Raw genomic sequence first — 71,510 nt, 5'->3', positions numbered from 1 at the left:
TAATAACTAATTATTTTTTGTCTCTAAAATTAGTTTATATTTAATGATTTTTTTTTGTAGTGATCAATACAAGAAAATCATTAAATAACAACTAAATTTAGAGATAAAAAATAATTAGTCACTATATTGACTAAATTATATACTATTTTATATAGTAAAAGTTTATTGATATCTAAACACTACAAAAAAATGTGTAAAAAATGGTGGTTTTAATATGGCGGTTATTAATAACCGCCACAAATTTCAGCATAATACGTCATTTCATTAATATAAACTTTTTAACTGTTATAATTTTCTTTCAGATAAAACTTTTTATTCCTTTATTCCTATATTTACATTTTTAACTTGATTTAAAAATCCTTCAGATTTTCACTTGAAAATTGATTTTCTTTTTGAAAACTTAAGAAAATAAATTTTTTTTGAATTTCAGTTTGGAAAAACCCTAACTCCTAACACTCATCACTCTCGTCCCTCTCTTTGCCTCACATGAACCCTAACCCTAACGCTCTCACGAACCCGCGCTCTCTGCCTCCACACGAACCTAGCGCTCTTCGCCTCAACACGAACCTAGCGCTCTTCGCCTCAACACGAACCTAAGTGGTTTCTATTATTAATAAAAAAATTATAAAGTGTTTTCTAAATTGATGTCTAAATTAGTTACCAAGTTTTTAGTTACTAATATTTCAGATTAAATTAGTCTCTTAAAAACTAACAGAGACTAATTTAGAATATAAAATAGTTAGTAGCTAAAACCTTGGTAGTCAATGATTAGATACCAATTTAAAAACTATTTTATAAATTTTTATTAATAATAAAAACTATTTTCAATAACAATAAATTTTTTAATTTATAAAATATCTATAATTTAGTCAATATAACAAATAATTATTTTGGTCTTTAAAATTAATTTTTATTTAATAATTTTTTATTATATATTTATATCAACAACCAAAAAAATTATATGAAATTTTACATTGAAGTAAAAATTATTATAAAATCCAACAAGTGATGTGATACACATATATTCTACAATAAATAGCTTCTTATATTGTGTAATAAATAAATAAAACTAAGTTATGAATATAAAAGTGGTTGGCAAAGGTTTTTCTGGTCTTAAGAATGCTATCCAAAAATTGATTGGCTAAAAAAATATAGCTAATGACGTTGTCTTAATAGTTCATAAAACTTTTAATAAAGGAATCATTCTTTTGGTGCAACTAAAATATAAAGAAGAAAAATCATACAAATTATAAATTATGATATTTGAATAATTAGAATAAATAAATAATTGGCACGGAAATAAGGTAGATTACGCTAATGTTTTGCATGGTTTGAGTCTGACAAGAATAATTATTGTAACCTTCTTTTTAGGTCTAATTAGGTTTATTTAAATGTTTGGCCTAACTTTGTATAAAAGTCTTTCTAAAGGCCTTGTCAGTATGCCTATCAACAAATACATACTAGAAAATGTTTCAATGTAAAGATTACAAAACAAACTAATCCACTTGGTTACTAATTCTATCAACATAAATATTATTCATTTTTTAAAATAATAATAATAATAATATTGTTCCCATTTGTCAATATAGTCCTACATCGTTCGGAGTAAAGTTTAAGGCAGTTTATATATTTCATTTTCCCTCAACCCACCGATGCGTCTTTTAAGGACAAAACCGTGATGAAACACCGATCTTTAAAACGGACAATACTTTGAATGCGGTAATTGACCCTAATGATGTTATTCAAGGAGACTTGAACAAATATTCTATCAACACTATAATTAAGATATATCTGATTGATTTTTTTAAAAAAAACTTTTTAGGTAACTAAAGTTCTAACTTTTTTGTTCCTTTTCTAAATAAATAGATCTTATATTACGAAGCAACCGACCATTCTATTTTTATCTTTTAGGATAATATATATTTTATCATACTCTTATTTAATTATTAAGTATGCAAACTAAGCCCAAATTATCACCAACGAAAGTATTTTTCTCACTATAATTGCCATCATAATTCCAATTAAATTAAGCTTCCAATTAAATTAAGCTACATGTGCCAATAAAAGATTCATTAAATTTAAGAGAGAGAAATAAAATGCATTTTAGCAGCAGCTTAAGGTTCTACAGGGCTAAGGACTTCATATTCTTAGAATAGCAAATTAATATATAAGCATCAAACTCATTAACACATTCTTAACCCCTTTTCAAATTAATTTACGAAATAAAAGTGATAAAATTTATATATTATGTTTTATGATTTTCAATATGTTTCCACCACTAGGAAAAATGTGTTCAAAAAAATGGTTACATATTTTAGTTGAGTAGAAGTAGTGGGAAACATGAAGCAAGAAGCAAGAAGAGATTTGAAAAATAAATTAAAGAAATGTTAAGTCAAACATATATTTGAGTGTGAAATAAGTATGTTTTGTTGAAGCTTAATCACAATATATTAAGAAACATTGTAGGATTAGGACATATTCCTCATTAAGGAAAGGGAAATAAATATATAGAACCCACCAAATGCAAATGCAAAAAATTTAGGAATCAAAAAAGGTAAAAAGTCTATCTTCCTCCTAGCAAGCTAGTTTACCTAATTAGATGTAGGAATTGCTGAATTATCAAAATATGATGTTACCACCTTCTACTATTTTAACTCTTATATTTACTTTAGTTTTTCTGTAAACATTTATGTCTTATTCATCTAAATGAGATGAATTAGGATTGTGGGACCATGTAAAAAATAGAGTTTGTTTTGTTTTTTCTAAATTTGAATGTGTACTTCAAGACTAAAATCACATGGAATATTACCAAAACTAACAAGGTCAAAACAAATGTAAAACTAAAAAAACAAAGAGAAAATGAGAAGAATAGTGATAAAAAAAAGATGTTGATTAATGTGTCATAAGATTCAAATTTTCAGTCTTGGTAGTATGTAAAGTTTGTCTCCTTAACAAAGATTAGTAAATAATTTGTAATTATTACATCATCATAAAAAAAATAAAATCATTTTATTTGTAGCTTTTAAAATAAAAATAACATATTATAAATTAGGTGAAGGATATTAGAGAGAGTGATAGAGACTAACCCACACTACACTAGTGGAATTAATCCTCCAACTCCACTTTAACTCTTTAACACAACACTTCACACCTCACTCACTCACTCACATAACCTTTTCAACCACTCATCTCATCATAACATATACAACTTAACCTAATTGGTTGGAGCTAAAACACTACATATATACATAACATTATCATCTTATTTATTTTATTTTTTATATATGCACAACTTAACATTGTTTTTTCTCATGTTGTGTTAAAGATAAACTTTTGGGTCACTATTAATTAATATAAGTATCGATATATTTGTTGTTCTTTAGATTATATATACATATACATAATTTGTGTTCTGTAATCAAATTAAAATATTCCTAAAATGTCACATATTTACTTGTTATTTTTTTATCGATAAATAAAATCATAACATTATCATCAGAATCTACACTCTTTTTTCTTTGGTCAGCACTGAACATGAAAACGAAAGTTTTCATATTACTTCACCATGCTCTCCAAGATAGTGACATGTCCCAACAATACTACTTTATTTTTCTAGTTCCCAAATTCTCACTTCACTTCATTTTCTGCTTTTAGAAAATACTTGTTCTTTTTAGGAGACAAGTATAATCTTTATAGATCATAAACTATTTTTCTTCAGAATATTTATAGTTTCAGTTTTAGACGACTAATTAAACTAAAATAATCTCATCATTTCGATTGACATTAATTCCATTTTTATATTAAATTATTTTTTACACAAATTATGTAATTGTTATTTTATGATATTATTTGTTAAGTTTTGCATACGGGGTTGACAAATAATATAAAAGAAAAGACGATTAAAGAAATTGTATTGGTGAGTACTGGATGAGCTAATAATTTGGTTTCGATGACAAACCGACCACTTTAATACGTATTAAAGGTGCTCAATAAATGATAACAATGACGAATATGGAAATTCTCAATAAATCATGATCATTTCGACTCAAATTCGGATAACACTCCTAAAAAATCAATCAACACTAAGTTAGTAGAAGATATTGATTTATTACAAATATTCTCCAAATACACCAACATACCTCCCTATAAATCAGGGATCATGCTAGGAATTTAGCTACTGATTCGGTCCATTACAACAAAGGTCTATGACTAAAAACTATAAATAAACCTTTTAAAGAGGTGTAAGGTACGCTTCAATCAGTTTCACTATACACTATTAACACATAGTATTTACTTGATCATCAGGGTACATTTTTTATGTCAATCCCGATCGAACACCAGTAATTAAGGAGAGAGAAAACTTACAGTAAAAAACAAGGAGACATATTATATAGACTCACTTTTTTTTATATAATTACAAAAACATATTACAGCTTTGAACATTTGAGAAAAATATGTGTTTTGGGATACACTTTTTAAGTTAAAAGAGTTGCATTTTAAAAATGAGAATTGTAATTATTAGCTTCTAAATGATGAAAATATCGCTTATAACTGAATCCATATAAAAAAAATTATATCAATTCTAATTTAAAATTTTAAAGACAATAAATGTGTGATTTCAATACTTCAACACTTTTTCACAGTACATAACTTTCAATTCCTACCAAACACTCCACATTCAATTCAAAACTTTAAAATAATAAATTAGAATAATATTTCTTATATATTATTCATGTCTCTAGTTTCCATTCAATACATACGTCTAACTTTATAGTTAAATTTCTTATGTATATTATTTATACATGTATGTATTTTGAATCTGATGGAGGAAAAATCTATCAACAAAACAACAAAATACTGATTACATCTTACTATTTTTCATTATGATAATAGTGAGCAGACCTTATAGAAATTAATAATAACGAAGAGACAATACAAGCAGTGACAAACATGCACTATATAACACACCAAATATTTTATTTTTGAGACTAGAAATGAAGTAAATATATATATATATATATATATATATATATATATATATATATATGATAGGTAGGTACTAGTTGTGTAGGGGCAAGTACAATGGAAGCACCTTGGCATTGCTTATATCCAAAGTCAAATATCAAATAGCACACAGAAAAGAAAAGAAAAGTGTTAAACCTAACACTCACTCAACCTCTTCACCAAAAAGACAGTGGTTCGTTGCAACAAAGAGTTCCACCATCACCATTTTACTCTACAACAAACAAACTATAATTCGTATTAAAAAAATTGTTTATATTAAAAAGTGAATTTTAAATCTAAAGTAAAAAATTAATATATCTTTCTAGTATTTTGTCAATGTATTTTAGGTTTTGATGACTTTGTAGTTTTTTTTACAAGAGTTAGAATATCCTAAAATATTTTTATATTATATTTTTTTTATTAAATTAATTTATAAGATTTGTAGCTACATAAGAAAATCATCAAATAGAAATCAATTTTTAAGACCAAAATAATTAATTGCAATAGTAATTAAATTAGATACCATTTTAGAAACTAAAAAAATGATTTCTAAATTAGTTTCTATTATTGTTAAATAGTTTCTAAATTGGTATCTAATTAGCTACTAATGTTTTAACTACCAATTATTTATATTCTAAATTTGATAGTAAAAACTTTGGTATAGATACCAATTTAAAAATCAAAAATTTATTTAGTCTTTAATTTAATCATTATAACAACTAATTATTTTTTGTCTTGAAGGTTGTTATATCTAATATATGAAATTTCTTATATCTAATTAACATAGAATTTTAAATACGAAATTTGTTTTGATTTAATAATTCCACTGAATGATAGTTTATTAGAGTACAACTGGTACTATGCTGTCATTTGTACAAAATTATTGACACATAATGTTGAAATGTTTGAGTTGTAAGATTGTTGTTTGTGTTTGAAAAGGGTTTTATCTAATGATAGCTGTGAACTCAAAATTACGTGAATAATTAATGAGAACACAATAATGTTATCGGTTGTCAGAGAAGGTTGCGAAGCAAGCAACCGGCTTTGACGGCAAAATTCTAATTTACTTCACACATATATAAATAAAGGACTTACTTCTAAAGAATGTTGCAACATCCCAACAACACTCTCACACAAATTGCAAAATTAAATAACCAAATATTATTTATCAAATATATATATATATATATATATATATATATTGTTTTAAAGGAGTTACTTCTAAGGTATTGTCCCCTTTTACCTCTTACCAACAATTTTAGAAAAATACATATATAAGAAAACGGATAGATTTTGAAAGTGCTGTTTTCAATGCGACTTCTAATTATACATTAAAACACGATTTTGCATTTTCAATTTTCAAAAAGAAGATGGTTTGTAGATTAAAATATGATTTCTCTTTTAAGAAAAATAAATCTCACTTCAAAAGTAATTTCAGTTTACTTTTTTTTTACATTTTAAAAAACCTTTGCCTTTTTTAAAATTATGTTTTAAAACACATCATATAATATTCATTTTTTATTAGAATTTGTATTTTAAAATAATTATCGATTTCAAAAATACAAAAAATATATAATTTATTTGTTATGTAATATTGATGTGTTATATATTATACATAAGCAAAATACAATCTACTTACAATTATAATTGCTTGAGAGTGTCATAAAGAACTTACTTTAAACTTTCAAATACGATTGAGTATATATTAATATTCCTGATCGATAAAAAAAAATTGTCAACGATATTAAACTTTAAAGTTTTGTTATGTAACTATTATTTTTTATTAGCAAAAAAATTATATTTTTTTATCAATAAAAAAATAAAATAATAAAGAATATTTCAAGGATACTCTAATTTTTATACCACAAATACTAACAATATCATCTACTTCTACATGTCCAACTTAATAAAACATAAAAAAATAAATAACTCCTCAAGCACAACCTGCAAATCTAATATTTCATAAGGATATTACATAGACATTCAAACTTTGCTTTGCATTCCAAATAAAAAGTTTTAAACAAAATAATAAAAAAAAAACAAAAGCTCAAACCACAAACGGATCCTCAAACCACTTCCACCTTTGAATTCCAACAAGACTCATTTCTTCAAATTGATTCTTCTCTCCTAGTAGATCAACCAAGGAACTTTGACACTGCAAACAATGCACATCATTTCCGCTCTAAAACAATTAACAATATTTTGCAATTAATAAATTGAAGAAAATAACTCCTTGCAACCAACAAAACACAAACCAAGATCCTCCCACATTCAACAACCCACAAGAAGAAAAGCAAACCACGATCTTATTTACAACAAGTCAAATAATACTATTACATAAGGCACAACAGAAAACACAACTCAATTACTTTCTAATGTATCTCATACATTCCAAGGGTTCCAAGCATCAATCTGAATAAGGAAAACAATTACATGTTCTTTTGCCAGTAACCACGACCAAACTTTCATTTGTGCAATAGTGAAAAGTTGCACATGATCGACTTTATCATTGTTAAAAATACAATCATTCCTATGTTTACAAATCTCCCCAATTATTGTTATCCAAATACTCCCCCAAATTCTATTGCTCGTAGAATTCAAAAAAGGAAATTAGTTATGCATAAAATGTGATTTCACATCATAATGATTAACCGTCGACACCCCCAACCAATTATAACACATCTGTTGAACATAGGCTTTGATGTCTCCAAATCCAAGAAGATTGCTTGAAGACTTTGTTGTTGCTTGTGTGTGTGAGTTTTGTGTAGTTTGAATTTGTAAATTCACTCATAGATTTGATCCAAGGTTGCTTGATTCAAGTTCTTTTGAAAAAAAATGTTTTATAAAAAAAGTGGGAAATCAACATGTTGAATTGCCGTTTCAACCGGTTGTTTTACACTTCGTGTTTTTGAAAAAAAAATTGAAAAACTTGACTTTGTTGTCAAACCAATTCAACCGGTTGTTTCGAAAATTCAACTGATTGATTTTTTGAAATCCTTAACAAAATTGTTTTTAACAACTGTTTGGAGTATAAATAAGTAGTTATATGCTCCTGGTTGTTAAGATTTCAAATTAACACTTTCAAATTAGTTTTTCAAGATTGCTTCAAGCTTTGGATACTTTCTAAGAGTAGAATAGGATTGTTAAAAAAAGATAATGTTTTCATTGAAAAACCTTGGTCCCAATGGACTTCTGCTACCAAATTTAGGATCTAAATAATTGGTTGGTAGCTAATTAGATACCAATTTAGAAATTATTTATCAATAATGGAAACTAATTTAGAAATCAATAATTTTTTTAGTCTCTAAAATAGTATCTAATTTAGTCATTATAGCAACTGTAACAGCGTGCCCTTTTTTTAAAACCATTAGAAACATTCTTCTTCACACCACAGTACCATTTTTCTTCTCTCTCTCTCTCTCCAATTCTCTTCTCTCCCTCTCTCTTAATTTCTCTCCCAATCTTCATCTATTTTAGAATCTAATCATACCACGCTGTAGCAGAGGAGTTAAGGAACATTTCTACCCGATCAGATTTTCAAACAGAGTAAGTTCATTTTTACTCTAAATATCCTTTGTTCTCTGTTTTTCCTTAGAATTTAGTCATCAATCTTGGTGGGGTCAGTTGAGAAGTTTAATCCTCTCAACTTATTCTATTATATACTGAATTTTTGTTCTGTTTGGATAATTTTCATTAGGCCCGTAAATCTTGAAGCTTATCCAAACGGTGGGGAATAAAATTCTAAAAGTTGTTTGGAAAGCAAGCAATTGAGGTAAGGGAAGCTAAATTTAATTTTTTATAGCACCCTAGGATAGAAGATCTGAATGCGGAAGAGACGTGGTCCCAATATTCAATTTTTCTTGCAGGGATGTTGTGTGTTATATATATTGGGTTGTTTGTTTATATATTATTTAAATTTGTAAAAATATTATATTTTGATGGTTTAATATTTAAGTGTTATTTTTTTTTATTTTAATTACGTTTTTGAATGTTGTGGATCGTGTTTGGAATGATATTGTATGACGGGATGGTATGGAATTGAATTCATACATTTGGGATAATGTATGGACTGATGTTTGTTGTGTATTAAGTATTGATGCCTATGTGGTAACAGAGATCTCCGAGCTTCACTGATGATCTAAGTCACATAGACTAAGATATCAGGTGGTGAGAAGCTGATGGGTGAGTTCATGCACACCGTGACATATGAGATGCACGGCTTGGGTTGTATTGAACTTACCCTGATCCTTTCTGTTGGATTCGCTGGTAATCTTTGGATCAGGTGTTAGTCTCTGGTAGGACTTACTTAATACGGGTCTTCCGGAAGATGTTGTTTGTTGAATATTTTGGATGTGTAGATCCATGTGAGATCTATGTGATTGTTTTATTGTTGAGATTTGAAGAAGATTGAATAATTTGAGAAATTGATCATGTAACTTGATTTTCTCTTTTGATTTAATTGTGTATATTATAAAATTCTATTTTCACTAGCTTACCCTTGCTTTTCTTGTTGTGTTTGAATTGCGATGACTGTACTACGTACATGAGCAGATGATCTTACAGGTGTCTGAGGATCAGAAGAGTTTTAGGGCGTTGATTATGAAACTTATATTGTAAATATTTGTATTTCTATATGTCCTAATCATGTATTAGGAATGTTTTGAAAAACTTTATACTTGTATAGAAATAAGTAGAACTTGTATTGTAATAGTTAGATGTATTTTCCGGGGTGTTACAACAACTAATTATTTTTTATATCTAAAATTGGTTTCTATTCAATGATTTTCTAGTAGTGACATCTCTAAACATATTGGACATTGGAACTAATCAAAATATGAAATAGTACTTTCAAGGTTTTATACCTCATCCATGCCCACACTTTTAGTTATGCCATACAAAATATTTCTTCACCATCTATTTTTCCCTACTTAAAAGATCTTGTTTCTTTAGTTCTAAATCTCCCATATAATTGATACCCAAAGTCCATTCCACACCTTGTTTTGCTTTTGCATTAAGTTCAGATAAAATTGTTGGAAGTGGTTGGGTTACAATGTCTTACCGAGCACACTTTCACCCACTTGTTGCACATGTTCCAAATATTGCATGTTGTTTTATAGTAAAAAGAATATATGTGTGATTGTTTCGTCTTTAGTAGAGGGAAGTATCTTTATACTCCAAAATGAGATGAACAAATGTGGATGTTCCTTATCATAATTCTATTGACATGAACTATATGCATACTTCACTGTATAAGTTTCCTTCTCATCTAATTTCCATACCTAGGTGTCCTTTACAAGTCTTTTGCAAAATTTTCCATTATGGCCATATAGAACTCATGATCTAGGTTAGTTTCCTAGGCAAATGTATCTCTCCTCCAAGTTAAAGTCCATTTCCAATGGGTTTCATTCCACACACCCAGTTCCTTTATTGTTTTTCCTACAATTAGTTAAATAGTGTTCTCGTTCAGGGATGGGGCCTAAAGAACTATTGAGAGGATTGACATTCTCCCTTCCTGTCGGTCGGTCGTGCTACTCTTCAACTTCCTTCCTTGCTCGTCCTTCACCTTTCCTTTCTAACCTCACTCTCGGTCGCCTTGCAAACACCGAATGGGGGGTACTGCAGAAGGCACTCCGACGCTCAAGTCAGCAAAAGGGTTCGACACTCAGTTGTCAGAGTATTGTCGATAATGACGTACCTGTTTCTTGAAATATGCACTATTTATATTACTTGTGATGAGCTTTCCTTATTGGGCCAGGTTAAGGAGTTGGGCCACGTTTAGGGCTACATTACCTAGCTTTTAATTGCGGATTAGCTTCGCTGACCTTGGTTGACGTAATAAGACTTATACGGTTGGCCCACTAGGAGTGGACCTCAGGTCGATTGAGCCAGCGGTGGGACGAGGCATGTCGTTATTCGTTTCGTCCATACAAGTACAAATAGCATAGAATCTAGGAAACCACTTACATGGAGAATCATCTCTAGTCCACTTATCCTCCCAAAATTTAATGATTGTACCTTCTCCTACTAACCATACTACACTATTATCAAAGCAATTGTCTAACTTTCCTTCCTTATACACTTGACATATGTCAGTCCATCATTACACTATAAGAAAATCACTAAATATAAAAAAATCTTAGAGACAAAAATAATTACTTGTTATATTGACTGAATTAGATATTATTTTAGAGACTAAAAAAATTATTAGTATCTAAATTATTTCTATTATTTATAAATAGTTTCTAAATTAGTGTCTAATTAGCTACTAAGGTTTTAGCTACCAACTTTATAATCTAAATAATTGGCAGTGAAAACCTTAGTAACTAATTAGATACCAATTTAAAAACTATCAATTTAGATACTAATAATTTTTCTAATTTTTAAAATAATATCTAATTTAATTAATATAACAGCTAATTTTTTTTTATATCTAATAATTTTTTAATAGTATCACTATTAGTTTTTTCCTATGATTCTCGTTTACTACGTAAACTTTGTTCCTCTATAGTTATCTTATATGTTTTAAATAAAATTGTCTCTTATAGAAGATATATGTGAATTATAAAAAAAACATTATTTAGTATATTTCAATGTTATGCATTACAAGTTGTAATGAGTTTTTTTCTCTCGTGAAATTGAATGAAAGAAGAAAATACTGAAATAATATAACTTCAAAAAAATTTACACTCCTAATAAATGATAAAGTAGGTTAATCCAATTTATTTAGGTTTGTAAGAAATAAATCAGATTGATCTATTAGCTGAAATTCTACCAAAGAGTATTGGTTATTAAAATTTCTTATACTTTTAATAGAAGTGGTATAAAGAGTCAATTCAACCTATTTAAGATTGGATTAACCATTGTAGCTAGTGTAAATTATATATAATAAAAAAAGTGAACTCGTGAAGGACTCATTGGCCCGTTAAATTTAATTTTTTTAATTTTAATTTAAAATATATAGTTATATACACATTGAAAACACGTATATTCTTTAATAGGTCAATTAATATATCTAATGTTTAGATGAAATAATTATTAATTTTACATGTTAAATTACTAAAGTTATAATAAATAATTCAAACTTAATTTATAAATATTCATAATTTAAAATACAATTTTATTACATGCTTAAAAGATTTAAATAACACAATAAAATAATTTAATTGGTTAAATTATAGCTATTTTTAATTTAAATTATAATAAAATAATTTTAATATATGATATAGAAATTAAAAAAAAAAATTGGTTAGTCGAGTCCGTTTACGGGCTAGCGGGCCTATCGATCTTATCAACTACTCCTTTAAGTACTAATTAATAATTACACTCTTACTAAATAGATTATAACTATTACTACTCTTACAATTTAATAATTTATATTTACTTATAGATAACCTATTTTCTCATTACATGATTATTTTTCTTTTTTCAGTATTTTTTTACAACATTATATTTTCTATTAAATTTAAGAAACATATAATTTAACATGTTTTATATTTTTAGTCATGTATAATTTAATTCTATCTTGCAATTTACACGAATGGCATACTAATTTACCTTGTAAAAGTAATCAAATTAAATTAGTAATTTAATTTCACTAATATTTGCAATATGTTAACTTTTTCCATCAAACATAAATATGGCAACTTATTGTACACTACAAGAAAATCATGAGATAAAAACTCTAATTTTTAGAGACAAAAAATAATTAATTATTATAGTGACTAAATTAAATATCATTTTAGAGACTAAAAAATTAATATCTAAATAATTGGTAGCAAAAATCTTCGTTGCTAATTAGATACTCATTTAAAAAGCATTTATCAATAATAAAAACTAAATTAAAAATCAATTTTTTTAGTTAGTTATTATAGTGACTAAATTAAATATCATTTTAGAGACTAAAAAATTAATATCTAAATAATTGGTAGCAAAAATCTTCGTTGCTAATTAGATACTCATTTAAAAACCATTTATCAATAATAGAAACTAATTTAAAAATTAAATTTTTTTTAGTCTCTAAAATGGTTTCTAAATTAGTCACTATAGCAACTAATTATTTTTTTTATCTAAAAATTAATTTCTATTTCGTAATTTTGGTGTAGTGGTAGATATTCAACTCAGTTTGAAATATAAAAGGATAAGAATTCATAAACCAGTAAAAGCTCATTTGAAAACTCGTCATCAACCACCATCACAATTAACTACTAATGAAATTGATCTCTCTCACTTATTAAATTGGAAGAAACTGTAACAGTTAAAAACACAAGAAACCAACCACTTATAATACTCCTTTCTTTATGTATAAACAACTAAATATCATTGTAAGTTCATTTACTCATTTCATATTATCTTTACTGAAGTGTATTATGAATCACATATGATTTAGATTATACAGAAGATGAAATGAAAGCAGAAAATGGAGATTGAAATGAGGCACTGAAGAAGGTTGAAAGCAATGAAATGAGTGAATAAATGATGAGGATGTTACGTTGTATGGTAGTGGGAGTTAACTTAATGGAGTGGAAGTCACAAAAGTGGAGAGTGAAGTGAAGTGAAGACAAGGCAAGTCATGACTCACTGCCAACTCCTTAATTCACTTCCTTCTACGCCTTACTGTTGTTACTGTTACTGTCACTCTCACTGTTAGGTTTACTCTTTATGGTGATTTTGTTTTGCTTCACTCTTTAACCCCATGCATGCATGCTTACCTTCTCACAAACCTTTTTTCCAACACAACATCAATATAAATCTGACTTTAACATGCAAACTACTGATAGTCAATGCCCATAACCAAACCAAACCAACCACTAATTTATTACAGACAAAAAAGATTGCTAAAGACAAATTGCCAAACTAGTTGCCTCCTTCTTAAGGTGCAAACCCTTGTGTACTTAATTATAGTTAGATACTTTTGTTTCATCACTATAATCTACATGTAAGAATAAGCGATAACACAAATGTTAATTAATGAGGCTGCAAAACGGCCACATGGCATGCTCATGTTCCTACTTCCTTATGGATCCATTCATTAAATTTAAGTGAAAGATGCACTTTAACAAAGTTAAGATTAGTAGAGAAATATGTGGCTAAACTAATTTTGAAAATTTTGAACTTTAATAGGCTGTTTTTTGGAACAAAATAGATGAAACACAATCAGTTAAACTGAACAGCAATTACTAAAGTAGAGGAAATTTGTTTGGGGTTGATATCAAATCTTGTGACTCAATCTTCTTTTTGTGGAACCTTCTCTATATTTTGGTGATCTGAAATGTCTTAGCAACATGGTCTTTCCCACACCTGCGAAGGACCTTTTAACAACAGGTCTGGCAACAAAGTTATTGTGGTTGCTATAATTTAGGCTAGGACTTAATTATGGGCTCTAAGAACACAATAGTTTTTTGTGCATATTTGGAGTCCATGACCATTTTTATGTAGAGTGTAGGACTTGTAAAAGTTGTTTTGAGAACATGAAATATTTTTGTATGAGTAGGGATATCTTTAAGTGTTTTAATCTATTCATTTTATTTTTTTTCTTAGAAAAAAAATACTATAATGACTAGTTCCTCTCACTGTTTACGTTTTTATTTGTGATTTGTAAAATCGAACAGCAACAGTAGTGTGTGTAGAGTGAATTGGAATTAGTGGTAGAGGGTAGTCTGCCAAATACCTACCTAATTGCAAGTTGCTTCCATTCTAAGTCCAACCGCTAACTAGGAAAAGGTAGTCACTACCAAAGTAGTGATGACTCATGATTAATAATGGTGAAAGACTTTGAATTAACTTTCCAAACCCACATGATTTCATCTTGCTAACAGAGACCTTCTTACGCCATAAACTTGGTAGGTCTTAGCAAGGAAACTTTTTACATGCATAGTTGGGTAAACTTATAAATGCTCCCTTTATTCATATTTTTACGTCTCTAGCATTGTGAAAAATTAGTTGCATTTTTTTATTCTAGTGAATCACCAAATTCATTCCTATAAATATATAAGATGCTGGTAGGTCAACAAAAGAGTTGCTATGAAACTTAACTAATAAACTCCACTTACATTTTTATCTAAACCTTGTGAAATTATACGCCACATTTAATCATTTCTCCCTCATCATGATATATGAGCAGATAAGCAAACCACATATACATACATGTAAATATACTTTATTTCTGGTTCGGCTTCAAATAAGTTGAGATATGTAAACCGTGCAGAAAATAATTAGAGCAGCACTCTTACTGTTAGCATGTGTGAGATTACAGAGTTCAATAATGAATGTTTTGTCTTTCTGAAAGGGGAGACCAATTTGATATTTACCTGATGTTAACCACTTTACAAGGGAAGCAAGTTCCTGTATTTATTTGTTTATTAGTTATTATGGGCTTAACAAGAAGCTTCCAACGATGACCCATTCACTATTGGAAAACTAGCCTACATAAAGCTACAGGGTGGTAGTTTCTTCCTGCTCCTTAAAAACTCACTTCTTATACCTTTTAACCTTTCAGATTGATCAATCCCATGAGTAAAACTACACTCCAGATTAGTGACTTCTGTATTAACTAATCCAAGAAAGAAAGAAAAATGTATTGGTACGAGAAGAAATTTTGAGATGCAGAAAACAACTGCAGCGAGTGACATATGTCAACCAAAACACTTCACTCATGAACTACTTTATCTTGGTTGGAACAAAAATAAGAGAAATCTCATCTTCGTAACCTTGAAAAGTACAATACAAATCTCAAGTGAATATATATGAACAATAGAATCCCTAGTTTCACTGAAGAGCTAAAAGGGAAATGAGTAAAAGGGCTTCATTTGATCCCGTCATTCGCAAAATTCCCACACTCCCATTCCCCCACCAAAAAGTAAAAGAACAGTGGACACAACACAAGTAACCAGTTGCTGCAGTTGCACCATTGACATAGAATATCAACATAAATTATTCTGAAGCAAGCAACAAGGACTACAGAAATCAATTCCATTGGGGAATAAACACGTGACCGCATGATGAATTTTATTAGGGTTTACACACCGGTGAAGTACTGATATGTTTTCAAGATTCATTTGGTGCACTTGTCTTTAGATGGACATTATGATTTATAGTTTACATGGTGACTGAAGAAATCATACAAAAGTGAGTCATCGGGCTTCACGGCATGGGGATAACCCAAAGGGAAAAAAAAACATCAGAAAAATAACAAGATTAAACATTCGCTGCACTAGTTATGCTGGAGTCAAACCAAGCACACCTGCAAACATGCAAGCACAACACATTATCACACAGGATAAACATAAAGTTCATAAATTGGAGTATAAACATTATGAAGACAGCAGACATATAAATCAGCTATAACTTTTGAAAATTGGATTGTTGAATAAACTTTACAACTTCACCCAGACCAGCAACACCTACCCTGCATGCAGTGGTGGTTCTAGCCCTTATCTAATTAAATTTAGCCTTGTCTAAGTTACTAATAATGGCAATTATAATAACTTCACTAATTTGAAAATTATTCATTATATTTTTAGTTTATTATAGAGATCTCACATTGACTAGAGATAAGATCAATTCATAGTATATAAGTAATTGCAAACTTCACTTTATAAGCCGGTTTTGTAAGGTTAAGTTTAAAGTTCCCTTTTTAAGATAGTATTAAAGTCATTTAGAGTCTATCCTAACTATAATTTATTGGGCCTATTTAGTCACCAGTTATCAGACCACTTATAAACATAAACTCATACAGGAATTTGAGGGTCTCAGCGTGAGGATAGTATGTTATAAATCTCTTGACTAGAGATTTTGTCAATCATAATATAATTCATAGTATATAATAAGTGAATGCAAACTTCATCTTGCAAACCAATTTTATAAGGTTGAGTTAAGTTTAAAGTACACTTTTTAAGAGTTTATATGAAAAAATATATTAATTTTACAATTATCGTTAATTGTTCTATAAATACATAATTTAAATTTAAAATAATCATCGTGAGTGGGGGCCAGGATGACAAAGGTGGGGTGTAGGTTTAAATGTATTTGCAGGGGCAACTTTTGGTTTTAATCCCCCTAAAGGAGGCAGTGCAGGGTTGGATTGTTAAATTGCCCGTCCTTGGAGCCTTAAGAAGATGATAATCAACAGACCTGTTTCTAAAGCTTGTTCACACCGAATCTTGAGTTTTAGAGACAAACTTTGATTCATAATTTATATCTATTTATGAGTTTAAGCACAATAGCTACTAATCTACCAGAAAAGGCCAAGTAATCAAGCTTGTAATTTCCTCCTTAAATGCAGGATACAAAACCCAAATTTGATTTCCAGTCAATATTCCATGTTTTAATTAGACAATCCCAAAGATATGTATGTTGTCATAGATATTAAAGCACATATACAAAGATCTTTCAGATATCTAAACACCCTTTCTCTGTATCAGTTACGCACATGAAGCCATGAAATGAGATGTAGCAAACATATGCATATCAATAAAATACGTCTCTGTTCAATTTGATAGTGGATAGAAGTATTCATCTGAAGTATAGATCAGGACTCAGCTTATTCAGCAGACTCAAGTGCACAACTTTCGAAAATTAGATTAGAGATAGTATGTAAATCATGCATTACTTATCAAATAAACAGTTTGTGAGCAAATCATATTTTTTTTATCCCAAAAATTGATCATAATGTTATAGAAAATAGTTCACCTTAGAGCATTGAAGTAAAGAGTAAACCAAAAAACATAAATATAACCATATTGGATTGGTGGAAGGAATAGATGAATATGAAAAGGATAGAACACTTCTAGTTTATAATTTTTTTTCATACCACATGCTAATCTTCCACCAGCATTTCCAGTTGTCAAACTAAGTTCATGACCCCCTGCAAAAGTATAAGCAAACGTAGATAAGACAAAAGTAAAAATAATTCAGTTATAATTTTGTTTTGGTTCAAAGTTTAAATAATTTCAAACTAAAGCATTCGAGTTGGGTCCCCTTCTTCATAGTTACAAATGTATATTATAAATCCTAATTAGTTGTTTGTTATCCTCTTAACTAATATTATCTAATCTTTTAAAGTTTGTATCTTCTACAACTGATTTCAAGTACTACAAGTAGATATCCCTTTATCTTTTGCAAAAATTTTGGATAGTTTTAATGAATCTATGTGTTAATGATTAATACGCCTTATAAACGACTTTAGATAATACATTCCACTTTAATAGGAGATCAAATTAACTCTTGGTACACAGCCCCCAACCTCAAGCCGAGTAGGCGAAGAAGTTTATCCAACAAAAAACTCAAAAATAAATTACGATCTAATCGATTCATGGTAGTGCATGAAAACATTAGATTGCTGACATAAGTTGCTTAATGGGTTTATGGTTGTGTTAGTTTGTCCTCAACGTTTTATCAATTGCCCATATTTCAAATTATCTTATAGGCTAAGGCTCAACAATTGTCAAAGTTAAGAAAAACGAACTTACTAGTATCACAAGGGGTTAAACTTTAAGCAAATGTCAGTAGAGCTAGGTTAGTACTACCTAATTTATTAGCTTTTGTAAATATCGCTTGGTAAGGTTGACTGCCTGAAAAGGTCGATTTTTGGTAGATATTGCATGATAAGGTCGGTTTTTTGTAGATATCGCATGATAAGGTCGATTTTTGGTAGATAACGCCTGATAAGGTCAAGGCTGATCATAGTTAGCATTTTAAAAATCCAAGAGGCAGATCATAGTCAACAATTTAAACAATCTAGTTGAGCTAGGGTTTAAAGTTTAAATGACTTCAAACTACAGCATTCAAGTTGAGTCCCTTTGTTCAAAGTGTATTTTATAAGTCCTAGTTAGTTGTCTATTATCCTATTAACTAATATTATCTAATCTTTAAAGTTTGTATCTTCCTCAACTGATTTCAAATACCACAAGTAAATATCCATTTATTTTTGGCTAAGATTTTAGGTAGTTTTATTGAATCTGTCTCTTAATGATTAACCGGCCCTATAACCGACTTTAGATAAGTTACATTCCATTTTAATAGGAGATCAAACTAACTACCAGTACATCATGATCACACTACACAAGATTCCAATTGCAATGTGAGATATAAAATGCCAAGATGAACAACCAATTTCATTCTCATGTCATTCCTCCCATTATACATACATACTCAGTCGGTAATGCAAGTGCTGAAGTTAGTGAAAGTAATTTTTGTCAGAGAGCTCAGGGATCCAAATGCAAATATAAATAAATATTAAAATGAAATAACTGACCCTTTCCAAGGTCATCCTCAAGCTCATGAACCACCAAGGCTCTTCCAATCACTGAATTGGGGCCAGCGAGTGGTATCTGCATATTTGATGCCAAACATACAACATAATTAGCTACTTTCAATGTGGAATTACATGGTTCAAAATGGTTTGGAATTATGACAGACGGGCCTAAAAACCATGATTTGACAAATATGTATCAAAAGAACAAATATTATGTTAAAATACAAATTAAAAAGAGCACCTGATTATCCACAATTGAAACCTCTGCAACCCCTATATTTCAAAACAAAGGACAAAAAAATACATAACCAGGTCCAGAAAGCAGTTCAAATAGAGGAATACAAACGTGAAAAGAAAAAAGTTATACCATCTGCATTAGCAACTATGTTTCCCAGGTCACCCGCATGACGGACTTCATCCTCCGGAGCACCATGTGTCAACTTGTTAGGATTAAAATGCGGTCCTAAATGTCATTCAAGAAACAAACCCTTGTAACTTAATTGAACTGGACCACCGCAAGAAAAGAAAACAGTGAAGCAAAAAATGGAAACAAAGTTCCACTTGCCTTACCTGTTGAAATACACCCATTTGTGGTATCACCATACTCATGCTGCAAGAAAAAAATGATAAAAGTGTTTACGAAGTAAACAATTTTAAAGGAAGGTACATGAAGTAACAAGGGAAGCAAACACTCACTAGGTGAAAACCATGAAGCCCCGGAGTAAGGCCAGTAATGCGAACACTGACCGTTGTTGGGCCTACTCATAACACACAGAAATAGGTAGTTAGACACGTGAAAAGTAGCAATTGACATTCACACATGACGAAAGGCTAATTTTAAACATCCACTCACTTCTCTTCTATCTCATTTTCATCCTATTTTTTTTCATATCTTTCTCTTCCCAACACTGTCCGCTCCAAAATGGATGGGGGAGAATGTTTAACATTTTCCATAATGAAAAGTGTTACATTCATTATTCGTACATACATAGATTTCCTAGAGCACTGGCACTATCTATTCTTTTATCTCTCTCCATCGCACGAATTATCTTCACGCACACTTTCTCACTTCTCTTCTTTTCTCCTTATTTTTTGCCTTGTGCAGAAAAAGTTTCTCATAATTAAAAGATTAAGGAGCTAGCCGTTAGATCCTGAATACTTTTTTCATTTATAAGTTTTTTCACTTCTAATAATTTAATGAAATACGCTTAAAAGAAGTCACATCAATAATTAAATGTCACCGTGATACATAATAAAATGCATAATTCCTTGAATAATTTATCGTTTGTCACCATTGTATTCATTTCCATTTCAATCAAACTAAATTACTACTGTTACAAAGAGGAGAGGACGAACCATCATCTTCTTGTGTTAGGGTGGCGACGCCTTCGACGGCGGAGTTGCCCTTGAGGACGGCAACGGCCTTCTTGGTGGCGGCGAGGACAGTGAGGGTCTTCGAGCGCGAAAGGGTTAGGGATTGGGGAGTGAGCTTAACGGAGACGCCGGAGAATGGTGAGCGGAGAAGTGAACTGGGTTGGAACGGCGACGGAGCGACAACAGCGTTGGCTGCCATTGCTAGATGCATTGTGACGGAGAGTGAAAGAGGTTTAGATGTTTGTGATAATGCAACACAGAATGTGTGTGTGAATCTGTGGTTAAAACCAAATTATATAATCCTCTTACACTCGCTTCTTTTGTTTTTTCATTTTTTGTTTTGGCTGCTTCTGAAATTTATTACTATTTTCTATCAGATAGAAAAAAAAAAGTTATAACAGTGTGGTTAGTAATAAATAGAATTCATTAATATATTTTATTACTGGTAATCTAATTTTATGTCGTTTGAAATTTTATATCTAATTTCTTATTATATAAGTTAAAAACCGTTTGCTAAAGTAAAATTAAATTTTGGCTTAGATAAATAAAGTTGGATAAAATTTCTTAAATTCCATACATTGTATCTCCTTGTGAAGCTTCCTTTTCGAGGCAAAGTTTCTTAAGTTAGTTGAATAAAAAGAAAAATAGAGAGGAATGAAATAAGAATGGTAGAACTTTTTTCTACTCTAGTTGTTGAGTTTTATGAGGTTATACATGTTATAGAGGAAACTCAAAAGATGGGGCTTACTAATGTATGACTGAAAAATGATTCTGTTTTGGTTTGTGATGCGTTTACTATTAGAACAAATGTTCCTTAAATGTTTCGTAATCGACAGAATACTTGTCTTAATTATTGTGAGAATTGGTTATGTGTGCTGATAAGTTGTTAATTTAGAATTTATTCATAGAGAATATTTTCATTAGTATAATAAGTTTCCATCTTTTTTGTTTTTAGAATTCTTTATAAATAAGTATAGTCTACATATGTATCGTTTTTGTTAACATATTGGGTTTTGGTCTAATCCTCATATTTTTGTATTTTTATTTAATAATACGTTTTTAAATGATTGTTGTTATTTGAGGTGTCAGCCTAGTTCAGATATTAAGTTGCATAGTAACGTCTAACCTGAAAATTTTTATTTAAAATAAAAATAAAAATGGTAGAAATAAAATAAAAATATAATAAAAATGTGTTTAAAAAAAATAAAAAGGCAGTGAACAAAAGTTACCCTTGTTTAACTGAATAAAAAAGAAATCAGAAAGAAAGAAATTAATTATATGAAAATATATTATAATAGTTAAAAATATACTTTTTAATATAATATTTAATAACATGTGGACTAAAAGGAGAGTAAAAAAGGAAAAGAAAATAAAATAAGATATTGAAAAATAAAATTGTTTGAATTGAGTAATTTGTAAAATTACTGTATCCGCAAATGTAAAGACGAACAAAAAAAAATGCATAAATCAATATATGAAAATTGAAAAACACAGAAATAGATGAGAGAATTGGTTAAGTGAGCATCAACCTTATCTATTATTTAAAAAATCTATTATTAAAAATAAACTGATAGAAAGTTAGTCAAATGTAATTTAACTTTAAAATTTTAGATGAATGTGGCAGTAGTTATAGATTGTCACATCAAGTGTTTTAGCAGTTTTTGTTTATACATTTGGGATAATAATTTTAATTCAAGTTTGCAGCATTATTAATAGTACAATTTTAAGAAGTGAAAACAGAAGCGTACACACATATACTACTAATATTGGTTCTTAAAAATTGATAGGGCTATTATCTCAAAATAATGAATTACATCTCAATGCTCATAGTTAGCGACTACAGAGGAATAAAAAAAAAGTTAACCACTAAACAGCACTTAGATACATGTATACTATTACATATATTACAGATTATATATAGATTTTCATGTCTACTTACAGTAGCTCTATGTCTCTGCAACCTTATTTGATTACAGCTTACGGTTTATTTATTCAAAGAGTCAAGCATTAAAAATGGTAGAATTCAAAGCCTTGCTTCACAAAAGCTTCAGACACCCAAATTTTCAAGTTGTGCAGGTTCATTTCTGGCTCAGAGCTTTTCACCTGTTTTAAACACATCACTGATAAAATCAGTAAACAAAAATCACAACTATAAGTAAACTACAAAGATTCAGAGGATAACTTACATTCAATGAAAATGTAAGTTGAAAAGTGTTACCAACTGTGGATAAGTTTGAATTCTGAACATGGAAGCCTCTCAGAGACTCTATAGATTTGTACAATGAGGCAGCCACTCCTTCTCCTTTGTTGCAAACTATTTTCACATAAAACCCTTTTGCATCTACTTGAAACATGTACATCTACACCCAGCATCAATATTCTAGATGTTACAATAAGTGGCAGGACCAACTAAAAACTGTTTATGGAGTTAGAAAGATTTTGTCAAAACACCTGGATTATCTTCTTGCATATTGAAAGGCTGTTAAACTCAACATTCTTGAGATTTTCATTTGATCCTTCATAACTTTTAGACACCAGTAAGGATGTTTCAAGTCCTTCAACCTCATCTTTAAGCATATTGGCTTGTGCTTGAAGCTCATGCATATATGACACAGCATCTCCAATGATAGAAGCCTTATCCATCTTCCCACACAATTAATTATATATACATATATATATATATGTATGTATATGTATATCAGTTAACTTGAGTTTCAAAAGTGTAGAGCATGTCACAATTAAGTAACTTATGAATAAGCCACTAATCAAGTTTGTTTTTCATATGAAATATTCTGAACTACTTGCCTTTTGTAATGTTTTAATGTAGTAGAGAAGACACCTACCTTAGTTATGAAGGGAACCAAAGATCTCAATGCATGAAGCTTTTCCTTCATTCTGTCTCTTCTCCTCCTCTCAGAAATCAAAGTTTTGGACCTGTCAGTTTTTGGTTTTGACTTAGGAACAAGACTCTTACTATGTGTTGTTGCAGAGGAGTGCTCCATGTCATCTTCCTCTTCTCCTCCCCCTCCTCCTTTGGCTTTCCCATCAAAATAAGCGAAGGAGTTAGGTGTGGAGTTTGAATCATAGACATTGACAGCATTACTATTGCAGTGATCAGATGGGATTGCAGGGGGTGCCAAGAAAGAGTTATCAATGAATGCTTCATTCATAAGCTCAGAATTGAAGTCACAAATGGCATGTTTCTTCTCCGAACGAATCAAATCGATCAACTGATCTAAGTTGGGATCTTCAACAAAGTCGTGTAGCTCAAAGTCATCAATGTGCAGTAGAGTCTCTTCATGAAGATGGATTGTGTCCATGTTTGTATACAAAATTATATTAAATTCTTGATATAGAAATTAATAGCAGTCCTTTGTGGTTTTTCCTGAATGATCATTGAGAAGAGTGAAATGTGCATGACAAATAAAATTAGAAGAAAGAAACACAACATTAATAGAATACATAAACAGATTAACGTTGGAACAGTATGCTGTCCATTTCAACATTTTCTTTTAGTTATAAATGGTGGTAATAATTTAATGCAATTATCATTAATATATATAAAGATAATGCTGGTACTGCACAGGCAATATATAAAATAAAGTTCATAGTATATATAATTTTATTTTTTGTTTTGTTAATTTGGGGAGTGATGCTGTTATGCATGAAGACATGTGTTGAGTGGTGTAAATAATTAAAATTGTGTTATATGGTCACTTTCTAACTATGAGCACAGTTATTTTCCTGCTTAATAAAATATGTGTGTGTGAACAGAATCTAATGGGAACACGATGACGCTGTTCTTCACGTACTTTGTTAAGTTGTGTAAAATTAAATAAGAAAAATGGTAATAGTCTTTAGAAGATTAGTTCAAGAATCAAATATTGAAAAGTTTAATTTTGTGAACAATTGTTCCTGTTGTGATTTTATGAATAGAAAATTGTTGTGAAGGAAAAGATGGGATAACAATATAGAGTATACTACAGTTGACCTACATTCAAGTTTTGGACCCAAAATATATATCATGGGGTGTTTTTGAAATAAAAAATAAAAAAAATAAAGCCATAAACTAAAATTAGTTTTTTATTATCAAGTTTCTACCTAAATTAATTTTAATTTAGGACAAAACTCTTTTATACCAACTAAAAAATGCGAAAGTAATAATATAAATACTACATATTTCTTCTCATTTTTTCTTGCTATTTTTTTCTATTATTTTTATTTTTATTTTAAATCAGAGACAATATTTTATTTGTGTTGACTAGGTGAGTAAAAAATTATGAACAATATTAATAAATTGACTATGTTCAAGTTGATGATGTTCTTTTATGCATTTATGTCAGTTTATTATATAAATAAATAGAAGGGGGGAAACAAAAAGTGAATTTGTAATTTTTGTTAAAAAAATTTAATAAAGTGAAACTTGAACATGCTCTTCATACTTGTGATCGAGATAGTCTTATCTGCTTCATTTGCTCTATGATAAAAAAAAAGTGAAGATAATTTAATGAGAAAAAAAAATGAAATGATGCATGAACATTTTATAAAACTGTTTATAATGTACTAATTGTTTTCTATAATCACCCCTCTCTATTGCACGACTCACATTTGAATCCTAAGTAAATGTATTATATTAATACTCTCTTTTTTAATAATTTAAATGTAAATAATTATAAAGTTACTCATTTTTATAATATAATTTTTTTCTCAATTTGCATTTATAACTATTATAGTGAAGAACGAGTTAAAAAACTTTAAATGGGGTGATGTGAGGATCAAGAGATTTATAGGAAGAGAAATAAGTATTTGAAAAAAAAATACAGCCAGTAGGGATAGAGGTAAGGTTTCACTTAATAGACTCACTTCTCATCCAAAATAACTTTGTATCTTTTGACTAATAATTTATTTACCCATTAGAAAAGGTTGAATATTAAAAAAAAAAATAAGAATTGATTTATGTGCATATTAATTTATGATTTTTTACTTCAAAAAATAAAATAAATTACAATCAGTAAACATTAAGATATAAAACATAAGAAACTTTAGAATAATTTATGTTTCCTATTTTATATCTGTTGGAGATCCCACATCGACTAGAGATTAGAACTTTTCATTGTATATAAGTGGATGCAAACCTTAACCTCATGAGCCGGTTTTATGGGGTTGAGTTAGGCTTAAAGTTCACTTCGTAACTACCACCTGCATGAGTAACAAGATATGTGTTGTAAAACAGAACCTAATATAGCAAAACAAAAACGAAAAATAGAGTGTGTGAAACGGAAATGGTTTGTGCGTGGAAAACCCTAGCTTTTTGATTCCGTTGGAGGAGATCTCGGAAGTGCAGTAGAAACTGGAACTTACTGCTGTGCCTGGTCCTTCGGGATTTTAGAACGTTGCCGCCGCAGTTGCAAGGTTGGACGGAAACACGTGGGTTTGGAAGTTGGAACGAATTCTTGGATCCTCTCCCTATATAAGAGAGCTCCACCCTCTTCAGAAATGCATCTCTCACTCTCACTACTTCATCTTCTTCCTCCGATTCTTCATCTTCTTCCTTTCCCCAATTTTTCTCTTTTTAATTTCTCTTTCCTCTTTATTTTAATATTATAATTTTCTGGGTTCTATTTGATATTACTCTTTTAGAAGAGAAACTTGCTAGTTCTGATCCTCGGAAATTACCGGGAAGTTCCTGTTGTATCCTGGGGGACTTGCGGAATACACCGCGGATAAGTCCTTACGGACAGTGATTACTCACGCCTCGGGAAACCTTTTTGTTCGTTTTAAAGCCTAAATTGTTGAAGATGGTTGTTGCCCCTTCAAGATTGTGTTTGATGAAGACTTGTATGTAGTGTTTGATGAAGACATTTATGTACTTTCCATGTATTTGTGCTTTGCTTTAAGTATGTCTTAGTTAGTGCTTAGAGGTTGTCTAAGAGTAGCTTTTTGCTGAGTAACTCACCTCATAACCACTGGCCATGTGATAAGAACAAGCATAAGTCTTCTAAAATTGTTTTCACATGTTTTACACAAAAACACGTTTTACTGCATAAAAATAAATCTGTTCTTTTCTAAATAAACAAATTCATTTTCTTCACTGATGCCTTGGCTAAAGTCTTGTAAAAATTTGATTTTGTGCATCAGGTATTTTGACTAAGTCTTCTTCTTTTCAAAACGACTGAGTTTCAAATAGTTAAACCTTCTCTGTTTTCGTTTTGAAAAATAAATCTGTTCATCTGTAAATGAATAGATTCTTTTTCTCTCTGGTGCCATGACAAGCTTAAACGTTTTCAGTTTTATCTCTGCACCAGAATGGTTGACTAAGTCTCCTCACTTAACAGATTCTCTAACTGCTTTTTGAAAATAAATCTGTTCATTTTATTTTCAATCTGTTCATTTTATAACAGCTTTAACTGTTTTTCAAAAATCTGTTATAAGCTGGCTTTCTATAAAATGCAAACTTGTTTTCTGAGTTAAATAACGATTCAAACAGTTTATACATTTGCAAAAACAAGTTTTGACAGCAGAGAGTTAAGTGTTTTCAAGGATTAGCATTTGTTCTTCAAAGATTTCGAAAATCACAAAGTGCTTGTTCTTGGTTTGGTTCCAAAAGCTTGGTGTGAGGTGCAGCTACTGTTCTAGCAATCTTGTCTACTGGTTTAAGGCTGATCTTTGTTACCTCAATCAGGTGTAGTCGTTTCACTTCTTATTACTTGTAATAGTTTGGTTGAATCCTCTTCTTGATAGGTGTTCTTGGAGAGTGGATGTGTGTGTGTGAGTGTTGAAATAGGTTTTTTCAGCAAGAGTACCTAAGTTCTTGTAGGTTTCAAGAACAGTGGGAAGTGTACTTGATTGTACTGTGTGTTAGTGAATTCCACCTGTTGTTGGTGAAGACTGGATGTAGCTCAGGTTGAGTGAACCAGTATAATTGCTTGTGTTCATTCTCTCTCTCTCTCTGCAATTTCGTTTCTGCATAATTGATAAAACAGCAAAGAAATAAATCTGTTCAATTGAAAATAAATTTGTTCTTTCTGGGCACTGTGCATACTGTTCTTGATTTCTGAAAAAGGTGTTTGAATCTGATAAGAACATATAAAAACTGCTAAAAGCCACTGGAACAGATTGACTGTGATAGGCTGTTCAAGAAACTGTAAATGCTATTAATTGAACCTTAAACAAATTGCTTAAAGTTGAAGCTTGCTGTGCTGTGATTCATTGTTCTTAATTTCTGGAAAATTTCTTGACATCAAGAAGAACACTCATAGTCTGTTAAGAGTCACAGGAACAGCTTGTTTGCAAAGGTCACTCAATTAACTAACATGCTATCAATTGAACCTTAATCACTTGCTTGAAATTGAAGCTTGCTGTATTTGTGTTTCACTGTTTTTCAAATCTGATATTTGTGTGTGTGCTGCTGAAAATTCTCACTGCATAATCTTGTGATTAACCTTGCTGAATTAAAAGCTTTTCAAACAAAAACAGTGCTGAAATAAATCTGTTCATTTTAACATAAATCGATTTATTTTCTGTAAAACTGGGTTAAACACTGTTTCTGCGAAGAAGTTTTAAAAGGTCAATTCACCCCCCCTCTTGAACTTTGGCACTATTAAACCCAACATAAATAACTACAATCGTGCACCTCAGTGCAGACATAGGGCTAAAAACGACTATCCTCCTAAGGCAAATCTAGCCGAAGGGGAAGATACTATTGTGGCAGTCGTTTCACAAGTAAACCTTGTGACAAATGTGAGCAAATGGGTGGTAGACTCTGGGGCTACCAGACACATCTGTGCAAACAGAAATGTGTTCACCTCCTACACAAGTGTGGGGGATGGAGAAGAACAAGTATATCTCGGTGACTCCAGGACAACTCCTGTCCTAGGAAAAGGAAAAGTTCTTCTGAAGCTCACATATGGTAAAACTCTAGCTTTGAATGATGTGCTACATGTACCATCAATTAGAGTTAATTTGGTCTCTGTGGCATTACTAAGCAAAGTTGGGGTTAAATTGTCATTTGAATCTGATAAGATTGTTATGACAAAAAACAATGTTTTTGTGGGAAAGGGATATTGTGATCAAGGCCTTTTTGTATTAAACATTTCTGAAATTATGAATGAATCTACATCTTCTGCTTATATTGTTGACTCGTATGATATATGGCATGCTAGATTAGGACATGTGAATTCTTCGTATGTTATAAAATTGCAACGACTAGGATTAATCAACATGCATGACAAAGAAAGTAGTAAATGTGATGTATGCGTAGAATCTAAAATAACGAAGAAAACATGTCACTCTGTAGAACGTCAAACTGAAATTCTTGGTTTAATTCATACCGACCTTGCTGATTTAAAACAAACCATGTCTAGAGGTGGTAAAAATTATTTTGTAACCTTTATAGATGATTTTTCTAGATACACCAAAGTGTATTTAATTAAACATAAGGATGAAGCTTTTGACATGTTTTTAACTTACAAAGCGGAAGTAGAAAATCAACTTAATAAGAAAATTAAGAGAATTAGATCAGATAGAGGTGGTGAATATGTTTTATTTAATGACTATTGTGTAAAAGAAGGTATTATTCATGAAGTAACCCCACCATATTCACCTGAGTCTAATGGAGTAGCTGAAAGGAAAAATAGGACTCTTAAAGAAATGATGAATGTCATGCTTATTAGTTCTAATGCTCCTGATAATTTATGGGGTGAATCTCTGCTTACTGCGTGTTTTTTACAAAATAGGATACCACATAGGAAAATTGGTAAAACCCCCTATGAGTTGTGGAAAGGTTATCAACCTAATTTGAAATACCTAAGAGTGTGGGGGAGTTTAGCTAAAGTGATGTTACCTGATCCTAAGAAAAGGAAAATAGGCTCTAAAACATCTGATTGTATGTTCTTAGGATATGCAGAACATAGTGCTGCCTATAGGTTTCTAGTTCTTAATAGTGACATAATTGAACGCAACACTATAGTAGAGACAAAAAACGCTGAGTTCTTTGAACACATCTTTCCGCTAAAGAATAGTGGTACATCTGAACAACCTATAGATAGTGTTAGTAATACCTTGAGTGAGGATGTTAGAAGAAGTAAAAGACAGAGAAAGGAAACATCTTTTGGAGATGACTTTTATACTTATCTAGTTGAGAATGATCCAATAAGTTTTGTAGAAGCTACTAGTGCTCCTGATGCTAAACATTGGGATAAGGCCATTAAAACTGAGCTTGAATCAATTAAGAAAAATAATACGTGGACCTTAGTAGATCTGCCTGAAGGAGCAAAACCCATTGGTTGTAAGTGGATCTTTAAGAAGAAGTATCATCCTGATGGATCCATAGAGAAATATAAGGCAAGATTAGTTGCTAAAGGGTTTACTCAAAAACATAACATAGATTACTTTGATACTTTTGCACCTGTTACTAGGATTTCCTCTATTCGTGTATTGCTAGCCTTAGCATCTATCCATAAGTTAGTAATTCACCAAATGGATGCTAAAACAGCTTTTCTGAATGGTGAATTAGAAGAGGAAATTTATATGACTCAACCTGAAGGTTGTGTAGTCCTAGGTCAAAAGGAAAAAGTATGCAAACTTTTAAAATCTTTGTATGGTTTGAAACAAGCACCAAAACAATGGCATGAAAAACTTGATAATGTTTTACTTTGTGAAGGTTTTTCTACCAATGATGCTGATAAATGTGTGTATTCTAGATCTGAGAATGGTGAATATGTCATTATATGTTTGTATGTGGATGACATGCTAATTTTTGGTACATGCAATGATATAGTTTTTAAAACAAAATTGTTTCTTGGATCTAAGTTTGAGATGAAAGACATGGGTGAAACAAGTGTGATTCTAGGAGTTAAAATCATAAGGAAGGGAGATAGTATATTACTATCCCAAGAAAAATACACTGAGAAACTTCTAAAGAAGTTTTGTTACTATGACTTTAAGTCAGTGAGTACCCCTTATGATGCTAACTCTAAATTAAAGAAGAACAGAGGAGAATCTATTTCTCAAACTCAGTATGCCCAGATAATTGGGAGCTTATTGCATTTAATGAGCTTTTCTAGACCAGATATTGCTTATGCAGTAGGTAGATTGAGTAGATACACTCAATGTCCTAGTCAGGATCATTGGGAAGCACTTGCGAGACTCATGAAATACTTGAGAGGTACAATGGATTATGCCATTGAATATAGTGGATTTCCCGCTGTGCTAGAAGGGTACAGTGATGCTAACTGGATCTCTGATTCATATGAGACAAAATCCACTAGTGGTTATGTATTTACACTTGGGGGTGGTGCAGTTACATGGAGATCAGCCAGACAAACTATTATTGCAAGATCAACAATGGAATCTGAGTTTGTTGCTCTAGAAATGGCTGGTAGTGAAGCTGAGTGGTTGAAAAACTTCTTAGCAAACATTCCTTTAGGAATGAAACCAACCCCATCTGTATCAATGCATTGTGATTGCCAATCGGCAATAGCTATAGCTAAAAATAAGAGCTATAATGGAAAGAATAGACATATACAATTAAGACACAATTTGGTGAAACAGCTGTTAAAGAGTGGAACGATTTCTATTGACTATGTCAAGTCAGAACGGAATTTGGCAGATCCTCTGACAAAACCCCTAGGGAGAAAAATGATTTTAGAAACATCGAGGGGAATGGGACTTAAGCCACTTGCAAACAAACAAGAGATGGAAACCCAACCTTTGTGATTGGAGATCCCATGAATAAGGTTCATATGGGTAAAAACAAGTCACTTGTTAGTTCTGCTAGCACTAATATTGATTTTAAATCAATTTTGTCCATTCCTATGGTGTGTGTGAAAGTGCTAGATACTACATTATCGAGAGGATAAACTTTGTGCTTAAAATTCAGAGGTAAAAGAGTTTTAACGATTTACAAAGTTCTAATGATTTTCATATCCCTTATGGGTGGTGTATGATTTGTAGCATACACTTGATGAAATCACCTATATGAGTGTCAAGTGGGGCCGCTTGCATGAGATCTTGGCAAGATCTCTATAGCACTCATGAATATCGGGCACGCGCATGGCCTAGTAGCGCAACACAGCGATAACAACAAGTAATGTGGGGGTGTATTGTGACTGATAAACCTCTAACACATACTAAGTGTCTTGGTTCATATAGCTTGCTATACCAACTACACTATGTGTTACGTTCATCAATCTAAGACTGGTTCATATAGCTTGCTATACCAGATCTGATGCATTACATCTTAGATGAACCCAGAATATTCTTTTCTTTCTCTATCTCTATGTTTTATTTTTTGCAATATGTGGGGGATTGTTGTAAAACAGAACCTAATATAGCAAAACAAAAACGAAAAATAGAGTGTGTGAAACGGAAATGGTTTGTGCGTGGAAAACCCTAGCTTTTTGATTCCGTTGGAGGAGATCTCGGAAGTGCAGTAGAAACTGGAACTTACCGAGATCTTCGCACTCGTTGCCCTCTCCACCCTGGATCGTGGCCGCATGACCGGGAAAGCACTACCTTGCCCTTCGAAAGTTGAAGAACGTTGCTCCGCTTCCGCGCACGCTGTGCCTGGTCCTTCGGGATTTTAGAACGTTGCCGCCGCAGTTGCAAGGTTGGACGAAAACACGTGGGTTTGGAAGTTGGAACGGATTCTTGGATCCTCTCCCTATATAAGAGAGCTCCACCCTCTTCAGAAATGCATCTCTCACTCTCACTACTTCATCTTCTTCCTCCGATTCTTCATCTTCTTCCTTTCCCCAATTTTTCTCTTTTTAATTTCTCTTTCCTCTTTATTTTAATATTATAATTTTCTGGGTTCTATTTGATATTACTCTTTTAGAAGAGAAACTTGCTAGTTCTGATCCTCGGAAATTACCGGAAAGTTCCTGTTATATCCTGGGGGACTTGCGGAATACACCGCGGATAAGTCCTTACGGACAGTGATTACTCACGCCTCGGGAAACCTTTTTGTTCGTTTTAAAGCCTAAATAACTACCATATCTAGAATTGTTTTATCTTTTTATGTTAGGCCAAAGCTATTTTTCAATCAACATTAATTAGGATTTATTGATTTTCATTAATGATATTTTTTTGGCTTATGCATAACACATTTTTTTATCAAATTATATCAATTGAGATTATTTGTCAATTAATGTCAGTCGGGGTTTTCAACCAATATGAATCGTAATTTTGTAGACAACAAAGGTTGGAATAATTTCTCAATATTAGAACTTTTTTTATTGTTGTTAATATGATTTTTTTTTCATTGTTAGAAGAATTTTTGTTCTTGTAAGTCATTATTATTTCTTAGTCAACATTTTTTCAAAATCAGTGTAAGGGAGATAATTTTTTTGACGAATGTGAATTAGATTTTCTGACATACGTTTGTCATGGTTATTTTGTTTCAACGTCTTCAATGATTTTTTTTTTTTATCAATGATACTATTGTTATTCTTTGTTGATAGTTTGTTAGAACATTATTTTCTTTCAACCAACATTAACTATGATTATTTTTTATCAATGTCAATTATAAAAAATTTCATTTGACGAAAAGTTAAGAATAAGAACACATGAACGCCACAAAAATAACTTCAATCAATGTTTGTCATTGACATCAACCAAATTCAATATTAACTTACACCAATAAAAAAAAATGTTATTTGAAAAAAACAAATGAACATTGTCAAAAAAAATAATATTAATCAAATCCTAAATCCTAAGCCAACTAAAAGAATTCATGAATAGTAATATTTTTGAATTACTAATAATTCTTTAGTATTTGAATGACTTCTTTGTATTTAAAGGTAATTGAAATATTTTATCCAAACTATAAAATTAAAATTCAATGATTTTGAATTAATTTAACTAAACAATATATTTAAAAAATGAAATGAAATCAATTCAAATTCAATCTATTTTAGCGTCTTACAAATTATAAAAGTATCTATCTAAATGCAAGGTAAAATTCATCTTTAATGTAAATTCATCATTCACCACATCCAAAACAAACCCTAACATGATAAGGAATCCACGCTTGATCACAAATAGGAGTTGCACTTGTTTAACCTATTCACCTCATGGATGAAACTAAGCTAAATTATTTTACAATTCAAAGAGATTAATATATTGTTGTCATAATATCTCCTCATGGATTTATGATGTTTTAGAATATTTAATTCAAAATATTTTTAATTAAACAACTATCTAAAATATATTTTAAATTATACCATTCAGAAAAATTATACTCTAAATTACATAATTTGAAATTATATCCTAAATTACATAATTTTATTTTGAATTACACAATTTAAAATATTATTTTTGGATTATTTTTAAATGGCATAATATTGTATTAGGTTTTACAACTAAAAATATTATTATAAATTATATAATCTAAAACTATATTCTAAATCATAATAGGTTGAATATATTATAATACTATCATATTTTTATAATACAAAGATAAAAAAAAATGAAAATGGAAGAAGAAAAACCCTAATTTTATTTCAAATGTGAAGGTGGATCCAAATGTGCAAACTAAACGGCACGAGCTGCCCCGTTTTGGTAGCCGTGGGAATGAATGGGTCGGAACTGGATTTATGTCTAGGTGGAGTCTATTTGTTTTAGGCAGAAGAGTTTGGTTCAGTTGAGAAGGAGAATGGCGGTCGTCGGCGGCGGCAGTGGCGGTGGCGGTGGCGGTGGCAGTGTCAGCACCATTCGCGTGGCGCCTAAATCTAGTGTATTATATAATGCTAATTCCTTTCTCCATCTTCCTTCTTCCCCCACAATGCTAATAGGAAATCACTATTCTTTCTGTAGGTTTTCTTGCAACAATGGTGGCTTGTCAATCAACGCAACGGTTTAGCCGTTGGCGGGGTTGCTTCCAGCGAGTAAGTTCTCTCTTTTTTTAATTCAACTTTTTCATTGCTGGAAAAGGAGTGATTGCAATTCGTACGCGCAGGAGAGGTAGAGAAAGAGTGTTTTTGTCCACCGTCATTGCAGAGAGAGAAGAGGCCAATGTCCTACATACTCAAGATGGCATCGTTATTATTTTCCGTGGTTTCATCAACACCTCTCGTTCATCTCAAAATGGCGTCTCCTTAGAGGTATTTAACAACCTAACATCAGAATGAAATTCAATATATCTCTATTAATTGAATATCCTAATCCTGTTGATGGGTATAACATTTAAATTCTATCTCTTTTACCAGGTTTGTCAACACTTCCTGGTTGGATTTCCTCACGATTGGAAGAAGTATTCACGTCGTAGTTTTGGTGACTCTACTGCTTCTTCAATTGATAACAAGAAACGTGAATGTAACAATAGTGAAAAACGAATCCCAGTTGAAAACAAAGCCAGTGTTGAAAGGAAAGCCAGTGTTGAAAGCCAAACCAATGGTCAATCCTTGATCGGTATGCATGATCGGACAGGCCCTTCTGGAAAAAACATCATTAAACCTCCGAAAACTCCAACTTCGGCCTATAAAAGGAAAGCTAGTACACAAAAGATAGGGCTGGATGCCAACAATTCATTAAGTAGGAGGGTAACGAGAAGCATTTCCAAAACTAGTCACACTATGCCGGAAGAAGACGAGAAAGATCCAATAGCCAAAAATATTTTTCCAATAGCCGATCTTATTTCTCCAGTTAGGAGATCTCCCAGGTTATATAGTTGTAAATAATGATCTCTGATACTGAATTAGTGGTGGATACTGAAACTTGTGAGCATAGTTTGCCATATTATGCTTGGATTAAGAAGTATGTATTCTTGATGTGAAGGTATCGATGCATTATATTTCATTCCATTTTCATTCAACCTCTCGCTCTTTACTATTCCTGTTTATATCTCATAACTTTCACACACACACATTCTCTACTCTCTAAGCTATATACTACTCTACTGAGTATATCACAATAACGTCATTCACTGTTTGTGTTCAAGTTAATTGTCTTCCCTCCGCCAAAAGCGCTCCCCCTGTTTTCTTTTGTACATTTGTAATGCTTCTATCTAAATGTTGTCCTGATCCTTGCGATTCCTGTCATTCCCTTAACCATATCAGCTGAACTTCTATCTGTTAGTCTCAATCAGTTAACACTGAGTCAATTCTGTAAAAAGGACATGAGGCGAACTTACTTGCACACAGTTCACATATGTTAATGACTAGTATTTTTCAAAGTATAATTTACAGTATACTTGTTAATATTCAACACTTGTTTCACATCTGAAATTTAGGGGGCAAGAGTAAACAATTACTTGTAAGTGAATTATTGGACTGTTAAACATCATATTCTATTTGAAATTATTATCGGGGCAAAGAAGTATACAATTTTTTGTGGTGTTAGTTATTTCTAATGTTATGCATATTTTTTGTCTAATATTTTGACGTATTATTGATAGCAGCTAGGGTTACTTTTCTAATTGCAAGATATTTTGCTCGTGAGCGTATTGTAAGACTAGTGGAAGGAAAGGAAATACGAAGTTTCTTGCTATGAACAAAGCAAGTGGAGAAAATGGCTTCAGGGTCGTGACCCTGCTTCAATTGAGTCCTCTTCTGCCATTTTCTTCGGGGAATTATTTATATGGATTGACATCTGTTAAGTTTGTTCAATATGTATAGGGAAGGTATGATTCATATCACTGATGAATGCCAATGTTATACTGATCTCCAGTGCCTTGAAATTATTTGAATGTAGGAAGAGCTTCTTGCTCTAGGGGCATTCAAAGAGCTTATTTGAGCTCGTCTATTATTCTTAGAGTTTGGATTTAGGGTCTAATTGTAAACCTACTTGCAAATTATATAAGCACTTAACTAGGTGTTTGTTAAGCTCATGGATATGACTTATGACCTTATAAGCTCTGTTAGTTTATTTGAATAAGCTTCACGGCAAGTTTATTAAATTAAGCTACACGCACTCATGTATTGTGTTCTTATTACTTCAGTGCTTAACTAAATTATTTACCCGAGTGCAACCTTTATATGTTGTCTTGAGTTCTTGTGTAATCTATGCTAAATGGGTATAAAAGAAGATAAAAGAACAAATTTATTTTATGCTCGATTGCACTTGTATATCCTAAAAAGTAGGTAGTTTCAGTAAACTTTTTTTTTTGTTTTCCTCTGGCTAAACATAATCAAAATAATTATAAAATGGTAATTGTATGATTACAACAACCACAACATAGTTTTAATCCACTGATTAAGGTCTTCGCAACATGAATTACATAGTTCCATTTTGATAGTTTTACTTATTGACAACGGTATTTTGACATGGAATATCTGTAGCTTCATGTTGATTCTACATAAAATATAATTGTTGCTCAATGATTGTTAGTGTCTTGTTTTTATGAACTGGTGAAAATACTGAGAGCATTGAACTTGTGACCAGGTACCTATTTAAAACATTGTTCTGACAATTGCAACTAGGGGCAGCTTCATGAAATACCCTTGTTTTGAATTCATCAAAGTGGATGTTGTTATAAATTGTCATTGATTAGTTGAAGTGTATCTAAATTGTAATGAAATGTAGTTAAAATGAAACTCGGCATATTTTTGTTGTTTACCTATTTGGAACACTCTCAGTATGATTATCCAGAACTCTATTAATGGCCACTGCATTACTTGCTAAGCTATTATGCTGTGATCCACACCAGAATGTATCCATACACCAAATTCAATGGAATAGATTGGAAACTGATATCTGAGTAAAGAAACATCAATAATGATAAAAGAAAGAGATTGCAAATTAAAATATTCTGGTTGAACTATGGTAGGATCATTTTGTTTCTTTTGCAATGTCCCCTTCTTATATTGCTCCAACAGTTTGCATGTGTCATCTATAAAATTATGACGCATTAATTTTTTAACGTCCAACCTCGGACAATTCAATTTTATTTTAAATGTTTCATTTGTCATTGCTACTACACTTGTTCATTTCATCAATACCTCATTAATCAACTCAGAATCCAATATTAAAATAAGGATATTTTTATTGACTTATCCAATAATCGAATTGAAAAGCTCTTAAGTCTTCGAAACTAGTGGGTTAGGAATTTGACTTACAATAACATTAAAATAAGATTTCAGTAAAAATAAATCAAGAAATAAAATAATAATAAAGTGCAGTTACCATTTTTTAATTTTTTAAAACTTATTTATGGTTTTTTGTTCTTTAAATTTGCTCGTTCTGTGAATTTATTAAATTAAATATATACTTCTGAGATGTAAAAAGAGTTACATTATTTTCTCGAATTAAACTATAAGTTTCTTATTCATATTCATAAGTTTATATGATTAGTGTAATGTGTATTTTTTTCTATAAAAAATTGCATACATAATTACATATTTTTTCTATAAAAGGTGTACAATGAGTTTGTCACATAATTCAATATGAATAATCATAAATTAATAATGTTTTAAATGAAACTTAGATAATTACAAGATTAAGACTTAAAATTTTATATTAAATTTTTTAAATAATATTTTGAATTTGTAATATATATATATATATATAATAACTAAATAAAACGCTAATTAGAGTTTCAGTATTATAAAAGTAAGAATGAACCATGAAGCCTACAAAAAATAATTAAATTAAGATAACACTTAAGAATTTACATGATGAAGAACCTCTAATAATACTAGAGTTGTTTAGGGGAATGTTATAAATAATTATTTTCAATTTTAAAAAATTGTAATTACAAAATTCTTATTAACATATTGTGTTTATTATTTATTTAAACAATTGTGATGAGAGATGCTACCCCATTATAACAAACTAGACAACACGAAGAACAATGGAAACCACCCGAGAGGTTGTTTCATCTAATTGTCTTCTTGTATCAGAGTACTCTGAATCTAATCCCACACAACTTTCTGCTATGGAACGTGGGATTCAGAATTTTGGGTACTTCTTAATGTCTTGAGACGATCATTTTTTCACTCTTTTTCTTCATCTGCTGTATTTCAGAATTTCGTTCGGTTGGGATTTCATTTCCCTTTTTGGGTTTACCGGAAAAGAGAGAAAAATGTTATCTTGTTTCTGTCATGTTGTTTGAGACAGGTGCACGCATTACAGAAGGAGATGCAAGATCAGAGCGCCGTGTTGTGATGAGGTTTTTTACTGTAGGCATTGCCATAACGAAGCTAAGGTATAATTTTATGCTTTTGCCAATTTTTCATCGTTTTAGAGTTGTGTTAGTGTTAGCAGAAAATTTATACTTGCATACATGTTGATTTTGGCTTAATTTCAAATCTCACATAGGTGGAAATTATTTGGGGAGGGGGTTTGAGGGTTATAAAGTAACCTCTCCTCTTTAATTGTTGATATCATAAGTTGTAATATCTTCTCTCATATTAATAAAAGCGGATTGTTTCAACTGTGTTTGGAGATTAGTCTAAACTGACCGAACTCTGTTAACAAGTTTTGGGTATTTTTTCTTCTTTATCTCTTTTAATTATTCTGCTCTATTTATTCGTATTATATTGCTTTCTTTTATGTTATAGTATAGTATTCAATATTATTTGTTTGGTAGCTCTGTTAGTGTTATGTCCGGTTCATTTGTTCTGAACTGATTCATGATTCATTTCACTAATTGTGTTGTTTTAGTAGGGAAATTACTCGATTTTTCTTAACAAGTGGTATCAGAAGTTTGAGTCTGTAATGGAAAATAAAGATCAAGAAGCGAAAGATGTTGCCTTAAATATTTCATCCAGGGTGTCGGGCTCCTCGTCATCATGGTCGAGGTTCCCGGTGTTCAGTTTGAAATTGGCAGTTGAAATATTTGATGACACTGGCCATTTCGACATGTGGCAAGGAGAGGTCTTGGACTCTCTTTTCCAACAGGGTCTTGATATTGCTATCGAAGAAAAGAAACCAGAAGGGGTAGAGGATAAAGACTGGAGCATCATCAATCGATTGGCGTGCGGAACTATTCGATCATGTCTGTCCAGAGAGCAAAAATATGCTTTAAAAAATGTGACTTCTGCACACAAACTGTGGAAGGGATTGGAGGACAAGTTTCTAAAAAAGAGTGGTCAGAACAAACTCCTGATGAAGAAAAGGTTGTTTCGATTTGACAACCAACAAGATACTACTATGAATGAACACATCACTGTGTCGAGCTCCTCGTCATCATGGTCGAGGTTCCCGGTGTCCAGTTTGAAATTGGCGGTAGAAATATTTGATGGCACTGGCCATTTCGGCATGTGGCAAGGAGAGGTCTTGGACTCTCTTTTCCAGCAGGGTCTTGATATTGCTATTGAGGAAGAGAAACCAGAAGAGATAGAGGATAAAGACTGGAGCATCTTCAACCGATTGGCGTGCGTAACTATTCGATCTTGCCTCTCCAAAGAGCAGAAGTATGCTTTAAAAAACGAGACTTCTGCACATAAACTGTGGAAGACATTGGAGGACAAATTTCTGAAAAAGAGTGGTCTTAACAAGTTCCTGATGAAGAAAAGGTTGTTTCCGTTTGACTACCAACAAGGTACTACTATGAATGAACACATCACTATGTTTAATCAATTACTAGCAGAGTTGTTGAATTTAGATGTGAAGTTTGAAGATGAAGATTTGGCTTTGATGTTGTTATCATCTCTTCCTGATGAATTTGAACATTTGGAGACTACGCTACTTCACGGGAAGGAGAATGTGTCTTTAGATGGTGTTTGTTCTGCTTTGTATAGTCATGAATTGAGAAAGCAAAATAAGATGAAAAACAAATCAACGACATCAGAAAAACCATTGGTGGTAAGAGGTCGTCAACAAAGTCAGACAAAGGGGAGAAGAGGAAGGTCTAAGTCTAAAGGTCGAGTCGTTGCCAAAAGATGAGTGTGTTTTCTGTCATGAGAAAGAACACTGGAAGAAAGACTGTCCAAAACTGATGGAGATCACATAGGAGAGACTTTTATTAATGAAGGAAGAGGTCATTCACCCACACATTTGAAGTTCTTCCTTCTAGTCTTCTCAAATATTAAAGAAGAATTAAAATAAAAAGAAGACCAAGCCTAAAGCCAAAAGAGGACTCAAGAATAGACTTCAATTAATATCTCTCTTTATAGTTTCTTTTGTATAAATTTGTAAATAATATAGAATAGTGTTTAGGTAGGTTCAAAGAGGGAAACCTAAAGACACCTCTTATGTAAAGGCATCTTTAGATATTAGTTTTAGAACATTCTAGTAGATTGACCCTTCATAGCTCACTATAGGCGCTAGAAGTGAGACATGTGCAAGGGACTTTTGGTTAGCTTGTTGTGTAAGCTTTGTAAACTTCATGACCGGTCCTTCTCCTATATAAGGAGGGCTTAGGTCCTTCTAAATGCAAAATTGATTTTTGAAGTAATGAAACTCTCCCAAATTAGTGATTGAGTGAGTGAGATTTGTCTTCTCCTCTTCCTAGTCTCATCTTGAGTGCCTTGGTTCCTCAAGTGACGGCAATTCACACTTATCTTGGAGCAATCACATTTCAAGTGACGTGTTCATCAACCAAGTTCTTCAACCACATAAGTCTTCTCTCTTTTCCATCTATTTCTTTCATCTCCATGTCCATATGAACTCTTAAAACATGTCTTAGGTTCTTTCTTGCAATTCTATTCGGTGCTTTAGCTTTATTTCAGGTTTTGTTCGGTTCTTCTTCTTCCTTGCTGAATGTAATCGGTTCATCTTCCTTCTTTCTTGCTTTTGTTCGGTGCATTTCAATTGTTAGGCATTTTAATCGGTTCATTTGAATTCTTATGCCTTTTAACCGATTCAATTGACAAGCAATGGACTTCCATATGAGTTTTGGCTTGGTTACTTAAGTTTTGGTGAGTTATTGAATGATAGAACATTGATCCAATTCTAGAAAAGTGCCTAATCATATTCCAACTCAAGTTGATTCCATAAAAAGTCAAAGAATCATCTATATCTTGTTATTGGAATCATATCAAAAGGGAAAACTCCACAAGATGCAAATGTTGCAGAATGCAAAAGTGATGTGGAATCATATATCTCTTTGATTGTCTCGCCTTCAGCATCATCGTATCCAAATGAGTGAATATTTGATTCAGGTTGTACCTATCATATGTGTCCCATTCGAGAATGGTTCTTCGAATTTCAAGAACTCGATGGCAGGGTTGTTTACATGGGTAATGATAATCCATGTAAGACAACCGGGATAGGTTCAATCAAGTTGCAGAATCATGATGGATCTACCAGAATTTTGCGGGATGTGCGGTACGTGCCAAAGTTAAAGAAGAATCTCATCTCATGGGGGCTTTAGAATCTAAAGGCCTAGTTGTGACGATGCGAGATAGAATTCTTAAAGCAACTTCAGAAGCACGGGTGATGTTGAAAGGCGTAAGGAAGAACAATTTGTATTACCACCAAGGTAGTACAGTGGTGGGGACAGTAGCGACAACAACTTCTAGCACTAAGAAGAATGCCGAGGCAACAAAGCTGTGACATATGAGGTTTGGAGATAAACAAGGACAGAGAGAGGGGGAAACTTTGGCTGCCATAAAAGCAATAATTTGCAGAAGGTACTACAATCTTTTGGTATGCATGAAGATACAAAACCTATAAGTACCCCACTTGCTCCTCATTTGAAATTGAGTAGTCGCTTATCTCCGACGACTGATGAAGAACGATAATACATGGCGAAAGTTCCATATGCAAATGCAGTTGGAAGCTTGATGTATGCAATGGTGTGTACGGGACCAGATATTTCACAAGTTGTTAGTAGGTACATGCATGATCCGGGCAAGGGTTATTGGCAAGCTGTGAGATGGACTCTACAGTACCTCCAAAATACCGTAGATGTTGGATTGACATTTGAGCAAGATGAATCACTTGGCCAATGCATAGTTGGATATTGTGATTCTAATTATGCAGGTGATTTGGATAAGCGACAATCTACAACTGACTATTTGTTCACTTTAGCAAAAGCGCCAGTTAGTTGGAAGTCTACCTTGCAGTCTACGGTGGCTTTGTCTACGACAGAGGGAGAGTATATGGCGATTACAGAGGCTGTGAAAGAAACAATTTGGCTTCATGGGTTGCTTAAAGACTTGGGAGTTGGTCAGAAACAACTCGAGGTATATTCTGACAGTCAAAGTGTTATTCATTTAGCAAAGAATCAAGTATTTCATGCACAGACGAAGAGGCATTGATGTTTGTTATCACTTTGTGCGTGAGATTCTCGAAGAAGAGGAGATTGTTCTTCAGAAAATTCACACTACGGAGAATCCTGCAGATATGCTCACCAAGGTGGTTACAGGGGTCAAGTTTGAACATTGTTTAGACTTGGTTAATATCTTGCACATTTGAAGTTGGTGCCCGGAAGCACAAATTTGAAGCACCGCAAAGATTGGTTTGGTTATGTTTGTTTGAGAAGATTTGTATTAGGTGGGACTTGAAATTAAGCCAAGGTGGAGATTTGTTGATTTTGGCTTAATCTCAAACCCACATTAGTGGGAATTATTTGGGGAGGGGGTTTGAGGGTTATAAAGTAACCTCTCCTCCTTCATTGTTGATATCTCAAGTTGTAATATCTTCTCCCACATTAATAAAAGCGGGTTGTTTAGCTGTGCTCGGAGATTAAGCTAAATTGGCTTAACTCTGTTAACAAGTTTGGGTGTGTTTTTTCTTCTTTATCTCTTTTAATTATTCCGTTCTATTTATTGGTATTATACTGCTTTCTTTTCTGTTATAGTATAATATTCAATATTATTTGTCGGGTAGCTCTGTTAGTGTTTTGTCCGGTTCATTTGTTCTGAACTGATTTCATTTCACTAGTTGTGTTGTTTTAGTGTGGAAATTACTTGATTTTTCCCAACAATACATACATACATGTTTCTTATCCATTTTGTTTTAATTTAAACAGAACTCTGAGGAGGTTGATGTTGTGGATCGTCATGATGTTCCACGCCATGAAATTAAGAAGGTTTGCATGTGATTACTCACTTCTTGATTTTGAATTGGGGCGGTTATTTTGTTTGATTCTTTATGGTAGTTGTTATACTGTACCTTAGTAATTCATAAGAAATAATATTCTGATTGCCAGAGAATTGTCATTTTCATGTTTAGTAGGATTGCAATTTCATTAAAGCTCTCTATATTTTTGGATCATTGAGCAAACTAAAGTTCTAATATTTATCTGGTTCTTATCTTATTTTACTCACAATGTTAATCAATATTTGATGTTGTTCACTCCCTTAATCCATTATGTTTTGTTGATTTTTAGGTTATATGCTCTTTATGTGACACAGACAAGATGTAAATCCTAAAAATCTGAATTATAATAATCGATAGAAAGATGTGTATACTCATAAATATGCCTGCAGCTACTGATTTGTTGGTTATTTTTCATGCCCTCAGGTTCAACAGTACTGCATAAACTGTGGAGTATGCATGGGCAAGTATTTTTGTTATATATGCAAATTCTTTGATGATGATGTAAGTTCTCCACTGGAATAGAATTTGTGTCATGATTGTTTCTTTTAGTTAGTGCTAGACTTGATAGTGCTAATTGTGTTAAAAATTTCTTCAATCTTGCAGACTTCAAAGAACCAACACCACTGTGATGAATGTGGCATTTGCAGGTAAAGTTCTTCACTCTGTTTGCTAACTGCTAATCCGCTACATTTCATAGTGTGTTGCTCAATAGAATTGGAATAATCATCTGCTCTATGCAATAACTTTTACAGAACTGGGGGCAAGGGTAACTTTTTCCACTGCAAGAGATGTGGTAACTACATTGCTCCAAATGCAATTGTTTAGTTTTTCTCATACCTTTTCTCCATTAGTAATTACTAAAAATCTACCAAATTATGTTTTAGGATGTTGCTACTCCAAGGTAATGGAAAAGGGGCATCGTTGTGTAGAAGGAGCAATGCATCACAATTGCCTTGTCTGCTTTGAGGTAAAACAAATCACTAGTACTATAATTGGCTGAAATGTTTAGAAAAAATGTCGGATTCTCATTTAGATTACCTCATTTCCCCCATGCAGTATCTATTTGATACAGTAAGAGAAATCAGTGTCTTGCCTTGCGCGCATACTATACATTTAGACTGTGTCAAAGAGATGGAAAACATCATAGGTAAGGCATTTACATCTATCTACATGTTACCAATGAAGGACTTAAATGGTGTACACCTTCATGAGTTTCATCATGCAGTATTCTGCTATGAGGCTGAGTTGATATACACCTTGAGACAGTCTTCATCATTTAACCAGTGTTATTAATTCTCATTATTTGAAAACGGATATAGGTACTCATGTCCTGTGTGCTCAAAATCCATATGTGACATGTCAAGTTTGTGGAAGAAGCTTGACAAAGTGGTATGTAGATGTCATTTTCTTTCTATCAGTGGATGAGCTTAGTTGGGAGTGAAGGGGACCTTGGCCTCCCCAATTTTTTTTCACATATATAAACTAATACATAAATCAAAATAGTTTTTTTAGTTTTAGTATATTTCATATATTTGGTACCCCCAAAATGTTTGTACATCTATTTTGGCATCTGCAAAATATTTTCTGAAGATCCACCACTGCTTTCTATTGATATATTTTTTAGGCAGCATATGATTGCATCAATATATTCAGTTTTGTAACATTTTCGAGTTAAAACTTTTGCTCAGATTGCCTTAACTCCAATGCCTGAAACCTTCAAAAACAAGATGGTAAGTAACAAGTCCCAATTCTTAAGGTTTAGAGCCAGGAATTAAGGGTAGCTTGTGAGACATATCTAACTGTATATTTGCATGAAACCAGGTGTGGATTCTTTGCAATGATTGTGGAGTGAAATCTCATGTACAATTCCATATTGTGGCCCATAAGTGCTTAAGTTGCAATTCATACAACACAAGACAGATACAGGGAGCATCTGCTACAACAAGCTCGTCTAGAGTGACCGAAATGGTGATATGAACATTAAAGGTCTCTTGGAATGGAAACATTTCTTGTTGAACTGAGTTACTCAGTTATTTATGAAACACTAAAATCAAATTCTAGTGGTCAAACATAGACAATTGAGGATAAACTTGGTTTAGGCTGTGTTGTAATATGGTATTAGTACTATTAAAGCCTAAGAAATAATTAGGTCTCCTTATCATTGTCATCGTGCCATATCTTAAAATTAAGCAAAGATTCGAAGCTCCCAAAGTCAAATTGATAAAGTGAAATCGTATTTCAAGTTGCCGAAGGCTTATGATAGAAATGGAAAATCATTACATAGTGAGATCTTGTTTCTTGAATACATTTTGAGATCTTGTTTTCCATAATATATGTTTTGTATTTTAGAATTACTTTTTTTAGAATGGAATTTTGATTTTCAATTCTATTCTAGAATTTTATATCTGCAACATAAAAATCTATTTTGGATTTACTTTTTCAAAATATTATTTTTTATTTCAAATTTTAAATTCCAAAATAAAGGACAATTTTAAAAATTTAAAATTGGATCACACGGTGTTTTCTTCCTACATGCAACTGTTTTTGGCACATCCACACTTGCTTCCTGCACCTTCCCATTATAGTTGAATGACAAGAATAATACTTTAAAATGTTAACACTTTTTCAGAAAGTACTATACAGAATGTATTAAAAGTGTTTTAAATTACACGTTTAAAATGCATTCATACAAAAAAAATTGTGAAATGGATTCCAAAATGTGTCGTTTTACTAGCAACATTTAGCAGCAACCAGAACCATCAATACTATTGGGCGAAGTGAGACAGCCAAGGTCCAAGAAAGTGAGCTCAGAAGTGAAGGAAGAAGCCAAGCTGAATGAGTGAGTATTATGCTTAATCACCAATTGATCATGTTTTCTTCTTTCAATTCTTAGATTCCCTTGTCTATTCTGAACTATTTTCTATAACAAACTTTCAGGGTGGACATAATAAGGAAAACAACAAAGTGGCATGAATAAAATTGAGTATTTCCTATGTTGCAATTTCATGTTCTCCTCTCAAAATCCTACAACTTGGTCCTTGCTCAAAAAGGATGACAACATGTGTCTTCTTACTGGTTTATTTAATCTGTTTCTAATTTTATAAATTAATGATTTTTTTTTTTTATGTAAATTCATAAATTAAGAATTATTTTATATGTCAATTAGCAATTAATACTCACAAATAAGTGTTTATATTTTGATATGAAATAATGCTGAATTTAGGCACTTATCAAGTTACCATGTGGTTTTTCTCTGGTCCCATAATGGACGCCAAAAGGTTTATGCAGAATCGAATATAACCTCACACGTGGTGTTCTCAGCCTCGTTCTTCGGTCTTCGGATATTTGATCTTCGAATCTTCGATCTTAGCAAGAAAACCTGCTATTATACTCTGACACTCAAGTCAGTTTTCAGTCTAAGTAAAGGGTATATGTAAAATGTTATAGTGATTCGCTACCTTTCACAGTGTTCAACTATTTATAGCGATTGTATTGGGATCCTACATGTACGGATGATTAAAGTAGACTTAAGTAAGTTCAAGTGCCCCTAGTCATGATTTGTAGATTATTATTGTTCACCACTTGTTAATTACATTGTTAAGCCTTTAATTTTGATTAGGGATGACGATGTTGTGCGGGTCAACCCACGACCCATTAAGAAAAAACGCAGGGCGATATGTCTATTTCAACCCACTTAGACATGCTTCGCATAACCCATAGTTCACGAAGGCCAAGTGCGGGGCAGGGCGAGCTGGGCCTCAAAACCTGCATATCTTAAAAATTTGTAAATTTATTTATGCACCCTTATAATTTCTTCCTGTAGCTTCATATTCTCAAAAATTCTAAAATTATCCATTTCAAATTCTACAATATGAAATACATACTTATATTTTGCATTATGCAATCAGGAATATTGTACAATCCAAAACACAAATTTTAACTTTCAGATTATAACTCGTGAAGTCTCTGAATTCCACATTTTGAAATCAAAGAAAAAATATTCAATGAAAAATGTCAATGGATAATTTGAGTATTTTTTGAAGTATGGGGTGCAAGAAGAAAGGCATGGATGTGTAGGAAGAAACTCCTTTCAATCCCTAATTCATAATACTTTCACAAAATTTGATAATAATTTTTTAATATTTAATAGTGTTTTTTTGTCCTTCTGAAATGCATAAATTATTTACACATGTGTCATAAAATATTGTGAAACTAATTATCTACTTTATCTAAGTAAAAAAAAAATAATTTAATAAAAAAAAACATTCAAAATTTATATTTGAAAAATTATTTTTTATTAATTTTAAAAATATTCTTTTATACAGACTAACATTTATGCGAGAAGAACCATTAAAATTAACTCACATTTCCTACTCAAATTTGTTAAACCAAAACTCGCATTTTGTGGGTTAAAGATTGTCATTCTTGATTTGGATGGGAAAATATCAAAATACTGAATGAGTTTTCGATACCTCGGCCATTACATTAAATAAACGCATAATTACGGTTTATTTATTTTTTCGTTTGAGTAATATGTTCATTTGGTTCCTTTGAAGTTTTCGTTTTTTTATTGTAGTTATTCAGACAATTTATTGGAAGAAACAGTTTCTAATAACAAAATCCCAGTTAATGTGTATGTTTGACGTTGCTTAGAGTTTGAATTAATTCAGAAACTTGAAAAGGCTTAAAGACGTGAACTATACAGGTAAAAATAAGGTAAAAAATTTATTTAAAAAATAATAAAGTACTAATTCAATTTATTTTAAACTTAGATACATTATTGGTTGTTGATTCGTATAGATTTCATACATTAATTATAATACTGTGCTGTTCTAATCTTCTTACGTTAAATAACGTTGAATTTAGATTTTTTCTGATTTGCTTCAGTAACTTCTCCTACTAAATAAATATAATGCATTGTTATTCTTACTAACAAAGACGATTTTGCGTATCTCTATTTTTACTTTTATAATTATTATATATGTATCTATATTTATTAAAATTAACTATAATAAATTTATAATGATAAAATAATTTAATAATAAATTAAATATTATAAAATAGATAATTTATTAATTTCTTTTCATTAATAAACTACTATAATACATAAATAGTACAACACTTACAAAACACTTCTTCCCATAATTTGTTATATCTTGACAGTGGTAACTGCTAAAAAAAATATAAAATGACTAATATCTAAAATAAAATAATAAAATAAGTATTGATATAAAGATAAAACTGAAAAGTAATTTGTAAACAATATTTTCTCATAATTTTAAAAAAGATGTAGATTTTAATGTAGTTGTGGAAATGAAACTTTATAGAGTGTCTTGAAGAGAGTATCCGAAGGGTGACATTCTTCCCGCCATTTCTATCGTGTCTGGCATAATGCTTCTCTAATAAACTCACTCACGCTCTGTTCGGACATTCAAAGTAGTTACATGGTTCATTCATTCAAGTTCGCATTGTGTTTTCGATCCTCTTTTCCCTTTTCCTTCTATTCCTCCCAAACTGTTAGGGTTTCCTCTCTCTTCTCTTTCCCTCTCTCTCTCCCCTCCGTTTCTCTCCGCGCCATGTCCAAGCCACCCTCCGCCTTCGACGCTCTCATGTCCGGCGCCCGCGCCGCCGCCAAGAAGAGTTCCCAGTCCAAACCCCAAACACCCAATCTTTCATCATCCCCCAAGAAAAGAAAATCCCCACACTCCGCTTCCTCACAAAACCCTAGCAACAGCAAATCCCCCAAACTGCCTTCTCCGCCCGTAACCGTTGAACCGGAGCAAGCTGCTGTTAAACCGGAGCAAGCTGTTAAACCGGAAGAAGCTGTTAAACCGGAAGAAGCTGTTAAACCGGAAGAAGCTATTAAACCGGAACAACGGAAGGTCCGCCACCTGTCGTCGTCTAATTCTTCGAACGGGAAGACCGTGGAGCTGATTAAGCAAGTTCCGCAGCTGAAGCAGAAACCATCGAGTTTCGACCCCGCTTCGGTGACTGCATGGGAGAAGGGACAGCCAGTGCCGTTTCTCTTTCTCGCTTTGGCATTTGATATGATTTCTCAGGAAAGTGGAAGAATTGTTATCACTGACATTGTTTGCAATATGCTGCGGACTGTGATGCTCGTCACGCCGGAGGATCTTGTTCCCATCGTTTACCTCTCCGCGAACCGGATTGCGCCTGCTCATGAAGGGTTGGAGTTGGGAATCGGCGAGTCGATCATTTCCAAGGCGCTCGCGGAGGCCTATGGAAGGAACGAGTCGTGGATTAAGACTCAGTATCAGGTGACTGAGTTTAGTTGAGTCTTTTTGGTTCTTTCTTTCGTTCTTGTTGTTTGGTTGAATTTGACCGGAGAAGATGTTTGTTAAGAATCGGTTTCAGGTGATTAATTCTTTTGGTTTTTATTGCATTCTTGTTGTTGAGATGAATTTGACTGAAGATGTTAGTTAAAAGTCGGTATCAGGTGCTCGAATCTTTTGGTTTTTCTTGCATTCTTGTTATTGAGATGAATTTGACTGAAGTTGTTTACTAAGAATTAGTATCAGGTGGCTGACTCTTTTGGTATTTCTCCATTCTCGTTGCTGAGACGACTTTGACTGAATGAGATTTTATTATTGGCAGAAAAAAGGGGATTTGGGCTTGGTTGCTAAAGAGAGCCGTTCGTCTCAACCTATGATGTGGAAGCCTGAAGCATTGACCATTAGGAAGGTTTTCAACACTTTTCACCTTATTGCTAAGGTATGTTATCATTGAATTTTTTAATATCCTGCATTTGGGTTGTTCGATTATTCACATTACTTCTCAGCCTTTGTCACAAGCTTGTTGGTTTATAGTTTTAAATATGAACAGATTACGTTTACATCGAGGTTTATTGAAATTGCATATGAACCCCCAGTCAACAGCAATCTCCCTTATAGGCAATTACGCGGTCTAATGTGTTTCTTGGTACTGTTATGTTTATTTCAAACTAGTAAATGGGGTTAGTGCAGGGCTTAAAAAAGGAAGGGGTATGGGATGGAATTTGACAAAACTTTTGCAATGTTATTGAAATTTACTTTCTAAATAGTAGTGCCTAGTTTTTTGTTGACAAGTTGCATCTATAAGTTCTACCCATGTATGGATTAATTTGAAATTATTATTGCAACGTTGAGTGATTGAGAAAACTAAGCACATGACCATAGGCTTTGGTTTGGGATAACCAGGTTTAGTGCATTCTCATGTGGTATAACAGCATGAATGGTAAAAAAAAGAGAGAATTGGCAAAAGTAAGTTCCAAGTAAAACTGATATTGAAGACTTGGAGTGTGTTATTGGTGCCTTTATCACATATCGTGCATAAAGCACAACAGTCATTTTCAGCTCATTTTTTTATTCTCTGTTATGGTTAGATGTTTTTTTTTGGAGTTTAATGTGCTGTACAACATGTTTTTTTCTGTATCTTTTGCTGAAGCCATGGCTTACTAAATATACGTTTGTTTTTATCTTTAAATTTCTTGCCATCTGTTTGGTGGCCATGTTGGAAGTTAGTATGGCTGGGTGTATGTACTGTAAGAGAATAAAGCAGGAATTTGTTGTTGGGATTTGAACACCTTTTTGTGTACAACTGAATGTTGCTAAATTATGCTGTTACTTTTTCTTTATTCTGAATGTGTTCAGGAATCTGGAAAAGACAGTCAAGAGAAAAAAAAGAACCATATCAAGGCACTTCTTGTTGCTGCAACTGAGTGTGAACCTCAATATCTAATTCGTTTGCTTCAGGTTGAAATTTTAATTCTTTATTGAAATGTTCTGGTGGGCTTACTTCTCCATGTTAATTGCATCCTGTTCTTGTTTTCTAGGCGAAGTTGCGAATTGGTTATGCAGAACAAACTCTTTTGGCTGCATTAGGCCAAGCTGCAGCGTACACTGAAGAACACTCTAAACCACCTCCTGAAATTCAGTCTCCTTTAGACAAGGTAAGCTAATGTGATTGAACTGGGAAATATGGTATGAGAGTGAATTGGTTTACATGGCTTAGTCTTGTGAGTTCAGGTTGAGTAGCATATACGCTTTGGGTCTTAAAACATTTGAAGTGCTTCAGAACTAAGTTTTGGGGGTAGGGTGCTGCTGCTGTAGTTGGTATCAGTGAATTCTGGTGAAGATACCACCCACCTTTTCTCTATTCTGCATTTTAGGAAGCATTAGGCAGAAATTCATTATATTTCCTTTCCTATTTTATATATATATATATATGTATTTATATATGTATGTATATTTATATATGTATAATGTATGTATATATTTATTTCTGGTTTCATTTTGCATCAGGCTTCGGATATTGTTAAACAAGTCTATTCTGTTCTTCCTGACTATGACAAAATAATATCTGCACTGCTTACGGAGGGTCTATGGATGCTTCCAAAGAATTGCAAATTTACTCCTGGTGTTCCAATTAGACCTATGCTGTCAAAGGCAGCAAAAGGTGTGACTGAAATTCTAAACAAATTCCAGGATGTGGAGTTTACCTGTGAATACAAATATGATGGAGAGCGTGCCCAGGTGATACTTCATGGTCAATTCTTCCATCAGAAACATAGCTATTATGATACTAACTATGTACAATAACATTATCTGCAATGAAACAGATACATTATCTGGAGAATGGTTCAGTTGAGATTTACAGTAGACAAGCAGAACGGAACACTGAGAAGTTTCCTGATGTTGCTGCCGCAGTTTCAAGGTAAAAAAAAGCTTTATTAGGAAGGATATACTTGAGGTCTGGTTCAGTCTTTTTGGGTAGGACACTTCTTAACTACACGAAGTTGCATTTAGTAAAACAAACACTTGTATGACCATTTTGTGTCAGTGAACAGGTTAAAGAAACCGGGTGTATCTTCATTTATTCTTGATTGTGAAATTGTTGCATATGACCGCGCAACACAGAAGCTTCTTTCTTTCCAGGTAATCTTAATGCTGTATTTTTTTTGGATGTCAGTACATTATCAGAACCTTGTTCTACTAGCAGTTGATCAAAATTAAGTCCTTTGGTAGGTTATGCTTGTGTTGTTTTACCTATCTTGGTGACACTAGTTTTTGGTTTTTGATATTTTTGTGCTAGGATTTAATAATTAGACATGTGACTTGAAAGAAGAAAAGAATGTTATTTTGATACATAGAAAGTTCTGTTATAGAAGAGATAGAACATGTATCAGAGGTAGCTATCTGCTCATCTATATATTCCTTATAATGGAAGATTGCATTTACATTTATGACCTGCCTTTATATATGACATGTTATCAACGACTTCACATTTAAATTCTCTTTTACTCTTTCAAGAACATGATTCTTTTTGACAGACTCTTACTACTCGAGCTCGCAAGAAAGTAGAAATTGAAGATATAAAGGTTAATGTTTGCGTATTTGCTTTTGATTTGTTGTATCTAAATGGCCAAGAACTTCTTCAGGAAAACCTCAGAGTCCGTAGAGAGGTACCAACTCTTATCTTTGTTCTACCAACATTTTCATGTTTATTTTTTCTTTGTTAAGTAGCTTAGTCCTTGATAGAGAAGGATGAAAGTTGTAAACCTAAATGCTGATCCAGTTTTTGAGATACAATTTTTAGTTTGGTAGTGTTAAGACTTAAGCACAAGAGGGAAGTGCAACCTAAAAGACTAGGTAGAGGAACCTCCTTGCAAGTAAGTATTATATTAAGTAGTTCACCCTACTCAATGTGGGACTCCTAAAATTGACACCCCTTTTAAGGATTGACATCAATAATCATCATTGATCTGGTGGTAGTCCTTTTCTCCTTGAGACGACTTCATTCATCAATCAGTATTTTGTTTTCACCTTAATCCAACCTATAGATATAGTCCTACTCAATAAAAACACCAATTATTAGGACTTAAGCACAGGAGGAGAGCTCAACCCAAAAAACTTGTGAGGATTATTCGTGAATTGTCTGACAACTTCGACAAATATTAATTCTTGTAATTATTGGAGTAGTATTTAAAGCCTAACTTAACCTCACAACACGGACTAAGGTAAGATTTGTCCCCACTTTATCTTTAGCTGATGTGAGATCTCCAACAGTAATAATGAGATAAATGAGTTTCTATTTCTTTCTATATTTGAAAAAGTTTCACTGTAGTACCCCATCAAATTTTGATTTGGATCAATAGAAACATCAATAGACTTACAATTTGCCAACCCTATCCTCTCCAGAATGTCAAAAGCATACCTTCCTTTGATTAAGCCACTTCAATACCTAGAAAATAATTTTTGATAACTAAGATCTTTAGTTTGAAAAATGGTTGAATAACTGCAACTTTGGCTAAGAGATCCTAGTGGTATATAATTCTTTTTAATAACTATATCATCAACATAGACCATTAGATAGACACACTTTCTAAGAGAAGTGTGGTTGTAGAAAAGTAAATGATCTATCCAACTTTGTTTCAATCCAAACACCTGCATAGTATGTCTGAATTTACCAAATCATGCTCGTGGGGACTACTTTAGATCATATAGAGTAACGTAATTTACACACTAAACAAGACTCTCCCTAAGCAACAAATCCAGGTTGCTCCGTGTAAATTCCCTCCTTAATATTACCATGAAGGAAAACATTTTTAGTGTGAAGTTGGTGAAGTGGCCAATGAAAAATAACAACCATTGCAAGAAAAAAACCTAGTGGGTATTCAAGTTTATAAATTTGTATTTATCATTTGGCCACCAATCAAGCTTTAAATTGATCAACTTCATCACCAGGTCCAATTTTAACAACAAAGACCCGTCTAGATAGTGCACTTCATCAATCATGGCTTGTTGCCATCCTGGATGATCAAGTGTTTCATTAATAATTTCAGGAACAATGGTGGCGAACAAAGAAACAACAAAAGAGTACAATGTTGACAATGAATTGAAAAATTATATTTAGGATATGGATTAAGTGTGGAACAAATACCTTTCATAAGAGCAAATGAACAATATGAAATGAATCATGTGAAAGAGTTGACGGACCAGAAAAATTATCCGAGGCACTTGAGTCAACTATTACCCCACGAGTGTTAATCTTCCACTTGAGAAATACAAATTGTTGAAACACTTGGTCCCGAACAAGATTGACCTTAATGGTTTGAATTTTCAAATTTAAGTCTCATTTGAAAACTTGGTGTCAAGAAATGTGACCAGATGATGCTGACAAGACAAATGACAGCGGCCGGTGTGATTCCAACTATTACCCCACTAATGTTAATCTTCCACTGATTGAGAAATACAAATTGCTGAAACACTTGGTCCCGAACAAGATTGACCTTAATGATTGGAATTTTCAAATTTAAGTGTCATACTCTTGGTACTCATTTGAAAACTTGGTGTCAAGAAATGTGACCAGAATATGCCGCCGACAATACAAATGACAGCGCCCGGTGTGATTCCACGTGGAGAAGGTGGCACATGGACACATGTGCCTGATAAAGGACTGACTGGGATTAGAGGGGGGCAGCGCATAACTAATCTTTTGGTCATGTCACTACCAGGGTTGGGTTCTCCTTGACACACACCAAACCCCAGACTTTGCTAGACAAAACTGTTTCAGACGGTGGCCGGAGACAACAGGGCTCTGATACTGACTTGAATTTGGATGCAGTAAAAATCAGTGAGTTATTGTCACAGCTGATTATATATATATAGACACACACATAGAGAAGAGTTACGAGGAAAAGGTATATCCTATAACACTCAACCCTTAGGCTAGGTACATACACCTAAAATACGGCTTTATGAAAACTGTACAGTACCATACAATCATAATTTTAACAATACTTAAGCATTGAGACTTTTTCACCTAATGGAGTAGTTTCTTAGGTTGGGTTCTCTTGCGCAAGTCCTAATAGGTAGGGAAACCAATTGATCTCTATCATAGCGTTGATTGAATGCTATTTATTCATGAATTCATTCCATTAGTCACGGGCTTCTATACAAATAAGAACTACTTATTGATGGGTATCTGTTTTCTGTCTGCAGCATCTTTATGCCTCTTTTGAGGAAGAATCTGGATTTCTTCAGTTTGCAACAGCATTAACTTCAAATGATGTTGAGGAGATACAAAATTTTCTTGACCAAGCTGTTGGTGCTAGGTGCACTTTTTCTTCTAGTTAATTTCGAGTTTAAAATAGTACATAATTTCATCACAATGTATGATTCTCTTCAAATTATTTCAATGAGATTTACTAATAGTATTTGATAGGCATTGAAGAATATTAGACTACTTAGTGTGTTTCTTTTCCCATTCAATTACCTTGAACGTTAATGATATGTTAGACAAGGATTTATGTGGATGTGCTTTATTTTACTAATAAGGAGAAACTTGTAAAGCAAACTGACTCTTGATTGTTTATTGTCCGACATTCACAGATGTTTCAAATTTGGTTTTCTTGCTATAATTTGAATGAGAATTTTTGTCATTGATATTTGGTGTTTCTTGATTCATAGTTGTGAGGGATTAATCATTAAAACATTAAATGAGGATGCTACATATGAACCAGCCAAGCGATCACTCAACTGGCTAAAACTGAAGAAAGATTATATGGAGAAGTAAGGATGTGTGTTCTGACATTCATATTTCTTAATTCTTTATTATGAATTTCTGTTTGCTCATTGGTTCTAGTTTGCAGTTTAGGGGACTCTGTAGATTTGGTACCTATTGCTGCTTTCCACGGACGTGGAAAACGTACAGGTGATCATGAAGTGTACTCTTTAATGTGATGTTGCTTATTTTACTCATCGTTTTAACATCATGTACGAAGAAGACTATGCCCTCGGGATTTAGATACACTGCTATTGTGAACCATTAGCTTAGAGCGGTTTGAAATGAAATAGTGACATGTCTTGTAGGAGTTTATGGTTCCTTCCTCCTGGCTTGCTATGACAACAATAATGAAGAATTTCAAAGTATTTGCAAGATTGGTTAGTATTTTAATTTTGTTTAGTCACTGCCGATTTCATTCGGTAAGATTATTTCTCTTAGTCTTCTTGTTATGGTGGGCAGGAACGGGATTCGCAGAATCTGATCTTGTAGAACGTTCTTCCAGTCTTCGTTCTAATGTGATTTCCAAGCCAAAGGTGCCAGCCTCTTATTTCACTCTTATCCTTTTCTAGTCATGCTTGATATTTTTGAAATTAATTTCATCACGCTCTTTGATTTCAGTCATACTATAGATTTGGAGAAACAATAAATCCTGATGTCTGGTTTGAAGCCAGTGAGGTGAGAGTTATCCTGACTTTTCTGGGCGATTTCATTATTTTCTTTTCCAATTGTGCTGTAGCCTATCATCATTATTGAGTTATCTTATCTCTTACTGGTTATTACTGTATCCTTGTTTTGAATTTCCTAGTACTTCAATGGAAGACATGGACGAAATTTCATACTGTTGGGAATACTATTATGGTCTGATGCCACTGTGGCTGAATGATCTCCCAATGTGGTCGAACATTGTTTTTGGCATTCCTTTCTAGATTAATGAGCGTCCTTGGAGAAGTTTTACTAATTACGGTGGGGAGGAAGGATAATGGGTTGCATAATTAACTAACGTGATCATGTTCTGTTTGTATAATTCCTGGAACAGTGTAGTAAGCTTCTAGATTTATGGCAATTCAATTTTTAAATAAGCGGTGAAAGCTCGTACGTTGTATTTGGTAGAGAAGAACGAAACAGATTCGATGAAAATAAAATAGAAAATTGGAAATATATAAGAAATAAAATAAAAAGTTGAAGATGATTGGTTGATGAGAAATAAAAAAGAAAAAGAAAGACAAATATAAATAAGTGAAAAATGGTAGTATGTTTCATTTTTTTCAAATTGTTTTAACTTACCAACAATCTACTCTAATCTCGTCTTTGGTTCTCAAAAACAATCATGCCAATGGAGTTGAAATTATTTTTCGAAATCTTTTTTAATTATATATTTTTATCCAATAAAATTGTATTATGCTCATTGTAGCATTTTTTTTTATGTATTTAGTTATATGTTACCTTATTTCACTCAGGTGTGGGAAGTGAGAGCGGCAGACCTGACCATTAGCCCTGTCCACCGTGCTGCAGCGGGCATAGTTGATCCGAAAAAGGTAATAGAATGAATTGATGCGTAACATTGTTTAATTGTTAATAATAGCTGTATTTAACTATTTTGGTGGCATTTCTACATTTTTCTTTGAAGGGCATATCTCTTCGATTTCCACGACTAGTTCGACTCCGGCATGACAAAACTCCTGAACAGGCCACGTCAGCCGAGCAGGTAAAGTGCAATCTACTTTATATGACCAGCAATATGATAAGAAGATTGAAAATATAGTAATGGGAACTCAAATTGATTATTTTTGGTCATGTTCATGTTTTGCAGGTTGCTGAGTTGTATAAAGCTCAAAAACACAATCAAGCGAACAAACAAGATGACGAAGATGAAGAAGATTATTGAGGGGAGTTTTTTTCTTGCTGAAAGATAAAATCTCAGTTTTATTCCTGATGATCGCATGAGAGTAAATGTGTATGTGAATTTTCACCTAAGCTTAGGTTAGAGAGCATGACTGCGTATTAACATTATCTGAAAATTCGATGTACAACGTGGGAGAAGCTGATGGAGGGCCCCAAAAGTAGACATTTGCGCTTAAACCATGTTAATTATTGTCTACAATTCAGTTTTGTTCTTGTAACATGATGCTGTAGTTAAGGCTGTTAGCATTGACGAAACCCTTCTTAATATTAGTCCATGTGTCAAATTACTGAGCGTGGCACATGTCTTCCATTTTCAATTGTAAAACTGTTGTATTTAAGTTTCTTTTTAACTGTAGATGAAGCTGTTTTGGAAAAATCTAATTCTAATTGCATGGACCTGACTCGGAAGATAAGATTGAATATTATTAGAGAAAAGGACGAAGGAGATAGGTAAGTGAGATATGCCTAATGTTTAGAATAAGTGCTTCGTCTTCTGTGGAATAAGACCCTTAACTCTTTCCACTTTGATCCCAGTTTAAGGTTCTGCCATTGGTCTAAACTATTTTTCGTTTCTAACATTTCTTTGATACTTTTACACTCCTTTGGGAGAGGTTGGGGCATTGTTTAATCCTTGAATTTTCTAACTTATTTGCAGACTGGAAATGATTAATATCTTTTGAAATTTCATTTGTTAATCTTCTGTTCTCTGAACGTAGACGGGGTTACTTGTCGGCCCAACGTATAACTATGGGCCTGGGCTTTGTTTGGTTAAAACTAAGAGATATTAACCTTGTGGAATGAGTTGTGTTTAATTTGGCTTATTCGGCCTAATGTTGACCAAAGCTTCAACATTTCTTGTCTTGTAAGGCACGAGTCGCGTCATTTGCGCAGCCTGTGTTCACCGTTCGGAAGAGGCTTAGCGTGTTTTCTAGGACTTCCTTGCCGTCACCGGCAAAAATGCAATGATGTAATGTTTAATTAATTACACAGCTAGCTAGATGAAAGTAACGTCGATTCTATTTTAATTTTTCGATTAAGAAACCAACCTCCTATAGCTGGCGCTAACCTCGCAACAGAAGAGAGGTACACAGGAATAGTCCGTGGTCAAAATGCCAGAAAATATCAGGTTCTTGAATAGAAACAGGGGCAGGTGCTGGATAAAATTTACATTTGGAAAATACATGCACTGCGCAGTATTTTTAGCCGAAAATTTGCAGCATCTGTATTCTACCTGTCTGCTTTGAAGAAGACTGTCCATGTGATTTCCCTTGACCTGACCTTCACACTGTTCTAGAACATGGCTACTCTTAGTATGAAATGTGACGCTGACATCCTTCCCTTGGATAGTTACATCTTCAAAATTGGTCCCAACTATTGATAGTTTGATAACAAGAAGGATTTTCTAAAATAATCGCACCGGTACAGAGATGGCATACGCTGAATATAGATTGGAAACAACTTTTTGTTATTATAAAAAATTGGGGTATAACATGTTCTACTTTATATACCACAATGTTGGTAGAGTGGATGATTTTTCCCTTTGGTTGCCATGCTTTCATACATAGAGATGCATTGGTCAAAATGAACTGCTCTTGTGCCTCTTTGAAAGGAATGATAAACAGACTGAGATTAATAGAGTGGGAGAAGATAAACACATACATTTACATATAATAGAACCAAAGGAGACTTTGCTTTAGTTTAGTGAATAAGTGTCAGAAAAAAGAGAAGAAATAGGATTAGAAGTGACTAATGATAACTTGTCCAAAAAAGCTTAATATAATCATACACCACACCAGTAATAGATCCTGATTCTGATTTGTGGGTCCACCAAACCCTACACGCAGAGCTCATGGCCGTCCCCCTTGGTGGTTGGCGACACCATCTCCCTATCCCAACGACTACACAACCAATCACCCGTCCCTTTAATTCTTGATGTGATCTTACACATCAACCCCCCTCTCTCTCTCCCAGACTCACACTCATCACTTCTTCCTGCACTACATTATCCTAGTTACATTACAATTTCAGTCACCCTTTCACCTCACACAAAACAAAAGGAGAATGTGAAAAGGGCAAAAATGCCAGCAAGGACAAATCCTTCATCCAATATCACCCCAAACCCAAAATCAAACATTTTTTTCCTTCAGCTCTTTTCCTCCCACCGAGTTAAAACAAACCACTGTACATATGCTAGATCAGTCGAATCGAACACCTAACCTTAAAATCATATTATAAATTAAAAACTAAAAGGGATAAATAAAACTGACTCGGTAACAGTAATAGTTGTAGTACTAGTCAGTGGAGTACAATCCTTTGGAACTTGGTCTGCGTGGGAGAATCAGAGCCCTCACAGAAAACCCTTTTCCTACTGACTCTCCCGCAGTTGGAGGTGAAGGACTCTTGGTGGAGGAATTGTGCTTGCGCCTGTGCCTGTGCCTGTGGCTGCGGGGAAGGAATGGTGACAGGTGGAATCTCGAAAGACTCAAGAGCAGGAGGAGGGTGTCTCCATTGAGGGAGTGGTCCCGCAAGGAGCAGAGTCTGAAGGAGAGGACCAGCTTTCATCACTGCCTGCAAAAGCTTACCCTTTTCTGGCAAAGGTTTATCTGGTGATATAAGCTCAATCATTGACTCTGGCAACTGTGGCTGCGCACGACCCACATGGGGGGGCTGACCCAAATGCTCCATCACCGGAGAGGAAACAATACTTTCTTCACAGTCCGATGATGAAAGCCCATTGTTGGAGTCAATCCCTCTTCTGGGCTCATCCTCAATGCTGGAAATCCCAGACGCAGGGGCTGTCTGGTGCTGCTGCTTTTGCTGCTGGAAAACCATTTTCTCCAACAACAGTCTCTGCCATTTCTCCTGTGCCTCGTCTCTTTCTCTTATCACCTTATTGAGGAGCTCCTTCAGGGTGAGAAGCTGATCGTCCCTCTTTCTCAGCTCCTCTTGCACACTTGCTCTCGTTTGCTCCAGCTCAAGAGTGGTGCACATCAAGGACTGCTTCAGCTCCTCCATTGACTGTGTCATCACAGTTATGCAATAATGTCATGAATTAGTCCACAGGGGGCATTACACTTTTTTTCTACTTGAAGGAAACAGAAAAGAAATCAAGGCTTTACCTTTCCGTGGCAGTAGTAAGCCCAACTGAGAAGAGGACTGCGTTGGTTGTCCATGCGTGTGTTGGAATCTCGAAACTAGAATCGGTGTTGTTGGAAGAGAGAAAGTGAAAGGGGAATGAAGAAAAGTGGATTGAGAGAGTTTGGGGGGTTTGGGAGTATGGTTGAAGCTGTTTTATAAGAAGGAGTCCAAGTTACTGTGTGGGATTGGAAAAAAGCACAGAAAAGGCCAAAACCTCAACTGTTCCCAAATCCTACGCCCCCTCTCTCCTCCTATCATAATATCTCTTTACTTCCGTTATATATGTCATGTCTCACTATTGCATATTCATTTCCAACATTCTTAAAACCTAATTAACATGCACATGTTCATGTCATTCTTATTTTTTTAGATTTAAACAACTCTCTTTTTGTCCTCTATTATGATGCTTTTTTCATTTTCTTAAAAGCTCTTAATTACATTTACTTTTTTAAAATCGATCAATGTGTTTTTTTATTATAATCATGCTAAATACATACTACACTCTATGAATAATGTTCAACTCTCCATTTCAAAATATTGTGTTAATAAAAATATCAATATTCTTCTCCTATTAATATTTTTTCACTGTTATCAATTCGAGAGTAATCCTTAAGTAGAAATAACAGTAAATAAGTAAGGTCTTCTTCAAAATAATATAATTGCAATCATTCTTATTAGACAAAAGAGACACATGTGATTATCAACTATGAATTCTTCACCCTAATTAATTACGTACGAAAGGAATAGGAATAGTGAAGACATTATTATTTCTATCTGATAACCATCTTTCTTTAGTCAGTTTAGTGGAACTCTGAATAAAGAAATATTGGAGGCATGCAGAGTAACACTCAATATCTATGATCTAAACTTGATTATATAAAATCTTAAATTCAAGTTAACACTGTGTAATGCATGCATAACTTTTTTCATAGTTTGTTTGATATTTATATCTCACTTTTGTCTCTCTCATAATTATAAAAATGTTTATACAAATTTGTTATATATATGAAAAAAATTCCTCTTCAGTTCTATTGCTTGGCTTTTCCAGCATCTTGCATGCTGTTGATAAGAAAATGTTAGAAAGTGACCAAATAAAACAGTGATAACCTTTCAACTATAAAGTAACAATGATAATAACAAAAATAAGAGGTGGAAGTGATATATTCCGGGTTAATTATAAAAAACCAATATCTAGAAACCAAAATAATTAGTTGCAGTAATAACTAAATTAAAATTATTTTAAAAATTAAAAAAAAATAGTTTTTAAATTAGTGTATAATTAGTGACCAAGATTTTAACTACCAATTATTTATATTCTAAATTTGGTAGCAAAAACTTTGGTTGTTAACTAAATACTAATTTATAAATCATTTAACAATATTAAAAACTAATTTATAAATCAAAAATTTATTTAGTCCCTAAGATGGTCTCTAATTTAGTTACTATTATAACTAATTATTTTTTGTCTCTAAATTGATTTCTATTTCGTGATTTTCTTGTAGTGTAATAAAACATCTTCCTTTATTTTCTAAATATAAATTTCTCATGTAATAACTTGAAAATTAATTCATGGGAGGAGCTATCAAGATTTTTTTCTTACGTTAAAGGCATTGTTCTATACTCTAAATGTATTTTAATATATTGACTTAAATATGTTTTTTTAGCAAAATTTGTTTTTATTCATAGTTTAGACTATAGGTTTTTTTATATTTGTAATAAAAAAATTAATTAAATGAGTTATTAATTACTAATTATTTTACGTGACAAATAATTTTTTAATATGAATTAAAATATTAAAATATTTTATATTAATATTTTCTTTACTACAAATACACAGTCTAAAGTTTTAACTTTAAGTACAAAACCAATTTCATGAAAAAAATATATTTAACTTTAATATATTATATATTATTAGTACGAAGCTTTAGTGAATGCCAAAACATGAATTGTTGAATGGTAAAATTAGAAGATAAAACCTCTTAACCAACACGAGATTAATTAGATTCACATGGAAAATTTGAAACAAAAACATAGTTATTTCCAAAGTTAAGAAAATCAAGAATGAACAAGATCTTAATCGTTTCAAACTTTGGTGGCTTTTGACTGATACAAAGTTACTTACGACAGTAATTTGAATAAATGCATGGGGAATGGTACGATCCTTACTATTATTCGTTACCTCCATTTGAAGTAACTTAACTCTCTCTTTCAACACATGCATCTCCATTTTTAGCTATGGGAATTCACCCTTCTCATCTTCATTACACGTGGCTGCTTCATGCAGTAAATCCAAATATGTATTTTGTTTTTTTCACCAAAACAATTTCAATTAATTTCTTCCATCCACATTAGTGTCTCACCACTTTGATTTTGCTTCTTTGCTTGACTAAATTAAAAGAGAATTTTAAGGCATCAAGACTTTTCTTGGGTTCATACAATACTTCTCTTTATTTTAATTAGTTGAAAATTGTTTCAATTGTTCTTTATTAATGGAGCATAATTTGAAAAAAAAGAAGTATATGACCATTCATATAATATATATAAAAAGTTAATGCTAATTTAAATAATATGAATATTCCTAAATGTAAGAATATCGTGTGCGGAAGCGTGATAATGATTATGAGAAATTAAAGTAACAAGTAAAGTGAGAATGATACCAAAAATTTTTAGGTGGAAAACCCTTTTAAATAGAGGTAAAAAACCACTGACGAGAGAGCCAAAACTTTCACTATAATGATACTAGGAATACAATGAATTTCTCTCAGACTAATAGATAAATAACCCTAAAACAAATCCTCTTTATATGGATTAAACACTTACACCCAAGAGAGTAAAGAGTATATGAAAAGAGAGAGGAAGCAAGTGTGTGTTGCTTGTTTGTAGTGTGTTACATTGCTGGAAGGAAGCCACTATATATAGTGGTTCTAGGAGACAACAATAATAAATACAATTAATGGTAATTAACCTCCCATTGATGACAATTGATTGTGGCAATTAATCTCCCATTGATTGCAATTGATTGCGGCAATTAATCTCCCATTGATTGCAATTGATTGCGACAATTAACCTCCCAATTATGACAAGAAAACGGAAAGGTGAGTCATAAACCCACACTAAAATATATACCAATTTGATATATTAATAATAATAATAATAAACATGAATAGTTTCAATAAATATGGTAATTTGTAGTTTATATAAGACTTTCATGAAAAATATATTAATTTTTTTATTAACAAAAAAAAATATAAAGTATTTTAGGAATATATGTATCAACCTCATTACAAGAAAAAAAAGTTATATATATTAATGAAGAGATGAATGAAGACACAGAGAGTAAAATACTAAATAGGAACAGGTAATTTTAATTTGTGTGTACGAATATATTTTATTTTATATTTGTATAATACATTGAGAAAAAAAAATACTAAATTAATTATCATTTTATGTTTATAAAATCTACTAAACTTAGTTATCATTTGACACACTTCATAATTGTCTACTATAAAGAGTTTCAAAATCAATGCAATTGAAAAAAATTCTTATGGTCTCTACTCAAGAGGTGTTATTATTTGTTGCACATAATATATTTCCAATACCATAAGAGGCATTCCACTATCGGAGTCTAGTTCACTGTCAAATAAGCTTAAAAATCTAACTCCAACACTTTCTAGGAAGAACAGCATGGAAATTATAAAGTTTTTTGGTATTTATAATAATGTAGTTTGTTTTCCTTTATGAATACCACTACAAAATCCTTACATATAAATTAATTTTAGAAATTAAAATAATTAATTAATATTTTACTTATTTTAATTAGAGATAATTTTATAAAATAAAAAAATTATTAATATTTACAGTAGTTTTTATTATTAATAAAAATATCTAATCATTGGTTTTATTTACTTACTATTCTATATTCTAAATTAATTTTTATTAGTATTTTAGAAATTCATTTATAATTAAAAACTAATTAAATACTAATTTAAAAATTATTTTATAAATTTGTATTAATAATATAAATCACTTTAAATACAATTTTTTTAAAATAATATTTTAATTAATATATTGATTAATTATTGTTGAACTCTAAATTTAATTATTATTTAATAATTTTTTTATATACGTATTTGTTTTGGCTGACCATATTTGAAGAGTTGAGAGTGTTAGAGGCGTCTAATTTATATTGACAAATTAAAGTGGTCCTATGTGAAAAGCACAAGTGCGTGTAGAAGATGACCAATCTTTACTTTTTTAGAGCAAAATATGATCATAAAGTTTTGAATATATAGAGAAATGGTTTTGGTATAAATTTTGTGCAAGAATTGAAATAAATTTAATTAACATAAACTACAGTTTTAATGGGGGCAGGGTAGGGTGTAGGGTTCTTTTGATAGCATAGTCTCCAAAAGAAAAAGGTGGAACACATCACTGCATGATTCACTGCATTTCAAAACAATTCATACTTTTAACAAATTTTAGGATCATTTGTGAATAATCTACTTTCTGTTTACCTATCCCATGTAAGAAAAATATATTTCAATTGAATAATAATTTAAAAAATCATTTTCATCTTTATCATTATTTTTAATTTAATAAAAATAAATAATAAAAAGTAAAGATGAAAAGTAACAGATATTTTAATGGTACTTTAACATGATCGTTTCTTGCATTACAAGAAAATTATGAAATAAAAACCAATTTTATAAACAAAAAATAATTAGTTCATGTAGTGACTAAATTAGAGATCTTTTTAAAAACTAAAAACAATTAGTTTCTAAATTAGTTTCTATTATTGTTAAATAGTTTCTAAATTAGTATTTAATTAGCTACAAAGGTTTTTCTACCAAATTTAGAATCTAAATAATTGGTAGTTAAAACTTTAGTAGCTAATTAGATACCAATTTAAAAAATATTTAACAATAATATAAATTAATTTAAAAATAAATAAAAAATTAGTCTTTAAAATGGTCTATAATTTAATCATTGTAATAACTAATTATATTTTTATTTTAAAATTAGTTTTTATTTCATGATGATTTTCTTGTAGTTTCATTTTTTTTATCAATATAGCATACCCAAATGTACTTTTGGTACCAATGAATATTAAACTACCAATTGTAATAAAATCTTTTTATATCGATAATTTTAGAATTTTTTTATGTTGATTTGGATGTCACTTATTTAGAAAATAAATGAGTTTCAATGTGACTAGGAATCGACGTATAATGTGTAATATTTATATGGTTAACTTTATAAAGAAGGTAGAACACAACGTTCATACACAATGTTGAATAAGATACTTTTCATATTCATTTTAGTCATCAATGTAAAATGTTTTATTAAATTGATTCAATTTTAGGTATTTTTTTCTCATAAATGGAAATATTTTATACAAATTGACGATGATCATGTCACCTAAATCAATTCTAAAATTCCACTAAAATAATAAATATTGAATTTTAAAAAAAAATACACAGATAGCTTATAACATATTATAAGTTTTTTTACTATTGTAATTTCTATAAATTATAATATTAAATATATTTCCATTTAAATATGTTTTACGAACTATTAATAATTTAACTATTTTGTTAATTTAAAAGCAATGAAATTGTAAATTTGACAATACAAAGTAACACTTCATCTTACAAGTGAAAAAAAAATACTTTTTACATTATTAAAAATTTTTAATGCAATTTTATTTATGACTTTACATATGATTGATGAGGTCAATAAATACAGGCTAATGATTATATTATATTTTTGGACAAATAACATTTGTAATATAAGTCATATTACACTTGGAGTGAAGTTGTTGATATCTATAAATAATTTTTATTTATTTATTAAAAAAAACATTTGTAATATAAGTCATAACTTTTCTAACACTGCATCGGTGAATAATAATATATTTTGCTTTCCTCTTCAGATCATTAGAACCTTCCACTCATGTACTTTTTTCTCTATCAGATGCTACCATTTCCTGAAAGACAGTAATCAGTGATAAATGAATCCAAAATCTCTTAACTGTATGAGAATTACATTAATATTAACATATATATAAATATTAGTATCTCGAAAGCGTGTTAGTGAGAAGAGATTTTGGGTATTTTTAATTACTGTAATTGATTAATCATGTCATTTTCTTGTAATTTTTAAAAAGAAGAAGAAACATTGTTTTTTTCCTGAGCATGTCATTTTTGACAAACTAAAAGAAAGAAAGACAATGTAATTAAAAAACATCCCACGGCACTCGACTTTGACTTTAGAAATACATGTGCTTAGCATACTACCTAAAAATAGATCCCTATGGAATACCTATTTTCCATTGAAACAAATGATGAACACATTTAGTTTTATATAATTTTCATCCTTTGATTAATTTCTTTAAGTTTCCTTATATACATGATTTAATTCAATTCATAGTGGTGGAGAGATATAAGGAAGTTATGCGGGCATGGACAAATAACTAGTTTGAGAAGAATAGAGATTGGAGTGTAGGAAAAAGAAATAAAATTTCATTTTGGGTATGATAAGTGGATTGGTAGTGATACCCTTTAAGAATAGATATATCCAAGAGTATATTTAATTCACTTAAAAAAGAAGGAATTGTGGACTAGTTTGGTATATGGAGTGATAATCGGTGGCAATGGGAGATTGAATGGAGAAGAAAGTGGTTTCAATGGGAAAATGATAGTTTGGTTATGTTTATCAATGAATTACAAACTGTAATTCACAAGGAAGATGTATGGATTTGGAGTGGAGATGCATCTAAATCATATACTGGAAAATCAACATATCTTAATCTAATGCCTAACACAAACCAATCGTTGCAATTTAATTTTGATATGTTTTAGAAAACAAGGGCACTTCCATCAACACTTTGCATGTAGGATCATTAATGGAAAAATAACAACCTTTGATAACTTAATGTCTAGGGGTATTGTGATGGGTAATGGAACATGTGTAATGTGTGGTTTTCAATAGGAGAATATAAATCATCTATTTTTCACGTGTAAGGTGACCTTCAAGGTATGGTATATGTGTGATCTTTGAACAAGAAGGGCATTTGTACATAGTAATATGGTCGAACAACACTTTGTTGAGAATGATATTATAGGGCTGAATTATAATGGAATTAGAATGTGGAGATGTATGTGGATAACAACCATTTGGGGAATTTGGAACCACAGAAACAATGTCATTTTTAATGGTAAAGTGGTGGACCCGATTGAAATTTGTACTGTGACACAAATTAAGGCTTGGACCTGGGTGAATCATAAATTTCCTAATACAAACTTTTCTTATTCTGATTGGTGCTTAATTTTGATGGCATGTTTAAAATCCTTTGATTGAACCTCTTCTCTATACACATTTGTTGATCATATGAATGAAAAATGAGACGATTAAACTTTGGTTTTGGAACAGGTTACTGACTTTTGTTCTTTTTGTGTTGTTACATAATTGAAAAATCTTTGTTGAATTTATTTGCAAAGGTGAAGGGTAGTGACAAAAAAATGGTTATGCATACCATAATAGACATTATTTTCTTATATAATATTGTTGGCCAATATCCAGGTCATAAATTCATTATTGTAATATCTAGAGATTTTGGCATGTGGTTGTATATTGTTTTTGTGTAGAATTTTTTTGTTGGGTACCATGTAGTTTTATAATGTGATACTAGCATTTATGCCTCGTATAAGGTTTTTGTATATGAGTTGTAGTACCCCTAATACTTCTATTTTATTTCATTTTTATTGTTGACAAAAAAAGCTACAAATAGATAGGAAATGTGAGAATATACGCACTACTAGAAAATTATTAAATAAAAATTAACTTTAAAGATTAAAAATAATTAATTACTATATTAATTAAATTAAATTTACTTTATAGACTAAAAAGTTATTGATATTTAAAGTAGTTTTTATTATTAATAAAAAAATTATAAACTAGTTTCTATATTGATATTTAATTAGTGAGTAAGATTTTAGTTACCAACTTTAGAATGAAAGCAAAATCTTGATAACTAATTATATATCAATTTAGAAACTAGTTTATAATGTTTTATTAGTAATAGAAATTACTTTAAATACCAATATTTTTTAGTTTATAAAATAATAATTAATTATTTTTTATTATTAAAAATATTTTTTATTTAATAATTTTCTTTTAGTAGTCACGTATTAAAATCTTTCTTAGAGCTTTTGCTCACCTTTTAACTCACCTAACATGTTAATATCAACACATGCTTTTCGAGGGGTTTTCCGCAGTGGAACCTGTCAAGTTAAGTCTATGAATCCACAGTGGGACGTTCTCAATCCAAAGTGGACTTTTTGTCTTGAATTGTTATAGAACGGCTTTATATTTATATAAGGTATAGTTGGTAGGATGAAGTGGGATAATCTGACTTGACGTGTCCGCCCCAGATCGCACAACAACAACTTTGTCTGCGCAACCTAGCGCGAGAAGGGTGCGTGGTGACGATGGGTATGTAGGTAAGACGGATATGAAAGTTTTTCAGCTGCGTGCTCCTCTACCCGTTGGGAAGGCATCTTACCTAAAATATTATTTCGATTCTTAAAAATATATACAATTATCATATTAGTTTTTAAAAATGAAAAAAAACCCTCGTGTAGTTCATTGATATTTTAGATTAAAAAAAGTTCAAATGGTTTAAAGATATATAATAACAAAATTATGATTACAATATTTAAACGGATTAATTCTTGTTACAAAATTACTAATGGCACACAAAGTGGGCAATATTATCATAATGTAATCTTTTGAATCTCTTAGTTATGGCAATGTTAGTAATAATTTAAAAACATATTTTAAACTTTTATAATTTGATGAATTAATGAGAAAACATTTTCCACTTTTAGACACTTTACCCTATTATCATATTTAGGGTGTAGAGACATAAGTAGTAGTGGTCACAAAAAGGAGGTACTGACCAAACTTTCCCACCAACATTTGGCCAAAGAAAGGTGAGGGCCCTATTTGAAATAATAAAAGTCCTATGGAAAGAGGCTTCTATTTGACGAAATAAAGACCCAAAGGCTTTAGTTTGTAGAAATAAGAAATTCTATATTTAGATGGAGTAAGTGATCTAGGGTAGCCTACTACTATATTAACAAATCCCCTATAGTGTAGGACACATGTTTTGTTTAACCTTCAAGATAAGCCATTTGTATAATAATATATAATATAATTAATGAGTAGTACTAATGGCCGTTAAACTTATAATTAATTAGGGTTAATTAATTCCACTATGATGTGTTATGGAAGTAGGATACCTAGTGATTACTATTTAATTAATTAATGGCAAAATTGTATGATTGTTTTGTAGTTTCAAGATAGAATGTGGTAAATCCAAATTGATATTACAAAGCTCAAACTCAAAAGTAGTTGATTGATTAGGGTGCCATGACCTTTATGTTCCATATGGCTATCATATATAATCTTTGCAATTTGGATTCACCTTTCTCAAATTACATGCATGCTCAAGTGGGTCCAATACCATGTAGTAGGAGCATTATAATAATAAGTTTTGAAAATAGTTAATAGATAATTAGATCCTTTGAATGTGTTATTAGGGTTTCACATTAGTTTGTTTGTTTTTTTTATAAAAAAAATTAAAAAAATGATATCATTTTATAGGCTAAGAGATAAATTGTTAATCTAAGTGTTTTTAGACTTAATGTTAATTCTTAAGTAAAGACTTTAAGTTTATGTTTTGTAAATAAAAATGTGATTAGAAGAAAAAGTCCTATTAAAAGTTGTCAACTAAATTTCTTAACAAAAACTAGTAATTGTCAAAGGTAAAACTAAATAGAAACTAAATTTTAGAGACAAAAATAATTAGTTGTTATAGTGACTAAATTAGACACCATTTTATAGACTAAAAAAATTTTGGTTTCTAAATTAATTTATATTATTGTTAAATGGTTTTTAAATTAGTGTCCAAGTAGCAACCAAGATTTTTATTTCATGATTTTCTTGTAATGGTGGTAATACTTTATATTAATAATATAGATAAAAAATATTATGAGAGTTGGATAGGAAGATGATAGTGAGACAATTTAAAATATTATGAAAACTAATCTAAACTAAGTAATGATCGAACTATTAAATTATTTATTGATGATCCACACTAAGAAAATAAAAGTATGTTGTATATGACATAATTTTACAAATCTAACAGAATTTAAAATTGTATATAATAAAATAATAAATAAAAGTTTGAACAACATGATTTCATAGTTTAAATATTAAAATAGAATTAAATTGAAAAAATATTCAATTTTTTTTATAGTAACAATATAAATTCATAAACAATGAATGA

General features: G+C 31.7%; 6 protein-coding genes across 9 annotated transcripts; 3 read left to right on the top strand and 3 right to left on the bottom strand.

Annotated features, from left to right (window-relative positions):
- Window positions 1–15,975: 15,975 nt before the first annotated feature.
- On the bottom strand, window positions 15,976–20,918 carry LOC137824284 (superoxide dismutase [Cu-Zn], chloroplastic). The gene is made up of 8 exons (XM_068629861.1): window positions 20,612–20,918; window positions 19,952–20,013; window positions 19,826–19,865; window positions 19,623–19,718; window positions 19,497–19,528; window positions 19,256–19,331; window positions 17,813–17,866; window positions 15,976–16,243 (listed from the first exon to the last, which is right to left on the bottom strand). The coding sequence occupies exons 1-8, from the start codon at window positions 20,838–20,840 to the stop codon at window positions 16,218–16,220; spliced, it is 615 nt and encodes a 204-aa protein (XP_068485962.1). The 5' UTR covers window positions 20,841–20,918; the 3' UTR covers window positions 15,976–16,217.
- Window positions 20,919–22,384: 1,466 nt separating this feature from the next.
- Window positions 22,385–24,109, bottom strand: LOC137824272 (transcription factor FER-LIKE IRON DEFICIENCY-INDUCED TRANSCRIPTION FACTOR-like). Of its 2 annotated transcripts, none has more exons than XM_068629840.1 (4): window positions 23,473–24,109; window positions 23,081–23,272; window positions 22,816–22,989; window positions 22,385–22,732 (listed from the first exon to the last, which is right to left on the bottom strand). In XM_068629840.1, exons 1-4 carry the CDS (start codon window positions 23,947–23,949, stop codon window positions 22,637–22,639), a joined length of 939 nt encoding a protein of 312 aa, XP_068485941.1. In that variant the 5' UTR covers window positions 23,950–24,109; the 3' UTR covers window positions 22,385–22,636. The 2 variants fall into 2 exon arrangements, with proteins under 2 accessions (XP_068485941.1, XP_068485950.1); XM_068629849.1 differs by having other exon boundaries at window positions 23,081–23,263; window positions 23,473–24,102.
- A 10,013-nt stretch (window positions 24,110–34,122) lies between these two features.
- On the top strand, window positions 34,123–35,441 carry LOC137829787 (uncharacterized). Its single transcript, XM_068636705.1, has 4 exons — window positions 34,123–34,364; window positions 34,445–34,515; window positions 34,587–34,731; window positions 34,837–35,441. The coding sequence occupies exons 1-4, from the start codon at window positions 34,284–34,286 to the stop codon at window positions 35,305–35,307; spliced, it is 768 nt and encodes a 255-aa protein (XP_068492806.1). The 5' UTR covers window positions 34,123–34,283; the 3' UTR covers window positions 35,308–35,441.
- A 2,938-nt stretch (window positions 35,442–38,379) lies between these two features.
- LOC137826135 (E3 ubiquitin-protein ligase RZFP34) lies at window positions 38,380–45,797 on the top strand. 3 transcript variants are annotated; one of them, XM_068632014.1, is made up of 12 exons: window positions 38,380–38,527; window positions 38,684–38,771; window positions 43,485–43,544; window positions 43,845–43,874; window positions 43,976–44,056; window positions 44,159–44,202; window positions 44,308–44,348; window positions 44,440–44,522; window positions 44,612–44,695; window positions 44,867–44,944; window positions 45,244–45,285; window positions 45,377–45,797. In XM_068632014.1, exons 1-12 carry the CDS (start codon window positions 38,418–38,420, stop codon window positions 45,530–45,532), a joined length of 897 nt encoding a protein of 298 aa, XP_068488115.1. In that variant the 5' UTR covers window positions 38,380–38,417; the 3' UTR covers window positions 45,533–45,797. The 3 variants fall into 3 exon arrangements, with proteins under 3 accessions (XP_068488115.1, XP_068488097.1, XP_068488106.1); XM_068631996.1 differs by lacking the exons at window positions 43,485–43,544; window positions 43,845–43,874; window positions 43,976–44,056; ... (5 more) ...; window positions 45,244–45,285; window positions 45,377–45,797 and adding an exon at window positions 39,233–40,969; XM_068632005.1 differs by lacking the exons at window positions 43,485–43,544; window positions 43,845–43,874; window positions 43,976–44,056; ... (5 more) ...; window positions 45,244–45,285; window positions 45,377–45,797 and adding an exon at window positions 39,230–40,969 and having other exon boundaries at window positions 38,385–38,771.
- A 3,015-nt stretch (window positions 45,798–48,812) lies between these two features.
- Window positions 48,813–58,376, top strand: LOC137806069 (DNA ligase 1-like). The gene is made up of 17 exons (XM_068606032.1): window positions 48,813–49,833; window positions 50,171–50,287; window positions 51,205–51,306; window positions 51,387–51,503; window positions 51,856–52,086; window positions 52,173–52,267; window positions 52,401–52,488; window positions 52,884–53,015; window positions 55,555–55,667; window positions 56,023–56,124; window positions 56,205–56,266; window positions 56,425–56,496; window positions 56,579–56,652; window positions 56,738–56,794; window positions 57,577–57,654; window positions 57,747–57,824; window positions 57,930–58,376. The coding sequence occupies exons 1-17, from the start codon at window positions 49,000–49,002 to the stop codon at window positions 58,002–58,004; spliced, it is 2,427 nt and encodes an 808-aa protein (XP_068462133.1). The 5' UTR covers window positions 48,813–48,999; the 3' UTR covers window positions 58,005–58,376.
- A 1,305-nt stretch (window positions 58,377–59,681) lies between these two features.
- Window positions 59,682–61,463, bottom strand: LOC137806140 (uncharacterized). The gene is made up of 2 exons (XM_068606145.1): window positions 61,141–61,463; window positions 59,682–61,039 (listed from the first exon to the last, which is right to left on the bottom strand). Exons 1-2 carry the CDS (start codon window positions 61,192–61,194, stop codon window positions 60,317–60,319), a joined length of 777 nt encoding a protein of 258 aa, XP_068462246.1. The 5' UTR covers window positions 61,195–61,463; the 3' UTR covers window positions 59,682–60,316.
- Between the last annotated feature and the right edge of the window lie 10,047 nt (window positions 61,464–71,510).

Source organism: Phaseolus vulgaris, chromosome 11 (genome assembly GCF_000499845.2).
Source record: "Phaseolus vulgaris cultivar G19833 chromosome 11, P. vulgaris v2.0, whole genome shotgun sequence".
Taxonomy (NCBI): Eukaryota; Viridiplantae; Streptophyta; class Magnoliopsida; order Fabales; family Fabaceae; genus Phaseolus; species Phaseolus vulgaris.
The sequence above is the reverse complement of the archived record's forward strand: the minus strand, read 5'-3'. Positions and strand labels throughout refer to the sequence as shown.

Coding starts and splice junctions, on each gene's coding strand:
- LOC137829787 (XM_068636705.1), top strand. CDS start 34,284: ATGGCGGTCGTCGGCGGCGGCAGTGGCGGTGGCGGTGGCGGTGGCAGT. Junction 34,365..34,444: donor GCGTGGCGCCTAAATCTAGT/GTATTATATAAT, acceptor TTCTTTCTGTAG/GTTTTCTTGCAACAATGGTG. Junction 34,732..34,836: donor AAAATGGCGTCTCCTTAGAG/GTATTTAACAAC, acceptor CTCTTTTACCAG/GTTTGTCAACACTTCCTGGT.
- LOC137826135 (XM_068631996.1), top strand. CDS start 38,418: ATGGAAACCACCCGAGAGGTTGTTTCATCTAATTGTCTTCTTGTATCA. Junction 38,528..38,683: donor CGTGGGATTCAGAATTTTGG/GTACTTCTTAAT, acceptor TGTTTGAGACAG/GTGCACGCATTACAGAAGGA. Junction 38,772..39,232: donor ATTGCCATAACGAAGCTAAG/GTATAATTTTAT, acceptor TTGTTTTAGTAG/GGAAATTACTCGATTTTTCT.
- LOC137824284 (XM_068629861.1), bottom strand. CDS start 20,840: ATGCATCTAGCAATGGCAGCCAACGCTGTTGTCGCTCCGTCGCCGTTC. Junction 19,719..19,825: donor AAATGGGTGTATTTCAACAG/GTAAGGCAAGTG, acceptor AATGACATTTAG/GACCGCATTTTAATCCTAAC. Junction 19,529..19,622: donor CATAGTTGCTAATGCAGATG/GTATAACTTTTT, acceptor TTTGAAATATAG/GGGTTGCAGAGGTTTCAATT.
- LOC137824272 (XM_068629840.1), bottom strand. CDS start 23,949: ATGGACACAATCCATCTTCATGAAGAGACTCTACTGCACATTGATGAC. Junction 23,273..23,472: donor TGGTTCCCTTCATAACTAAG/GTAGGTGTCTTC, acceptor TTGTGTGGGAAG/ATGGATAAGGCTTCTATCAT. Junction 22,733..22,815: donor AACTTACATTTTCATTGAAT/GTAAGTTATCCT, acceptor TGTTTAAAACAG/GTGAAAAGCTCTGAGCCAGA.
- LOC137806069 (XM_068606032.1), top strand. CDS start 49,000: ATGGTTCATTCATTCAAGTTCGCATTGTGTTTTCGATCCTCTTTTCCC. Junction 53,016..55,554: donor ACCTCAGAGTCCGTAGAGAG/GTACCAACTCTT, acceptor TTCTGTCTGCAG/CATCTTTATGCCTCTTTTGA. Junction 57,655..57,746: donor GCATAGTTGATCCGAAAAAG/GTAATAGAATGA, acceptor TTTTCTTTGAAG/GGCATATCTCTTCGATTTCC.
- LOC137806140 (XM_068606145.1), bottom strand. CDS start 61,194: ATGGACAACCAACGCAGTCCTCTTCTCAGTTGGGCTTACTACTGCCAC. Junction 61,040..61,140: donor CTTACTACTGCCACGGAAAG/GTAAAGCCTTGA, acceptor GTGATGACACAG/TCAATGGAGGAGCTGAAGCA.